The sequence below is a fragment of the Triticum aestivum genome, chromosome 2B, assembly GCF_018294505.1.
Source record: "Triticum aestivum cultivar Chinese Spring chromosome 2B, IWGSC CS RefSeq v2.1, whole genome shotgun sequence".
NCBI lineage: Eukaryota > Viridiplantae > Streptophyta > Magnoliopsida > Poales > Poaceae > Triticum > Triticum aestivum.
In genome coordinates, this window is record NC_057798.1 from 356,974,178 (window position 1) to 357,046,266 (window position 72,089).

Genomic DNA, 72,089 nt, shown 5'->3' on the forward strand with positions numbered 1-72,089 from the left:
AATTTGAATCAATGCCATGCCATTCAACATGTCAAGTCACCACCTTGACACTAAAAGTTCCTTTCCACACACACATGCACCGAGATTGTAAAATTTTGGACATATTTTAAGTAGCACCTCCCAACTGTCCATGACTGTGGACACGGCTATTCGAATAGTTTGACATTCTGCAGAGGTTGCGCACTTTACCCACAAGATTCGGGAAGCTTTCGTGACATCCACGATCCCGCAGTACCTCAAGTACTCGGGGGAAGCACCCGATCATTACCTTTCCCTAGACGACACTAACATAGGGTCCACTCGTTGATACAAGGCCCTCGTGTATAAGAAAAAGATCACGGGACTCTGCCCTTTTCACATTATCACACATACACGAAGGGACCAATGGTGTGTCCGGTGCCCTGTGAAAACAGTCATGGCCGCCTATCCAAGCACGCCCCGTCCCGAGAGTGACCTCAAGTCACCCCCGTCACTAGTAATGTGGGCACCATGCTAGTATCAGCCTAAGTTATCAATAATTCCCCATCCCATAAAGGGGTCGAGTGGTTGCACATGTTTGGTTGGGACGGTAATCACACATAAGTCTAATCCATCATTTTACACACACACACACACACACACACACACACACACACACACACACACACACCCCAAAAGCTCTCTCTGGTACACCACTTCTTCCTCAAGTGGTGACCTTAGTTCAACATCTCCCAAGGGCATTAGGGGCACCAGATGGGGTTTTCGAAAGAATGTAACCATGAAGAGTTCATGCTACACATGCATCATTATGCATCAACTAGTCTCTTGAAAATGCAATCTTGAACAAGGTAAGGTCATGAGTAGGGGTATGCATCATGGGGTGGTTCACAACAGGTTTTACCACCGTCATATTTCATCATCATGCAATAGGAAAAAGGGTACCGGTGAACAAGAGGGGTGTCATGGTCAAAGGGCTGCTTGCCTTGATTCGCTTGGTCTTCAAGTTCTTCAAATACTTCTCCTTCTTCTTCTTCAGCAACTTCGTCTAATACGGGATCTAATCGTCGCAAGAAAATAACGAGAAAATAAGGCAATAGTAAAACAGAAAAACCAAAGTGCTCAGAAAAATGTCAACTTATTTTTGATAAATACTAGGGGGAAATCTAAGAAGGGGAAAATTACTAGTTATGGATTTGGAGTTGTAGAATAGGATAAATGGATTTTCAGAGGGGAATATAAATGCTCAAATTTGAATTTAAATTTGAACAGTGCAGAAAAGTTTGATGTATATTTATGAAAGTTACACCATTAAATAGGTGGGATTTTTAGAAGAATTTAGGAGTTGGAAACATTTAATTTAGATAAATATTTAAATCTATGGAATTTTTGGAAACTTCACAGAAAAAGAAAAAGAAAAGTGGCACTGTGCCACTAGGACGGAAAGGCCACGGTGCAGCAGAACTAAAGGGAATTCAGCCCGTGCGAGGCCGCCACGTCGAAGGCGTAAAGGCGAGGTACGCCTTCAGCCGAGGGGCGAACTGGTGCGCGCGCGCGTGCATTTTAAACCTGACGGGTGGGGCTCACCTGTAAGAGTGTGAGGCTGACCAACAGGCCCCACGGCAATCGTTGTGAACCTTGGGCCAGAGAGGGTAGCGAGCTCACTGGCGCCGTTGTTGTTGACGGCGAGGGGATCTGAGGGCACCGACATGCTCAGGTCGGAGTCTCCATTCGGGTGGAGGTGGAGTTGGTCGCCGGGGTGCAGGGGTTCACCCTGGTCGATTCCGGCTTCAATAGAGAGGGGAAATAGAGGGGAAATGGTTAGGGAGGTGTGGCGGTTCCAGATCGAGAGATAGAAGAGGCGGAGGGAGCTTGTACCCCAAGATCGACGGCAACCCGAGGCGGCGGAGCACGAGCTCGATCTCGAGCTCGGTCGCTTCTGGAGATGAACTGGGGTGCGGGGGCCTATTTGGAGTGGGAGAGGATGAGTGATGGTGAGGGAGAGGCTTGGGGAGGCCTTTAAGTATGCGAGCCACGGCTCATGGTAGACCCGTTCGCTGGCGAGGTCGTTGTCGTTGCTGTGGGTCACGGGGGCGAGCGTGGGCATGTTTGGGGTGCTTGTGGGTTCGGTCCAGAGCGAGGGAAAGAAGAGAGAGGAAGAAGGAGGGGCCAGAGGCGCCTCGCGTGTGAGCACGCTCATTGGTGCGCTCGGGCGGTCGTCGCGCATGCGAGCTGGGCGAGATGAGGGAGAAGGAGGAGGGCGACAGAGGCGCGGCGTGCTGCGGACGTCGAGGAGCATCGGCTGGTATGAGGGGGAGAGCCGAGGTGGCCGGAGGTGCTTGGCAGGGGGCGACTACAGTGCGGGCAGCGCGCTCCAGAGCGCCCAAATGTCCGGCATGGCCATTTTCTACGCAATGTGGGCGCGGACAAAGGTGTCTAGTAGCTCTAGCAGGAAGTAAAGAAGAGGGGAGGACCATTGGATGTCCTGGGGAGCTAGTAGGAGAGGAGTGGGGTTGAGAGAGAGAGGGAAAGGGGTTGTCCAGAGGGGTAAATGAGGTGGTTTCACACCTCAATCATTGAGCTGAGATGCAGCCATTGTTACTGGAGGTAGATGAGGTCTAGGAGGGGCTTTGGTAAAAAGTTGAGGCCATGGAGAAGAGTGGAAGTGGTCAAAATAGGGGTTTTAGTAAAATGGCAGAATGTGTTTGTTGTTGGTTTGGGAAAGAAGATGAACTCCTCTTGTCATGAGGCTTGACAGGGTCAAATGGCATGGGATAATAATAGGTTCCACCAAGGTTGAGTCCATTTGGGCAAAGTTTCCAATGCAACTTTTGTAAACCCTAGAAATTAACATAAATGAGGTTTCCAAGATCTAGACATGCAAAACTGTTCTCCTTGATGCACCACTTGGTGTAGTGTGATCATTTGGGGTTTAGAGCATGCCCACAAAGGTTGAGAGCAAAATAAGAAAGTTGACAATGTAAAGTTGTTCAAATTTGATCTGGACAGAGAGGGTTTTGAGGCACTTTGATCAATATATCATTTTCTCCAACTTGTGCCATTTGGTCTAGATACATAATTAGACCATTGGAGCATGTGCCCCAAGTTTGAGAACATTTGGACATGTTTGGCAATGTAGAGTTGCTCAAACTTCAAAATTGACAGAAATGGTTTAGAGGAGATTTGGTGATGTTATGTTGTTCTCCAAGACATGAGGCTTGGCAAGATCATCCAACATGTCATATGTGACATGCTAGAATTTACTTGGAATTTTTAGAGAATATTTCCTTTGTAAATATTTCCAAAGCTTGAAATATCCAGAGAGGGTTTTTGAGGGGTTTGACCAATATTTTGAACATAAGCATGTGTTGAAACTCTTATATATGGCCAATATATATCCAGTGAGTTTCCGTAAATTTTCACAAATATTTTGAAAGCATTAAAAATAATTTTAACCTATTAAAGACCATTTCTGGCCTAAAAAAGCCTTTAAATAAAATAGAAGAATAACTTTTAAAATTATACTTTTGTGGTTTTTGGGAGCCCTATACCTAATAGGAGTCAAACATGGTCTTTGAAAGATTTTTCATACCCCAAATCAACTACTTGCAGTGCAAACCTCCATTCAGGGGTTTTTGGAAAACTAAATTTAGAAAATACTTTTTGGCCAAATTATTTTTGTAAGAAAATTCTATATTGCACTATACACATGGTATGATCATTGGGCAGAAGTTTTGGATCAAGAATGAAGTATAGAAGGTGAAGCTATGTTGACTTTTAAGAGCACTTGAAAATACAGAGAAAACCAACTCAAATAAAAATCCAAATAATGCAAAAGTTTTTGTCAAACCACATTTTTATCATGATTTATCATCTTAAGTGTTGTGCCATGAAAATCAGGGTGTGATAGACCTACCTCGCTTGCAAGAATCTCGTCCCCGAGATTCCCAAAGTACGCGCGGAAAGGAGTAAGGAAACTTGGATTCGGGGTAGTCTTCACGTCCTCATACTACTTCTGTTTCCGAGTGGTGCTCCATTGAACCTTGAGGTACTTGATGGTGTGGCTCCGTGTATGACGTTCCGCTTGATCCAGGTTGCTAAGGGGTTTCTCACGTAGGTCTGGTTGGGCTGGGGTCGATGGCTTGATGATCGATGTCCTTGTTAGTGATCGGGGTAGCTAGGAAGTCGAAAACACTCCCAGAGTTGTGTTGTGTGGAAACATTACGCACAGTGGGTAACTCATGTGGTAACTCTAGCTGGTAATCGTCAATCCTTCGTCTTGTAGTGACCTCGACGGGGGTTGTTAAATCTTGGTGTGAGCTTCCCTTTGACATGGAAATACTTGGTTCCTTTGAGAGAAGTGGCTTGCAGATACACCTGGTCTTCGACGCAGATGTTTACTTCTTGACGACGGTGGTTGGTGTAGTTCTTCCTTCTGGACATGGCGGTTTTAAAATGTCTTCTAACCAGGTGAACGACTCTTCTTCCGTTTTCGGGTAGACAAGTATGTCGCCAAATAAAGATGACAACTAACTTGTCCAAGTACTCCACAAAGTCTATCGGGTATGCAAAGTAGGCTGGGTATTGGTGGTGGTCTCGATTGAGCAGTGGAAAAGGTCTTCTTGTCCTAGAGCCAAAGCTCGTGGTCATGATCCGACCATGTTGTGGTTTGGTGGAGCTTAAGAGTTTCAAGGATTCTAGTGTGCGGGTGAACATTTATCATCTTATCCTTAAGCACAGTTTCTGAGATGCCAATAGTTCTACCTAGTCTTCACATCATATTACCAAAAGAATCATCTCTTATAGGTCAACTCCAATCATCACTCATGTTATTTATATCCTCATGGCTCCCGAGAGGGGTTATAACAAAATCATACATTTCAACCATACCCAAACTCATATGCATGGCTATCCTAAGGAAACACGTCGTAAGCCACTCCAAGATCTTGTTTCCTTCCTATGAATCAACTCCAACAACCCATTAACTTCCATTAATCTCTAGAAATCCAAAGTCTATGGTGTTCCACGCCATCTTCTAATGTCCTATAATCCCCAAATACTTGAAAGAGCTATCTCCACAATAGTCAGTCCACCAATTCCCATCTTCAGGGTGAAGTAACTTCCAACCTCAAGCTTATATAGATCCCTAAATCAACTTCGACAATTAATCCAATCTCCTAGTTTATTATCCACCGAGAAAAACGTATCATAATTGGGATCATCCGTATAAATCCAATTTTAATCTGAACCATGTAGACTTATTCAGCACTAGACTCCATTAGGACCACCTATTTAATCCAAATATCATGGCTAGCTATCTTCTATTAATATCCCCTGGCTAAGTCAAATCCTTATTCCTTCAAGAATTTCATCATGCAGTCATAATTGTCCTACAATATCCAATTTACTCAACGGGTAATAAATGTTATGCTACTCTATTAACATGATCCCACCAAGTTCATTAACTAACATGAAAACCTCAAAATCACCATAAAGTCTCGGATAATTCCTCAGGGTCTCTGATATAAACTCATGAAGTCATTTTTCATATATCAATATCCTCAAATAGGTCTACCCTATGGCATTGTCAGTTCTGGTACTACCTTAGGATGATAACGTGCTCGTTCACGATGTCCACTAGTTCCATCATGAACCAGTGCAAGGTTACGGAGGCTTAGCTGGTTCTTTTACAATTTTGTGGGTTAAGCACTTGGTTAGAGATTTGAGCTAGGTTATCTCGTGAAATCTCAAAGGGTCTACGGATGGGTTTCTAATCTTGAGGGGTAAACATAACTCTACTAGGCTGCTCTTGGTCGGGGAGGCTGCATCAAAAGTCTCCAGTGCTAGTCGGTCGCTGAAGTAGAATCCTTGGTGTACCTTGTCTTGCCGGTCCTCAGTTGAGGAGAGAGGGATGAGAGGGAAAAGTAGCTTAGATGGGGGGAATGCCTAAAGGGGGTTCTATAGTGCAGGTGCCAAAAGGGCCACACACAGTTCCAATAAGATAAGATAGGTGATATAGTCACACACATGCTGCCTAAGGCAAAAGTGCGACTTATATCGAAACACAAACAGATAAGAATAAGCAACACTCAACATGGTTTCATTTGAACCATCATATGGACTCGACTGCGAATAGGGGGTACACGACTCATCCTACCCTAGGGGTCCTCAGATTCAGTAGTCGTGCTTGCTTCATCACTTTGAGAGAAAGGCATTTGGTCTCCAGCTTCTAGGTTCCCCTGGGTGCCAATGGACATGCAAAAGTCAGCTGCTTGTTGGGACACATCCTATCAATATGCCCGAGTTCACCTGTGGGGACCCCGACTCATAAGTCATGATCACCGAATGCACATGTACAGTGATCCCAGAGATCAATGCTCACTGAACACATAGAAGCTGAATAACAAGAGTCTTACATCCATACATACCGTCTTACACAAATTATGACCATTATGGTCAAGTCTTACATAGATAAAGCCACAAGGGCTGAATACCAAATAAACTTAAGCAGCGGAAATCTTCGTTGATAAGTAGAACCCATGCCATTTGCCTTAACCCTACAGGCATTCTGACTGGGAAGCGTCCTAGTTCGCGTGTTCATCACCAAAGAACTCTTCCTTGAACTCCTGCGCTTCCATGCCTGGTCAATTAAATAACCAGTGGCAAGCCAATGAGTACTTTGAATGTACTTGCAAGCAACCCATGTTTTGGTTCAAGGTACAACAATGCGTGATATAGGTACATTTTTCCGGAAAGCTAGTTTTGAGTGCAATGACATGTTCAACAACTTGTGAGACATGCATCAGGAGAATTCAAGTAACCATGAGGACAGGTTACAGATATCAACATAAATAGAGTGGGCATCAACCCAACTCAATCATGTCAAGTCCTTTGACTTGACCCAAGTAGTTCTTCGCACTTATCCAAACACACACACTGGTTTGTAAACATGTGGACGTAGCCCAAGAGCGGTTACCCAACTATCCTTGATCGTGGACATGGCTACTCGAATAGTTTTACACTCTACAGAGGTTGCACACTTTACCCACAAGATCCAGGGAACTTTCGTGTCATCCACGACCCGCGGTACCACAAGTACCCGGGGTAAGCACCCGATCACTATCTTTCCCTAGACGACACTAACGTGGAGTCCACTCGATTGGTAGTAACCCCCGTGCCCAACATTTGACAACTTAAAATTTGTGGAGCCTTGCTCCCATATTCGTCACATACCACTGGCACGGGGTACCAACGGTGTGTTCGGTGCCCCATAAAAATGTTCTTGGCCGCCCTACCTGGCACGACCCCGTCCCGAGAGAGCGCAACAACAACTCTCCCATCACTAGTAATGCGGGCTCCAAGCTAGTATCGGCCTAGGTAATCAATAATGCCCTTTCCCATACAAGGGTAGAGTGGATGTGCATGTAAGATTGGAATAACGGTCGCAACTTAAACCAATCCGTTTTGAAAACAACACACACACTTGCCTCGGTACACCACTTCATCATCAAGTGGTTACCCAACTCCTTATCTAACTCGGGCATAAGTGGCACCTGATGGGGTTTTCGAAAAGATATTTTTTGAAAACAATCTTGCTTCCATCTCCATGCATATACCCAACCCTTTTCCGTAGCATCTACTTAGCATCCTAACTACTCCCATCGGCATAACCCTCATAAGAAGGTAGGATCATGCACAATGCGAGAATCAACGAGGAAGTAACAGAGGCAACCAACCAACGTGGTTTACCATCTCATCATGTTTCCGATGCAACAATAATAAAGTGCTATATGACATGCATAAAAAGGGTTTCATGGACATGGTCAAAGGGCTGATTGCCTTGATTGGCTTGGTCTTGAAAGTCTTCAGGCCCTTATACTTCTTCTTCTCCAACTACTTCGTGAAACATGGGATCTAATCATCGCAAGAAAACAACGGAAAAATAAGACAATAATAAAAACAGAAAAGTCAAAGTGCTCAGAAAAATGTCAACTTATTTTTGTAAAATACTAGGAGGAAAACTAAGAAGGGGAAATTCTTAGTTTTGGATTTGGGGTCAGGGGGACGGAGTACTGGATTTTTAAACAGTGATTTTATTGTTCAAATTTGAATTTAAATTTGAACAGTGCAGAAAAGTGTAATGGATGTGTGTGAATGTTACATCAATAAATAGGTGGGATTTTTCTAAGATTTTAGGAGTTGGATTTATTGCATTTGGATAAATATTTTACCCTGAGGAATGTTTGGAAAAGTGACAGAAAAGAAAAAAAAAGAAAAATGGCACTGTGCCACTGGGCCAGAAAGGCCACAGTGCAGCAGGCCCAGGGGGAATTGGCCCACATGTGAGGCTGATGGACCGGGCCCACAACCGTCGTCGTCTACCTCCATCCTGAGGCGATGGCGAGCTCGCCGGCGGCGATATAGGGCACGGGGGATGCGTGGGTGGTACCGTTGGGCTCGGGGGGATGCCGCTGTTCGGGTGGTGGTGGAGATGGTCGCCGGAGCAGCCTGGTTCGCCGGCGACGAGGTCACATGGCAGACGTGCTTCGGGCGTCGATGGTTCCAGCCGTTTCCGGCTGCAAAAAGAGTGGGGAAGAGAGGGGAAAGGGTCAGTGATGCCGCGCGGTTCTAGATCGAGAGAAAACGGGGGCGGAGGAGGCCTGTACCGCGCGAACACCGACGAGCCGAGGCGGCAGAGCTCGAGCTCGATCTCATGCTCGGGCGGCTCTGGAGATGAATGGGGGTGCGGGAGGTTGATTAGGAGTGTGGGGGAGCGACAAGGAGTGAGAGAGGGGCTCGGGTCGACTTATATAGGCTGGTCGAGGTCCACCGTAGGCGTGGCCTACGGGTGCCCGCGGGATCGCCTCGGGTGGCCGTTGGAGAGGGAATGGGGGCTCGGGGGCGTTCGTGGGAGTCGTTTAGGGTGCCAGGGAGAAAGAAGAGGAGAGGGACGAGCTGCGGGCGGGCCACAGGAGCAGTGCGAGCATTGGCCGAGCGGGGTGGCGCTCTGGTGCAAGCTGCAGGAGAGAGAGGAGGGCGCAGGAGCAAGTGGGCAGCCTGCTGGCGTGGAGCGGACGTCGAGGGGCATCGACTGGCGCGAAGGGGAGACTCCAGGTGGTCGGGGGATGCGGCGTCAATGGTCTGGTTCCCTGACAAGCGCTCCAGAGCGCGACTTTGGCTGGCATCCGTGGCTTTCCCGCGTCCGCGCGCTCCCACTTGTGTCTGGACGCTGTAGGAGATGTGGGCAAAAGTCCTGGGGTGCCTTGGATGCTCTGGAAAGCTTAGGGGAGAGAAGGAGACTGAGAGAGAGGGAGGAATCCACTGTTCAGAGAAGAAAAATAGGGTGCCACCCCCCTTCATCATTGCTTCCTCAGACTGAAAAGCATCCAGGTGATAGAGGGGGACTAGGAGGGGTTGTGGTAAAAAGTAAATCTCATGGAGATTAGTGGAAGAGGACCAAACAGGGTTTTTGGTAAAGTGGAAGAAGGTGTTTGATGTTGGGTTGGGCAAGTAGATGATTTCCATTAGTCATGTGACTCCATAGGGTGAAATGGCACATATAATTAGGGCCTTCCACCCATTTTGAGCTTATTTGAGCACAGTTGCCAATGCAACTTTTGTAAACCCTAGAAATTAGCAGAAATGAACTTGTGCAGATCCAGTTGAATAAATCACTTCTCCTTGATGCACCACTTGGTGTGGTGGCCTCATTTGGTCATGTGATCATCCTCACAAAAGTTGGGATCAAGGAGAGAAAGTTGGCAGTACAAAGTTGTTCAAATTTGATTCTAGTGAGAGGGGGTTTTGGGTCATTTTGGTGAACCAAAATGACCTTAATTGGGATGAGGCTCTGCAAGGTGATCACAATATGCATTTGTGACTTGCTGGATTTTCCTTGGAGTTTTATGAAAATATTTCCTATAGAAATATTTCAAATCCTTAAAATGGGCAGGAATGGGTTTGGGGGGTTTTGTCCAATATTTTGAACATGACCATGTGTTGAAACCCTTATATATGGAAAATATATGTCCACTGAGTTTCCCTGATTTTCCTCAAATATTTTTGAAGCTTTTAAATAATTGTTACCTATTAAAGTCCATTTCTGGCCTAAAGGAAAAGCCTTTAAATAAAATAGGAAACTTACTTTTAAAATCATATTTTTGTGGTTTATGGGGGTCCTATATCTAGTATGTTTCAAATATACTCTTTGAAATATTTTTCATACCCCAAATCAAGTACTTGTAGTGCAAACCTCAATTCAGGGGGTTTGGAAAACACATTTTTGAAAATACTAATTGGCCAAAAAAAATTTGTAAGAAAATACTATATTGCACTATACACATGGCATGATCATTGGGCAGAAGTTTGGGGCAAGGAGATGAAGTATATAAGGTGGAGTTGTGTTGACTTTAAGGAGCACTTAAAAATCACAGAGAGAAAAACCAACTCCAAATAAAAAGCCAAACGATGCAAAAGTTTTCGTTGGTCCAAAATTTCATGCTTTATTAATGCAAATGACATGTTACAAAAACAAGGTGTGACATACCTACCCCCCTTACAAGAATCTCGTCCCCGAGATTCCTAAACTAGGCTCTAAAAGAGATCGAGAAACTCGGATCTAATGTAGTCTTCATGTTCCCAGGTGGCTTCTGCTTCAGTCTGGTTGCTCCACTGGACCTTGAAGTACTTGATGGTGCGGCTTCGAGTGCGTCGCTCAGCCTCATCCAAAATGCAGATGGACCTCTCACGATAAGTCAAATCAGGCTGAAGGTCAATGGCTTGGTGATCGACGTCCTTGTAAAGCTCAGGCTTGTCTGGAACTTGGAGACACTTCCGCAGTTGTGACACGTGGAATACGTTGTGCACATCAGATAGTTCAAGTGACAATCCTAACTGGTAAGCAACTTCTCCTCGTCGGTCAGTAATCTTGAAGGGTCCGATGTATCTTGGTGCGAGCTTTCCTTTGACATGGACGCGCTGAGTTCCCTTGAGAGGTGTGACCCGGAGATAGACATGATCTCCAACTCGGAAGGTCATGTCTCGATGATGTGGGTCAGCGTAGCTCTTTTGTCTTGACTTGGCAGTCTTCAAACGTTCTCTGACAAGTTGGACTTGCTCTTCTACTTCACGGAGGATATCGGGTCCAAAGACTAGTCTTTCTCCAGTCTCAGACCAATTGAGGGGAGTGCGGCACTTCCGTCCATATAGCACCTCAAACGGTGCCATCTGAAGACTGGACTGGTAGCTATTGTTGTAGGAAAACTCGGCAAAGGGTAGGCAATCTTCCCACTTATCTCCATATGCTAAGACACAGGCTCGGAGCATGTCTTCAAGCATCAGATTCACTCGTTGTCGGTGTCAAAACCAGCGGATCTCGGGTAGGGGGTCCCGATCTGTGCGTCAAGGCTGATGGTAACAGGAGGCAAGGGACACAGATGTTTACCAAGGTTCGGGCCCTCTCGATGGAGGTAAAACCCTACTTCCTGCTTGATTAATATTGATGATATGGGTAGTACAAGAGTAGATCTACCACGAGATCGTAGAGGCTAAACCCTAAGAGCTAGCCTATGATGGTATGATTGTAATTGTGATCGGTCTTCTAAGGACCAACCTCTCCGGTTTATATAGACACTGGAGAGGGCTAGGGTTTATATGGAGTCTGTTACAATAAAGGAAACACAATATCCGAATCGCCAAGCTTGCCTTCCACGCAAAGGAGAGTCCCATCCAGACACGGGCCGAAGTCTTGAGTCTTGTATCTCCACGCTTCAATAGTCCGGACGTTGTACACAGTCCGGCTGTCCGGATACCCCCTAATCCAGGACTCCCTCAGTAGCCCCTGAACCAGCCTTCAATGACGATGAGTCCGGCGCGCAGTATTGTCTTCGGCATTCCAAGGCGGGTTCCTTCTCCGAATACTCCAAAGTAGTCATCGAACACTTAAATCGTGTCCGGATCCACAAAATGATCTTTACGCACCACTGTAGAGAGAATGATATTTCACAAACGCACTCTGCTGACAACTTTTTCTGATGACGTGACACGTTATTACGGTAAGATCATTATTCAAACCATTTTCCCACAACCACCTACAGCGCATATTGCGAGGCGGTTTCTTTGACACGTCTTGTCAAAGCAGAGATCGTGTCCCATTATCATGAGATTCTCATCAGTACGGGTATGGGTAATCTAACCGCGCCATCAATCGTGGCGCTTGGGAAACAAGCGATTCCCAATGGGCAAGTGGGGAGGCGCACCGCTCTCGGCGCCCCTCTAAAGGGATAAGATTTCCTCATTTTTACCCACGCCTCCTTCCTCCTTTGCCCACTCTTGCCCCCTCGAGCTCCAGCGCCCAAGCCCTCGTCTCCTCCCCACAGCTAAACATGTCTGGAGCAGGAGGCAAGTGGGTGGCTTCCACCGTTAAGGAGAAGCACATCACAAACCTTCGGGCAACCGTATACTTGGCCGTGGACATAGCGCATCGGCTACCAGACGCCGGGCAGGTCATTCCGACCCCAGGACCCCACGAGAGGGTCGTATTCGTTGCCCACTTCGTCCGTGGACTGGGATTTCCACTCCATCCCTTCGTCCACGGGATCATGTTCTACTATGGCCTTGATTTCCATGATCTAGCCCCGAATTTTGTCCTCAAGATCTCGGCTGATAGAGGCGAGGGTGTCCCGATCTTTCGATGAGATGGTAACTATCGATTTGGTGGAGACGACTTTGACGATCCGACTACAAACGTGCACGACGTTGCGCCTTAGCAATCGCTAAACCAATCTCCAGAGGTTATTGACCACGCCGGTGCACGATCAACCTGACCACGAAGGTCTATTCCTGCAAGCAATCGAAGAACGAGCAAGAATATGATAAAAGCAATCTGAATATTGCAAATATATATGAAGTATTGATAAAGGTGGGGATCCGAAAGCGGTCTTGGTCTGGTCGTTGGACACAAACGAAGTACACGAAGTTGCGTTGGCTAACTTTTAACTAAACAAATCCCAAGGAAAAGCTACTAGATGGATCTACTTATATAGGAGCAAGGGGTGGCGGCCAAGGAGGTGGGAGGACGTCTCAAGGCAGCCTAAAACTAAATCTAGGTCGTACAAGGCCAATGGGCCCAAGTGGAGGTGATGTAACACCTTTGGACTTGTAGTTTGACTCGGATTCTGCTGCAGCATCAGATTGTTTCGTCCACAACTCAATGCTCCTGACGAATTTGAAGGTGATTCCAATTGGGTTGGAAAGTGCACGAAATCTAGTTTCCAAGAAAAAAAGAATCACCCAATTCGGAGTCCGTATGAAAAACGTGTGTGCGTTTTGAGTCAGGTGTGTCTGTGCAGTCCGAATCTGAATCCAGAACGTGAGAGACTTGGACTCTATCTTCTCTTGGGCCAAAAGTGACTTGAGAGAACTTTTTGGACAGCAAATAAACATCTCTTTCTTCCTTATCTTCATATGTGGATTGTACAAATGTCCCATACACCCGCAATTAGACAAAACACAAAAGTGTGTGAAGTATTTTTGTTCTGGATAACATAAATAGATTATTGAATAGTTTGCACTACAAATCACCTGACAAATATGCATATATGCAATATTTTTGGTCATATCCAAGGTAGTCATGTCCTCATCATCCTCCCCTTCTTGAAAATAAAGCCGTCCTCGGCGTTGCTTAATCTGAAATGTGGCTAACAAAAGAGACAAGGTGTACATGTTGTATATGTATATGTCATCCATTTTTACTTCCCTTGATTTTTGCATATATGACACATCAATAGATGAGTAACTTGCATAGTTCATAAAATCTAAAGCCAAAAAATTAGCACAAGAAGTAGAAGGCATGAAAATATTGCAACTCAGTTTGCACATATAAGTGAAGCTCTTATTCATTTCAAAAGATTGACAATGTTCATCATTAAACCATCCCAATATTGGTGAATAAACCTTACTTGCATCAAATTTAGATGCTACAACATGCTTAAATAAGCAAACATGCAATAAGTCATTCAACACAGAATCATCACCAAGATTAGAGGTCATATCAAAATGATTAAACATTGGTTCTTTTGCATCAATAGTTAATTCAATGGGTGCACTCAAAATTGTTGGTATTTCAGTTGTTTGATCACATGGCAAAGTCAAATTATCAACGTAGTCCTCTAAAATAGGTGGTGTGATCAAAGTAGTGGGTAGCTCATCAGATGGTGCATTCAAATTGACAAGGCATTCATCATTCTCATGTAGAGATGGAAGATCAGTACCTTTGTCATTACCTCTTATGATCAACTCAGATGATGTAGCCACTCTCGGGGGCGATGTGTCACATGGTGGAGGTGATGTAGTCCTGACAACAACGGATGTGGTTGTCATAGTATGCCTAGTAGTTGAAGGAACAATCATATCAACTCTTGGAATGTGCACCGTGCGCTTGTTCTCCTCGTGGCCAACACGTCGTTTTATTTCCTGTTCAGCTTTGCAAGCAAGATGAAACAAATGGTCCATAGGATAACACTCTTCATGAATTAGTATCTCTTGAATATCACGGTTTAATCCTCCCCAAAATCTATCCATAAAATCATCTTCACTTTCTTCTAAAGAGGAATGCAACAAGGTAGTTTGTAAATCATCATAATATTTTGTTACAGTTTCACTACCTTGTTTTAAGTGTTGCAACTTCTTAATCATGTCACGAGTATAATAAGCAGGGACGAAAGTATGTCGCATGGCAAGTTTCAAATCATCCCAAGTAGTAGGTATATAATCAGGGTGTAACCGACAATATTCACTCCACCAAACCAAAGCATAACCAGTGAAAGAACCAACCGCAACCTTAACCTTTTTATGTTCATCGAAATTATGGGAAGCAACTATATTTTTTATGTCGAACTCCCATTCAATATATAAAGCAGGTTTAAAACGGCCATTAAATGGTGGTATAGATACATTAACCTGATCATGTGCATTTGGATGTTTGTGCACCTCTCGTGACGGTTGTGGTATTTGCAAAGGTGGTGGCACGTCTCCCGCGATCGACAAAGACCATGAATTGACTCTGGATCCTGTCATGATTAGTAGAACAAGAAACAAAACCCAAAAATAATGTTCCTATAACTACTAGGATGTGGTGGTAAAACGCTCACAGTAAAGCAAATATCAATGTCTTACAAGTTCTTACCATGCAGCAGGCGGTGATCGGCAACCAGCGGTGTCAAGTAACTCCGAATATTGAGTAAAGCGATTGCCAGGGGAGCGTACGTATACACGGTGTAGAAATATGTGGAGCTGGGTTGGCTATATATGGTAGCAAAAGATTAGCAATAATCAATTCAAAGATGCAATGTTGAATAAACGCTCAACGACGGTACTGTGCTGGTCCTAGGCTAGACCGGACTAGAGACGCGAGCCTAGAACACTAATGAGGTCACGGCGTAGCACAACTAGCATCAATGAAGGATACTAAGTAGCTCTTGACAGCAAGATATAAGTGAAGATCACAACGGCAGTGAAGATAATGATGAAAAACAACTGCCAAGCAGGATATACAACAACTCTCTCTCCAACTTTCCTCTTAAAAAGTTTAAGACAATTTTCTGATAAATTCTTTCAAAGAATGCTACTAACTCAAGCTTTCCAATGCAAAAAGAATCACTCAATTCCGAGTTGATATGAGGAGTCAAAGAATTCTAAAACTGGCCTCAAAAATTGGAACAAGCTGTGTTCACGAACTTCGGAGGGTAAAAAGACCTATTTAGGAGCCGATTTTGAGGTGTCAAATATTGAACTAGCTTCTGCAAATATTTAGATGCGGCTCGTCGCTATCTTCAATTTGAGTACTCACGGAGCCAAAACGGACTTCGTATGAGGAAGATACACCTGTTTTACTGAACAGTGCGCAAAACAGATTCCAATCCGAATTCAGGTACGAGATTGATTCTAGATAGATCCAATTTTTTTTCTTCTCTCTTTTTTTTCTCACGCTTTTTTTTCTTTCTTCTCCCTCTTTTTCTTTTTTTTTCTTTCCTTTTTTCTCTCTTTTCTTTCTTTATATTCTTTTTCTCCCTCTTTCCAAGACAAACTAGATAAGATGCAGATTCGATCAGGCGAAGATGTGAGTGACCTCAACTATGATTATGACAATAAACAGTGCGTAGCACATGGTGGAAATTGGTGGATGGGATGATGGACAGCGGATGGGATAATGATGCAGCGGCTGCGTGACTAATGTGAACAGAACTCGAAACTCTAAAGGAACTAGACACTAAGGCCAGCAACTCGACACGGCGATGCAACCGATAATTCAATAATGCAAACAATGAAAAGAAAATTGCAAAGGCTCAGTCTGGCTAGGAAAAAGGATGAATAGATCTAACTTTTGTTTTGTGGCTTTTTCTTGGACAATAGGTAAGAAAATAAATCTAATCTAGGAAAAACTGGAAATTCTCACCGAGCAACCTGAAAACTGATACCACTTGATAGAGGCGAGGGTGTCCCGATCTTTCGATGAGATGGTAACTATCGATTTGGTGGAGACGACTTTGACGATCCGACTACAAACGTGCACGACGTTGCGCCTTAGCAATCGCTAAACCAATCTCCAGAGGTTATTGACCACGCCGGTGCACGATCAACCTGACCACGAAGGTCTATTCCTGCAAGCAATCGAAGAACGAGCAAGAATATCATAAAAGCAATCTGAATATTGCAAATATATATGAAGTATTGATAAAGGTGGGGATCCGGAAGCGGTCTTGGTCTGGTCGTTGGACACAAACGAAGTACACGAAGTTGCAATGGCTAACTTTTAACTAAACAAATCCCAAGGAAAAGCTACTAGATGGATCTACTTATATAGGAGCAAGGGGTGGCGGCCAAGGAGGTGGGAGGACGTCCCAAGGCAGCCTAAAACTAAATCTAGGTCGTACAAGGCCAATGGGCCCAAGTGGAGGTGATGTAACACCTTTGGACTTGTAGTTTGACTCGGATTCTGCTGCAGCATCAGATTGTTTCGTCCACAACTCAACGCTCCGGACGAATTTGAAGGTGATTCCAATTGGGTTGGAAAGTGCACGAAATCTAGTTTCCAACAAAAAAAGAATCACCCAATTCGGAGTCCGTATGAAAAACTTGTGTGCGTTTTGAGTCAGGTGTGTCTGTGCAGTACTAATCTGAATCCAGAACGTGAGAGACTTGGACTCTATCTTCTCTTGGGCCAAAAGTGACGTGAGAGAACTTTTTGGACAGCAAATAAACATCTCTTTCTTCCTTATCTTCATATGTGGATTGTACAAATGTCCCATACACCTGCAATTAGACAAAACACAAAAGTGTGTGAAGTATTTTTGTTCTGGATAACATAAATAGATTATTGAATAGTTTGCACTACAAATCACCTGACAAATATGCATATATGCAATATTTTTGGTCATATCCAAGGTAGTCATGTCCTCATCATCGGCGTTCATCGTCGTGTGCGATGCCTTCCTCCGCATCTGGCCTCATTTCGGCCTATGGCTGCAAACCTTCTGCGTGAAGCTGAAGGTTGTAAGTGGCCAGCAAGCGAAGTGCGGAGGAGCCATGGTGGGCAAGATGCCTAATGTCACCTGGCTGGACGGCTCCTTTGCGGAGACCGTAAAAGGATGGCAATCGGGGTGGTTCTACATCACCGAGCCACGCTGCGCCAACTAGGCGGCGGCCCCCGAATTCAGATCTGGAGCCCCCATGCGGCTCACCTCCTGGGAAAGGAAGGGCCTGTCCTGGGGCGAATCTACAGAGCTGACCGGACTCCAGACATGCATCAAAAGCATGAAGGACAAGAACATCAAGCTTGTCATCATGATCCAGGTCATGCTCATTCGCTGGATCCTGCCCTGCCAAAGGCGGGTAGTCAATCTGTGGGAGTTCGTCCCGGCCGAACATCAGACGCTCCGGAAGCTCTACAACATGACACACAAAGGCGCATGGAAGGTGATGTTCAAGGCCTCCGAAGTACCTCCTCCCACATCCGAGGACCGCGGGCTTCACGCCGTGCGGGCTCCTAGTCGGGTGAGTTCTCAGACTACTACCGGACCCGGTTCTTCTCAATATATTCCTGGGAGAGCCTTAAGTAGTTACGCATGTTTGCTTCAGGATTATGTGGAGAGAGCGGAGCAGGTTAACTGTCCGGCTCCGCTGCCAGAAGGCCCAGCTGATGCTCTCCTGACGGAGATGCTGGTCTCGGCACCGTACAAGGTGCCGGAGAAGAAGGCCGAGAAGAAGGCTCCGGGGACCAGAAAGGGTCTCCTGCGTAAGGTTATGCCAGAAGCCTCGTCCGAAGATGACGAGGCAGACTCCTCCCACGAAGGGGGGGAGGAAGAAGAAGAAGATGCCCCATCAGAAAAGGATGAGGGGCCCGGGGAGGCGGACCAGGGGGGCGAAAAAGGCCCTCGGTGCAAGGCCGTCATACCCCTGTCATCTGATGATGACGAGACAAATTCCTCCCGTGGAGGCGGGGGGAATGTCACACCCTAGCTAGTCATGCATCAGAGTGTGTGCATCATGTTTAAATTTCCATTTAATTTGAAATGGGGATTTGTGAAACCCTCAGAATCATTTCTGAAAAATGACCCAAATAAAAATTTCTCCAAAAGGGTCCAAGAAAATGCTCATGTTGCTCTCTGAAAATATTGGACAGAGATAAAAATCAAACCAATATTTTTAAGAGCTCATAGGTATTTATTTTGGGCATTTGGAATTAATGCATAAATATTTGGATTGGAAATATTAGTTATATATATTAATATATGTCCAAATATTATGCCATTTATAAAGGAGCTCTGGAATAATATATTTAGCTCCTGCAAAAATTGGCATAAGGTAAATAAATGATTTAATATATTATTTAAATCAAAACAAATGTCAGAAATTAGAAAACAGAAAAAAAATAAACGCCACGCCCTCCCCCTGCTCTCTCTCACTCTCCCTCGGTTCTCCCTCCTCTCCCTCGCTCTCTCTCTCTCACGGCCGAACACCACCATCGCCGCCGTTCGCCATAGCAGCCGTCACCGGCCACCCCTCGCCCCCCGACTAGCTCAGGAGCTCCGCCTCGACCCCCTCTTCCTCCCCACCGATCCACGGGTCTCCGGAAGCCCTGCATCGCCGCCCACGTCGCCGTTCCCCTCCTCGGCCACCGGAGATCATCGCCGTCGATTCGCTGCACTCCGGCCGCCCCGAGCCCGCTAACCATCCCTGCAGCTCCGCGGTGAGCCCCCGAGTCGTCTTCCCCTTCTCCCCTGGTCTCTTTCGACCTCTAGGCCTTAGCCCCGTCTTGGCCGAGAACTCCACGCCGCCGGCGATGTCGCCGTCGTGGCCACAGTCACCGTAGCGCCCAACCGAGCACACCCACGTCCTCACCGTACCGCGTAGAAGCCGTAGGTGCCAACCCCGCATCTCCGCAACCGTTGTAGCCTCGACCCCGAGCTCAACCGAGCTCCGGCAGCCGCCACGGTCGTCGCCGTCGTCGGTACCGGCCACCTCAGGCACGGCCACCACCACCGTTCGACGCGCGGGAGCAAGGGCTCTCCAACGAGCCCAAGCACGGCCTCGCCCGTGCCCTGTAGCGCGTTTCCGCATCGCGCCGCTGTCTCGGGCCTCGCCGGCATCATGTCGCCGGTGGGTTTGACCCACCTTGACCACGGCAGGACCCCCCTGTGTCCCTGACAGGTGGGCCCAGCCCTGTAGCTAATTAGGATTAGCACTAACCGAATTAGTTAAACTAACTACCCACCCTGACACTGACCAGTGGGCCCGAGCGCCACTAATTCCTAATTAGGATTAAATTAACCCTGTTAAACCCCCCTGTCACTAACGTGTGGACCCCACATGTCAGGTTTGACCCCAGCCAGCCGCAGTTGACCACTGACGTCATGCTGACGTCATGCTGGCGCAATATTTATATTTCTGGATTTAATTTAAATCAGGAAATTCCAGAATATTATTTAAACTTCAAAAATTCATAACTTTTATTCTGTAACTCCAAATTAGACAAATTATATATGAAAAATGATCAGAAAAATCCAATCTATCCATCTGTACTATTTTCATGCATGATCAAACAAGTTAAATTGATGTTTTAAGCAGAACAAGGAAAAGCACTTTAAAAGGCCATGTTTGAGTTTGAAATTTGAATCTTTGATTCAAATTTGTTCAAACCCTTCTGGTTTTAGTTGCATTAGCCCAACACACTCATATTGCCATGTTTCATGCATGCATCATATTGTTGCACATTGTTTGGTGATGGTTGTGTATCGGTGTCCTTTGCGACAGGTTCTGCCTCCGAGGAGTACCGTGATTACCCTAACGAAGAACCGTATCAGTGCATCGAACCATCAGGCAAGCAACCAACCATTTGATCATATCGATACAATCCCATGTTCTCGCTCCTGCTCTCTTTTACTGCATTAAGACAACGCGTTTCAAACTGCTGTGTGCTACGGTAGTTGAACCCATTTCCTCTGCATGACCTGTCATTGCCACAGTAACTAGATGAAACCCACTAGCATGTGTAGGAGTTGATTGAGCCATATGTATGTGTTGTTCCTACCTTGCTATGCCTGCTATGCTTAGAGTCGTGTCAGGTCTGGTTCATCTGGGTGATGGGCTAGAGTGAAATGATTATGTCGGTAATGAGAGTGGTGTGGTGAACACGATTTGGTAAAGGTATCGATGAGAGGCCATGTAGGAGTACATGGTGGGTTGTTTCATTGAAGCCGACCTTAAGCACTGAGATCTGTATGTGTGATTTAAGAATCAGCTACTACCATGCATTGGGCCCGAAACCAATGGACCCTCTCGGCTTCTTATTCACCCTAGTTCTCCGTCCAGGAGTTGCAAGTAGTTTCTGGTGTTTGTAGCCTACTGGAGGCCGTGGACAGCGCTGACCGTAGGGGTGGGCTGTGATGCGGTAGGTACGTGGCCGGGTGTACCGAATACCCGTTAGGTATCTCGGGAACCCTGTTCACATCGTTCGGGGCCGTATGGGAAACCTCGGCCGGACTCCCTGCGGATGGAACCTGGATAGGCGATAAACCTGGACTGGAGGCTTAGGTGATTAGGTAGGTCGTGGCCGACACCCACGTTGGGCTTCCGCTTGAAGGTTGCCGAGTACATGTCGTGTAAACGACGGTAAGTGGTGAGAGCGTGTATGAAGAAGTACACCCCTGCAGGGTTAACATGATCTATTCGAATAGCCGCGTCCGCGGTAAAGGACTACTTGGTTGCCTATACAGTTCATAGACAAGTAAATGGAAACTACTAAAAGCCTCAAGATAAGTGTGAGTGCCGAGGATGGCTCTTCCGTAGGAAGACGGAGGTGGATCCTCGGTAGTGTATTGAAGTGGTGAGTAGTGGACTCGTGTGCGCAAAACCATTTCAAGTTGGAGTATCGTAGGATAGTCTAGCCAAGAGTCAAAGCTGGCTTGCTGCAATAACTCCACCAACCCTTCTTGATAATATGCATGTATGTAGGATCTGATGTAAGTCTTGCTGAGTACCTTTGTACTCATGTTGCTATAATTTACATTTTTACAGAAGACGCTGCAACCCCTTCTGATGGGTTCTATGTAGACGTTGACATCAACGAGTAGGCTAAAGGCCCAGGTGGTGACCCTGAGCTTGTGAAGGACCACGTAGTATAGCTAGGCTTTCCAAGCCTCTTTTATTTTACTAGTTGTCTGTACTCAGACAAGTTACTTCCGCTGCTGGTTTGTATGACTGTATGACTTGTATGTTGGGTCGTGAGACCCGTACCTTTGTGTATGTTATGTATGGCTCCCTGAGCCTTAAATAAAGTACTTGTGTCGTAGAGTCATGTTGTGATGCTTCGTTGTATTTGCACATATCGAGCATATTGTGTGTATGATTGAAATGCTTGGTATGTGTGGGATCTGACTATCTAGTTGTTTATCTTTAGTAGCCTCTCTTACCGGGAAATGTCTCCTAGTGTTACCGCTGAGCCATGGTAGCTTGCTACTGCTCTGGAACACTTAGGCTGGCCGGCATGTGTCCTTCTTCGTTCCTGTGTCTGTCCCTTCGGGGAAATGTCACGCTTTGAGTACCGGAGTCCTGTTAGCCCGCTACAGCCCGGTTTACCGGAGTCCTGCTAGCCCAGTGCTACAGCCCGGACCCACTTGCTGATGACCGACACGTTCGAAGCTGGGTCATGGATGCCTGTCCCTGTAAGTCTGTGCCACTTTGGGTTTACGACTAGTCATGTCAGCCCGGGCTCCTTATCATATGGATGCTAGCGACACTATCATATACGTGAGCCAAAAGGCGCAAACGGTCCCGGGCAAAGGTAAGGCGACACCCGTGGGGATACCGTGCGTGAGGCCGCAAAGTGATATGAGGTGTTACCGGCTAGATCGATGTGACATCGAGTCGGGGTCCTGACAGCGTTGGCATCAGAGCCGGACTGCCTGTAGGTTCTCCAAGCCAAACTGGTCGATGTTGAGTCTAGAAATTCTTTAGTTATATGTAGGGGAATTGTTTGTGGGTTGGAACGTAAGGCTCTTTTTACTCCTTTATCTTATGACATTCTGATCTGAGTCAGTCCATTCTTCCACCGGGGGTTAAGGAATTAGGATCTATTCTCTCTATCAGGATCACGTGTTACTAATCAGTAGTACCTTATAAGTTTGATGGATACAAGCCTAGTTCAGTTCTACTACCACATTATGTTGTTAGAATGGATTCAGAACTTTGATATGATGATGTTGAGTGTGTACGAAATCCTTTGTCAAATGTCTCAAAATCCTTCTTGAGCATTTACAGCTGTTATGCTGCCGAAATTTTGCTAGAAATTCTAATGCCTTTGCATTATGATTGTGCTTTCAGATGGCCACTCGCGACCTCAATCAAGTGGTTCGCCTGACTCGATGCCTAGATGTACCCGGCCATACTGCCAAGTTGGTCAGGGTAATGACTGAGGCTGGATACCGCTGGTATCCTGAGTACACGGTCGAAGAGCAATTCGGGACTTTAATCAAAGCCAGTATCTCTGCACTGTCAGGATATTTCCATCTTATCCTGGATCCACCGAGCCCCTTCACTGCTCCTATGGACTCGGGGTTACTATTGAGATGGCTGTGCAGGACGCCGCCTACTCTATGATGACCATTATGCGAGTCAGATCTGGTCTATTTCGGGACTCTGATTTCCGGTATATGCCAGGATCACTTCCGGGAGCACAAGGGTATCTCCAGGCTATCTATGCTGACCCCACTCAGGAGGATTCACGGACTCGCACCACTGCTGAGATGCTCGAGGATAAGGACCGTGAAAATCGGGCCTTGAGGTTAGAGCTCTTCAATACCCGTGCTGACCACTGGGCCACTTTGACTCGGTTCGCACCGGCGGTGCAAGCTGGATATTCAGATATGCGCGATCTCTATCCTGTGAGATCTGCTCTGCCAGACGTGATGGGTTGGCGTGATGTAGGAGGCATCACCCCACCTCGCGGTCCCCGCAGGCCACCGTCTGTTGGTCCAAGGCCTCATCCTAGCCCCTATGGTCCACAAGCTCCGCGAGATCGTCTGTTTCCGGATGATCATGTTGAGCTTCCAGGCTATGGAGGTGACTTCTACGAGGACTACTACGGATCGGTCTGAGTTAGTGGTAGTATCACTAGTTCGCACTAGCTGTGTCGTCTATCGTCCCGCGTGACTCGTGGGATATGACCTAGTTTGTACTCTTTCCGGAGGTGTAGAAAAATAATGTATAGGAGCTTGGATGCCTCCGATGAGATGTAATCCTCTTTTCACCGTAATAGTACTTTGTTTGGTCTTGTACTAAACCCTGTATGGTGTGTATGACGATGGAATAAAAGAAGCAGTTTCTGTATCTACCATGTCATACGGATGATCATCTTGCATTTCGAGTTATTCCTTACATTTGTATCCTATGTCGGAATTTTATCATCCTGACTAAATCATTGTCTTGTTTACCTAGGATGGTCAACACGCGCACTAACCCTGCTCCTCAAGAGCAGGCCGAAGGCAGTGAAGTCAGGGATGCAAATCTGCCTCATCCTCCTTCCCTAGCCGAGGTTATGATGGAAGCTGAGAGAAACAAGCGGGAGACCAACCGTTTGTTGGAGCGTATTGAACAGAACACAGCACACCATCAGAGGACTAACGTGGTGTCACTCAGTGATTTTATCAAATTACATCCACCCACGTTCCACCACTCCGTCGAGCCTCTCGACGCTGATGACTGGCTTCGCAGTATCGCTCACAAACTGCGTTCCGCGCTGGTAGCGGAGGCTGACAAGGTCACCTTTGCTGCATATCATCTTGAAGGCCCCGCCAGTCTATGGTGGGAGAATTATGGAGCTATGCGCCCAGCGGGCCATGTCACTACTTGGGCTGAATTCAGCGAGGCTTTCCGTGAACATCACATTCCGGAGGGTCTCATGGACCGTAAACGTGAAGAATTTTGCAGTTTCACCCAAGGCCGACTTTCTGTGGATGCTTACAGCAGGGAGTTTGGTAATCTCGCACGATATGCAACCGAGGAAGTTTCTACTGACGCCAAGAAGCAAGCAAGGTTCCGTAAGGGCCTTAGTCCTGAGCTTCGCCGTGACCTCCGTCTGCATGAGTGCACATCTTTTCAGAAACTTGTCAACAAAGCCATCAGTGCTGAAACTGGTCAGACTGACTATGACGCAACACGCAAGCATGGCCGTGACATGGGTTCCTCATCCGGTGCTGGTCCTCAGAAGCGCCGCGTGTGGGTACCCAACACCGCCCTGCCACCCAGGTTCACACCGAGGCCATCTTTCCAGGCGCCTCGCCCTGTTCAACAGTCTGCACCGGCCAAGCCCTATGGGGGTCCAACCAACAATGCTCCTCCACGTACCAGTTCCGTGACTTGTTTCAAGTGTGGGGAATCTGGTCACTATATGCGTGAGTGTCCCCAGACCAACCCCAACCAGTCTGCTAAAGCTGTTGGCCGTGGCAAGCCGACAGGGAAAAGTATTCCACGCCAAGCCGGTCACCGCTTCACGTGGCCATGTCAACTGTATCTCTGCCGAAGAAGCTCAAGAGGATCCCAACGTCGTTCTCGGTACGCTTCTTGTTAATTGCCACCCGGCATCTGTTCTTTTCGATACAGGAGCCTCTCATTCTTTTATATCCGAAAATTATGCTCGTTTGCATAACGTTGCATTCTGTGACATGCCATCCACTATGGAAATTTCTACTCCTGGTTCTAGATGGCAGACCTCTAGGGTAAGTTATGGAAATGAAATCCAAGTCGACAGACTTGTTTTCCTCGCGTCTTTGATAGCCCTTAAATCTTCAGATATTAATATCATTCTGGGTATGGACTGGATGTCAGCTCATCAAGCCAAAATTGATTGCTTCTCTAGGACTGTTCAACTCACCCATCCTTCGGGGAAGATAGTCAATGTCTTGACCCGAATAGCCAAGCGACAATTATATTCTCTTAACGCCAGCCCTTTGCCAGACCTTGAGGACATTCCGGTAGTCCGTGACTTCCCGGATGTCTTTCCAGAGGAATTGCCAGGTGTTCCACCTGACAGGGATGTTGAGTTCGTAATAGACCTCATTCCAGGAACCGTTCCGATTGCTAGAAGACCTTATAAGATGGCACCCCTAGAACTAGCCGAGCTTAAGAAACAACTCGATGAGTCCTTGAAAAAGGGTTTCATCCGCCCTAGTTCATCTCCGTGGGCTTGCCCCGTCCTATTCGTCAAGAAGAAGGATGGTACGGACCGGATGGTTGTAGATTACCGACCTGTCAATTTGGTCACAATCAAGAACAAATATCCGCTTCCCAGGATCAACGACCTGTATGATCAGCTCGCTGGATCCTCAGTCTTCTCCAAGATGGATTTGAGGTTGGGCTACCATCAAATCAAAATCAGAAACGGGGACATTCCTAAAACGGCCTTTGTTACTCGTTATGGCCAATACGAGTACACCGTCATGTCCTTCGGTTTAACCAACGCTCCAGCCACCTTTTCTCGGTTAATGAACTCAATCTTCATGGAGTATTTGGATAAATTCGTCGTGGTTTACCTCGATGATATACTCATCTACTCCAAGAACGAGGAAGAACATGCCGAACATCTAAGGCTAGTGTTGAAGAAACTTCGAGAGCATCGCCTTTATGCCAAATTTTCTAAATGTGAATTCTGGTTGTCAGAAGTGACCTATCTGGGTCATGTAATATCTGGTAAAGGTATTGCTGTTAACCCTGAGCGAGTTCAAGCCGTCCTTAATTGGACTCCACCTGAATCGGTCAAGCAAGTTCGGAGTTTTCTAGGCTTAGCGAGCTATTGTCGTCGCTTTGTCGAGAACTTCTCCAAGGTTGCTAAACCTCTAACCGAACTCCTCAAGAAAGATAAGAAGTTCGATGGACTCCACAATGTGAGCACAGCTTTCAGGAACTGAAAAGACGCCTGACCTCTGCTCCCGTACTGGTACCGCCAGACTTCTCCAAGGACTTTGTTATCTACTGCGACGCCTCGCGACAAGGACTAGGTTGCATTCTCATGCAAGATCGACACGTAATTGCCTACGCTTCACGGCAATTGCACCCACATGAGGAGAATTATCCTACTCATGATCTAGAGCTTGCAGCCGTAGTCTATGCACTTAAGACCTGGCGACATTACCTCCTCGGTAATCGTTGCGAAATATTCACTGATCACCAAAGTCTGAAGTACATTTTCACCCAACCGGATCTGAATCTCAGGCAAAGACGTTGGGTTGAGTTGATCACAGACTTCGACTTAGGAATAACCTACACCCCAGGGAAAGCCAACGTCATGGCTGATGCGCTAAGTCGTAAATCTTATTGTAACAACCTGATGTTACAACAAAGTCAACCGCTTCTCCATGAGGAATTTCGGAAGCTTAACCTTCACATTGTTCCTCAAGGTTTTCTTTCCACCTTGGTGGCAAAACCTACTCTTACGGATCAAATCATCGCTGCCCAAAAGCGAGATAAGGGAATATCCTAAAATCAAAGAGAACATTGCTAGCGGAGGTGCTAGTTGTTTCTCCACAAATGATCATGGTGTTGTGTACTTTGAGAACCGTCTAGTGGTTCCCAAGAACCAGCATCTACGGCAGTTGATCCTTAAGGAAGCTCATGAATCTCCTCTCACCATTCATCCCGGTAGTACTAAGATGTATCAGGACCTACGCCAGAGGTTCTGGTGGACTAGGATGAAGAGAGAAATTGCTCAGTATATTGCTAATTGCGACGTCTGTCGTCGTGTAAAAGCAGAGCATCAACGGCCTGCTGGCACCCTTCAACCCTTAGCTATTCCTGAATGGAAATGGGATAAAATTGGTATGGATTTCATTACCGGTTTTCCCAGGACCAAGAGAGGGAATAATGCTATTTTCGTCGTGGTCGATTGTCTTTCCAAAGTAGCCCATTTCTTACCTGTTCGTGAGAGTATAACCGCTAGCCAGCTGGCAGACTTATACATCTCCCGAATAGTGTCCCTCCATGGTGTTCCTTTGGAAATTAACTCGGATCGAGGAAGTCTTTTCACCTCTCGATTTTGGGAAAGTTTCCAAAATGCTATGGGAACCCGTCTCTCCTTTAGCACCGCTTTCCACCCTCAGTCGAGTGGTCAAGTGGAACGCGTCAACCAGATTCTAGAAGACATGCTTCGAGCCTCTGTTATCTCATTCGGAATGGACTGGGAGAAGTGCCTTCCATTTGCCGAATTCGCTTACAACAACAGCTATCAATCTAGCTTGGGTAAAGCCCCTTTTGAAGTTCTCTATGGACGACGGTGTCGAACACCCCTTAACTGGTCAGAGACCGGGGAAAGACAATTCTTTGGCCCGGATATGATTCAGGAAGCAGAAGAACAAGTTCGTATCGTTCGTGAAAAGTTGAAAACAGCCCAATCTCGTCAAAAGAGTCAATATGACCGAAAACATAAGGCTATGACTTTCGAGGTTGACGAGAAGGCTTATCTTCGGGTCACCCCTCTGAAGGGAACCCATCGTTTCGGTATCAAAGGCAAATTGGCTCCTCGTTACATTGGACCTTTTCGCATTCTCGCCAAACGAGGAGAAGTTGCCTACCAGTTGGAACTACCTCCGCACCTCTCCAGAGTCCACGATGTCTTCCACGTTTCTCAACTCAGGCGTTGCTTCTCGGATCCTATCCGTGAAGTGGACCACGAAACGCTTGATCTCCAAGATAATCTTACATATCGAGAGTACCCCATTCGTATCCTCGATCAGGCCGAACGTACCACCCGACGTCATAATATCAAGTTTCTCAAAGTTCAATGGTCGCACCATTCTGAGGATGAAGCAACTTGGGAAAGGGAGGATCGTCTTCGACTTGAGTATCCCGCCTTCTTCCCGGAGGAACCCAAATCTCGGGACGAGATTCTTTTGAGTGGGGGTGAGTTGTCACACCCTAGCTAGTCATGCATCAGAGTGTGTGCATCATGTTTAAATTTCCATTTAATTTGAAATGGGGATTTGTGAAACCCTCAGAATCATTTTTGAAAATGATCCAAATAAAAATTTCTCCAAAAGGGTCCAAGAAAATGCTCATGTTGCTCTCTGAAAATATTGGACAGAGATAAAAATCAAACCAATATTTTTAAGAGCTCATAGGTATTTATTTTGGGCATTTGGAATTAATGCATAAATATTTGCATTGGAAATATATTATTATATATATTAATATATGTCCAAATATTATGCCAATTATAAAGGAGCTCTGGAATAATATATCTAGCTCCTGCAAAAATTGGCATAAGGTAAATAAATGATTTAATATATTATTTAAATCAAAACAAATGTCAGAAATTAGAAAACAGAAAATAAATAAAAGGAGGAGCTTACCTGGGCTCCTCCCTGTGCAGCCCAGCCAGCTGGCCGGCCCAGCCAGCAGGCGGCCCAGCCCGCCTCCCTCCTCTGTCGTCTTCGTCCTCGACAGAGGGAGGGGAGTGTGGCCGGCGCGCGCGCGCGCCACCGCGCCACGCCACCTGCTCGCCTGCCTGCCTGCCCTCCCCTCCTCGCTCGATGCCCCGGACGACGCCACGCCCTCCCCCCTGCTCTCTCTCACTCTCCCTCGGTTCCTCCCTCCTCTCCCTCGCTCTCTCTCTCACGGCCGAACACCACCATCGCCGCCGTTCGCCATAGCAGCCGTCACCGGCCACCCCTCGCTCCCCCGCTAGCTCAGGAGCTCCGCCTCGACCCCCTCTTCCTCCCCACCGATCCACGGGTCTCCGGAAGCCCTGCATCGCCGCCCACGTCGCCGTTCCCCTCCTCGGCCACCGGAGATCATCGCCGTCGATTCGCTGCACTCCGGCCGCCCTCGAGCCCACTGACCCTCCAAACGGATTCACGGTGAGCCCCCGAGTCGTCTTCCCCTTCTCCCCTGGTCTCTTTCGACCTCTAGGCCTTAGCCCCGTCTTGGCCGAGAACTCCACGCCGCCGGCGATGTCGCCGTCGTGGCCACAGTCACCGTAGCGCCCAACCGAGCACACCCACGTCCTCACCGTACCGCGTAGAAGCCGTAGGTGCCAACCCCGCATCTCCGCAGCCGTTGTAGCCTCGACCCCGAGCTCAACCGAGCTCCGGCAGCCGCCACGGTCGTCGCCGTCGTCGGTACCGGCCACCTCAGGCACGGCCACCACCACCGTTCGACGCGCGGGAGCAAGGGCTCTCCAACGAGCCCAAGCACGGCCTCGCCCGTGCCCTGTAGCGCGTTTCCGCATCGCGCCGCCGTCTCGGGCCTCGCCGGCGTCATGTCGCCGGTGGGTTTGACCCACCTTGACCACGGCAGGACCCCCCCTGTGTCCCTGACAGGTGGGCCCAGCCCTGTAGCTAATTAGGATTAGCACTAACCGAATTAGTTAAACTAACTACCCCCCCTGACACTGACCAGTGGGCCCCAGCGCCACTAATTCCTAATTAGGATTAATTTAACCCTGTTAAACCCCCCTGTCACTGACGTGTGGACCCCACACGTCAGGTTTGACCCCAGCCAGCCGCAGTTGACCACTGACGTCATGCTGACGTCATGCTGGCGCAATATTTATATTTCTGGATTTAATTTAAATCAGGAAATTCCAGAATATTATTTAAACTTCAAAAATTCATAACTTTTATTCTGTAACTCCAAATTGGACAAATTATATATGAAAAATGATCAGAAAAATCCAATCTATCCATCTGTACTATTTTCATGCATGATCAAACAAGTTAAATTGATGTTTTAAGCAGAACAAGGAAAAGCACTTTAAAAGGCCATGTTTGAGTTTGAAATTTGAATCTTTGATTCAAATTTGTTCAAACCCTTCTGGTTTTAGTTGCATTAGCCCAACACACTCATATTGCCATGTTTCATGCATGCATCATATTGTTGCACATTGTTTGGTGATGGTTGTGTATCGGTGTCCTTTGCGACAGGTTCTGCCTCCGAGGAGTACCGTGATTACCCTAACGAAGAACCGTATCAGTGCATCGAACCATCAGGCAAGCAACCAACCATTTGATCATATCGATACAATCCCATGTTCTCGCTCCTGCTCTCTTTTACTGCATTAAGACAACGCGTTTCAAACTGCTGTGTGCTACGGTAGTTGAACCCATTTCCTCTGCATGACCTGTCATTGCCACAGTAACTAGATGAAACCCACTAGCATGTGTAGGAGTTGATTGAGCCATATGTATGTGTTGTTCCTACCTTGCTATGCCTGCTATGCTTAGAGTCGTGTCAGGTCTGGTTCATCTGGGTGATGGGCTAGAGTGAAATGATTATGTCGGTAATGAGAGTGGTGTGGTGAACACGATTTGGTAAAGGTATCGATGAGAGGCCATGTAGGAGTACATGGTGGGTTGTTTCATTGAAGCCGACCTTAAGCACTGAGATCTGTATGTGTGATTTAAGAATCAGCTACTACCATGCATTGGGCCCGAAACCAATGGACCCTCTCGGCTTCTTATTCACCCTAGTTCTCCGTCCAGGAGTTGCAAGTAGTTTCTGGTGTTTGTAGCCTACTGGAGGCCGTGGACAGCGCTGACCGTAGGGTTGGGCTGTGATGCGGTAGGTACGTGGCCGGGTGTACCGAATACCCGTTAGGTATCTCGGGAACCCTGTCACATCGTTCGGGGCCGTATGGGAAACCTCGGCCGGACTCCCTGCGGATGGAACCTGGATAGGCGATAAACCTGGACTGGAGGCTTAGGTGATTAGGTAGGTCGTGGCCGACACCCACGTTGGGCTTCCGCTTGAAGGTTGCCGAGTACATGTCGTGTAAACGACGGTAAGAGGTGAGAGCGTGTATGAAGAAGTACACCCCTGCAGGGTTATCATGATCTATTCGAATAGCCGCGTCCGCGGTAAAGGACTACTTGGTTGCCTATACAGTTCATAGACAATGTAAATGGAAACTACTAAAAGCCTCAAGATAAGTGTGAGTGCCGAGGATGTCTCTTCCGTAGGAAGACGGAGGTGGATCCTCGGTAGTGTATTGAAGTGGTGAGTAGTGGACTCGTGTGCGCAAAACCATTTCAAGTTGAAGTATCGTAGGATAGTCTAGCCAAGAGTCAAAGCTGGCTTGCTGCAATAACTCCACCAACCCTTCTTGATAATATGCATGTATGTAGGATCTGATGTAAGTCTTGCTGAGTACCTTTGTACTCATGTTGCTATAATTTACATTTTTACAGAAGACGCTGCAACCCCTTCTGATGGGTTCTATGTAGACGTTGACATCAACGAGTAGGCTAAAGGCCCAGGTGGTGATCCTGAGCTTGTGAAGGACCACGTAGTATAGTTAGGCTTTCCAAGCCTCTTTTATTTTACTAGTTGTCTGTACTCAGACAAGTTACTTCCGCTGCTGGTTTGTATGACTGTATGACTTGTATGTTGGGTCGTGGGACCCGTACCTTTGTGTATGCTATGTATGGCTCCCTGAGCCTTAAATAAAGTACTTGTGTCGTAGAGTCATGTTGTGATGCTTCGTTGTATTTGCACATATCGAGCATATTGTGTGTATGATTGAAATGCTTGGTATGTGTGGGATCTGACTATCTAGTCGTTTATCTTTAGTAGCCTCTCTTACCGGGAAATGTCTCCTAGTGTTACCGCTGAGCCATGGTAGCTTGCTACTGCTCTGGAACACTTAGGCTGGCCGGCATGTGTCCTTCTTCGTTCTTGTGTCTGTCCCTTCGGGGAAATGTCACGCATTGAGTACCGGAGTCCTGTTAGCCCGCTACAGCCCGGTTTACCGGAGTCCTGCTAGCCCAGTGCTACAGCCCGGACCCACTTGCTGATGACCGACACGTTCGAAGCTAGGTCATGGATGCCTGTCCCTGTAAGTCTGTGCCACTTTGGGTTTACGACTAGTCATGTCAGCCCGGGCTCCTTATCATATGGATGCTAGCGACACTATCATATACGTGAGCCAAAAGGCGCAAACGGTCCCGGGAAAGGTAAGGCGACACCCGTGGGGATACCGTGCGTGAGGCCGCAAAGTGATATGAGGTGTTACCGGCTAGATCGATGTGACATCGAGTCGGGGTCCTGACAGGGAATCAAGAAGAAATTCCACCTCCCTGCACTGGGGGGAGAAGAAGAGAAAATCCACGCCGGAGGGGGAGGCTAGGGCGTCCAAGAAGGGGAAGGTGTCCCTTCCGGACTACTCCGCCACAGCCGCTCACAGTGAGGAGGGGTGGCTGTCCAGGGGGAAGCCCCCAGTGCGATCGTAAGTGTCCGCACTCCATCATAACTTCACTCTATAGCTTTTGTCTAACGCTGAACATATGTGCAGTCCGGCCAGGGCTCACCCCGAAGTGTCTTCCTCTGGGTCCCTGAGTGATTTGAAGATCAAAATGCTTCCAACAGCCACTACTCCTCAACCCATGGATGACAAGGAGGTGTTGTCCCGAAGGCTCCCAGAGTGGGGGGAGGTGACTCTGGAGACGCCCCGAGGCGGGGTCCCAGACGTCGGACACGCGGGGTTGAAGATCCCCACGGATCGTGTTAATGAGAGCAACAATAGGCTGGGCTCTCAGCCGAACACTGTCCCGGAACCATCAATGGTTCCGAACTCAGGCGGACAGCCCCTCGTTAGGGAGGGAGAGCCGTCTGCATTAAGGACTTCCATTGCACCCGAGGCATCGGATTGTCTACTAGAAGCGCTTCGCAGCGCTTCCATGGACGAAGAGCACCGTACTCTTATGAGTTCGGTGATTCGGAAGGTTATGTCCGCCAAGAGCGGACTAACCGAAGCTTGCACCAGCCTTTTGACAGGCTTTGAGGTAAGTAAGAAATATGTGTAAGATTACCACCCGATAGGTAGTAGCCCCTGATACTCTGTTTGGTGTACGGAAAGAAAAACCAAACGGAGGGTCAATAATAATCCGCAGGAGTCTAACAACAAATATTTGTGTTCGTAAGCAGGCTGTGCTGCTTGCTGCTGCTGCCCATACTGCCGAGGTTGCCGAACTGAAGCGGGACCTGGAGCAGGCGTAGGGAGAGCTCAACCTTATGAAGAGGCAGCTCGAAGGGAACAAGGGTATGTGATTCCCCTCTCTTATGTATTTGAGGATAGACCAAATTAGTTAGTCTAACGCCAAAGCGTCGTGACTGTGTAACAGGGGCCACCGCCGAAGTGGCGTCTTTGAAGAAAGCGTTGTCCGCGGCCGAAGACAAAGCGGCCTTGGAATGCAAGGAGCGCGAAAAGCAAAGTGCTAGTGTGGGCGAGGTACAACAAGAGCTCTGGGACCTCAGCAAGAAGTGCGAGTCCGTGGAGCATGATCTGAAGGTGAAAGAGGCCGAGCTTGCGAAGGCCCTTGTAAATTTGAAAGACGCCAAGGCCGAAGCCGAGAAAGCACAGCAGGAGATCAAAGAGGCCAAAAAGATAGCAGCGGGTAAGAAGTTCTTTATGCAAAGCAAACATGTGGAGGAGGCATTTCTTTTACTTACTCGAATTTGGAGCTCTCCAAGGGCATTTGCAGATCTGCCATGCAGCGTATTAGACGCTGCGGAGTTCTACCATGCCCAGGAGGGGAGCTCAACGGAGAAGCTGTTCTGGTCCCAGTATGCTGGGGCCGAACATCCGATGCCTCTGAGCGACCAACTGAAGTAGTTGGTTGAACTCCACATGGTGGTCGAACTGGCTATGAAGGGCTTTGAGGGAGTCCTGGATTAGGGGGTGTGCGGATGGCCGGACTATGACCTTTGGCCGGACTCCCGGACTATGGAGATACAAGATTGAAGACTTCGTCCCGTGTCCGGATGGGACTTTCCTTGGCGTGGAAGGCAAGGTTGGTGATACGATATGAAGATCTCCTCCCATTGTAACCGACTCTGTGTAACCCTAGCCCTCTCCGGTGTCTATATAAACCGGAGAGTTTTAGTCTGTAGGACGAACAACAATCATACCATAGGCTAGCTTCTAGGGTTTAGCCTCTCTGATCTCGTGGTAGATCAACTCTTGTACTACCCATATCATCAATATTAATCAAGCAGGAGTAGGGTTTTACCTCCACCAAGAGGGCCCGAACCTGGGTAAAAACATCGTGTCCCTTGTCTCCTGTTACCATCCTCCTAGGCACACAGTTCGGGACCCCCTACCCGAGATCCGCCGGTTTTGACACCGACATTGGTGCTTTCGTTGAGAGTTCCTCTGTGTCGTCACCGTCAGGAAGGATGCCGCACCCCGTCTTTAAAGACGGCGCTGTTGCTAAAGGAGCTTTGGCTGTCGGCCAAACCCTCCGGCGAGGCAGTTTTTTGATGACCGCCTGTTCGGCCGCCGCGCCGACGATGACCTCTCGGGCCATCGAAAGCAAACTCCATATCAGCTCGAAACTTGCCGAGCAGTTAGATCCGATGGAGCTCTCTTCCCTGAACGAGCTCTTGGATCGCATTGCCGCCCTGGGAGTTGCTACAGATTACGGCCAGATTGGGCTTAAACCCGATCAAAGAGAGATTGACTCTCCCCAGGTCACCCACCATGTTGAGGTGGTGGAAGAATAATGCGGCGAATCTTTGCCCATCCTAAGGACCAGATGTGTCCGGATTCCCGACCCCTCCAAGCCGGACACCCGCGGAGGGGAGGATGTTGCCCAAGCCCTGAACCTAAAGTTAGGCAGCAGGCCTGATTCATTGAATAACGTCCAAGAAAACAAGCTTCCGAATTTGGAATTTTCTTGGCCCCTGAATCTTATATCGGGCGAGGCTCCGGAATTAAATCCACCCGCCCACCCAAATATAAGGGATCTATCCCAAATACGGCAAGAGCCCGGGGAAACAGTACACCACTACTGGGCCAGATTCCTCCTAGTTATGAACAGGATAAAGGACTGCCATGAGAAAGACGCAATTTCATCCTTCTGTAACAACTGCACGGACATCGGAATCCTCAACGCCATAAGTCGCCGTGAAATTACATGCTTCGCCGACTTGACATCCATAGTACGAAAGTACTGTGCGACAGAAAGCGTTCGGAAAACCGAAACTAAATTCTGGGACAATCCGGCCCTGAATACAATACCAATCCGAAACAAAAGGGCGCATTATCGCCAGGCACCTGAGCCAAATAGCAAAAAACAAAAACCCTCTACAGGGTATGGGACCGTACTGGAGGGATGGCTCAACGGACCCTGTAAAATTCATAGTTCAGGGGAAGTCACACCAACTCACAACCTTTGAGCATGTTGGATACTCCGGCAGGTGGCCAGAAGTGGCGAGGAGCTTCTAACTCCAGAATCCATAGAGCACCACCCCAGAAACGCCAGTACGGTGTCGACAGTCTTCGAGACTTTCGCATCAAACAATGCGAGGAAACGAATGCTCCGCAGCCTTACCAAAGTCTACCAAGTAGCAACAATAAACCCATGGAGTGACACGGCTATTACCTTTAATGCCAGTGACGAACCTAAATTCTGGACAGCCCGAGCACTAGCCGCATTGGTCCTCAGTCTGATAGTGGGCGGCTTCCAACTTACAAAGGTACTCATGGACGGCGGTAGCGGACTTAACCTCATCTATGAGGAAACCCTGCGAAAAATGGAAATAGATTGGAGCTGCATTGAGCGAAGGAACACAACCTTTAGAGGAATTATACCAAGCCGGGGAGCGTGTTGTTCATGGAAAATCACACTGGATGTGGTGTTTGGCACGCGGATAATTATAGATCCGAGAAGGTCACATTTCAAGTGGCCTCGTTCAGCAATGGATACCACGCTCTGTTAGGGCGAGAAGCATTCACAATTTTTCAAGATATACCCCATTACGGGTACATGAAGCTCAAAATGCCCGGACCCAATGGAATCATCACTCTTGCTAGTGATCCGGACACAGCGCTCCGTGCCGAAAACAAGACAGCCGCACTGGCCCTGGAGGCATTATCTGAAGCCCTAGCGGTCGAGGAACTAACTGCGTTGCGCTCCACGGTGGACAGGGACGATGTGATACAAGATAAGAGATCCAAGTCCACCTCTTTTAAACCAGCGGACGAAATAGTCAAATTCCAAGTCCATCCAACGGACCCCACAAAAACGGCCTCCATCAGGGCACAATTAAACCCCGATGTAGACGCCGCACTACGAGAATTCCTACGGGAAAATTGGGACATCTTTGCCTGGCACCCCTCAAACATGCGAGGAATCCCACGCCGGCTGGCCGAGCACAGCTTAAATATCCTAAAAGGATTCAAGCCAGTCAAACAAACTCTTCGGCGCTTCTCTGAACCCAAGAGACAGGCCATGGGGGAGGAACTAGCCAAACTATTGGAGGCCGGATTTATCAGAAATATAAAACATCCAGACTGGCTAGCAAACCTGGTAATGGTACCAAAGAAGGACAAATCCTGGCGCCTATGTGTCGATTTCAACGACCTTAACAAGGCTTGCCCAAAGGATCCCTTCCCCCTCCCCCGCATCGATCCAATCATCGACGCCACTGCAGGACACGATTCATTGTGTTTTCTCGAAGCATACTCTGGCTACCACCAAATCAAGATGGCAGAGTCAGACCAAGCCGCGACGGCATTCATCACCCCATACGGCCCATTCTGCTTCAACATGATGTCCTTCGGGCTCAAAAACGCCGGCGCAACATATCAGCGCATGATTCAGACATGTCTGGCCAACCAGATCGGCAAAACAGTAGAAGCACACGTAGATGACGTGGTCGTTAAAGCCAAACACGTCGATACTCTAGTAGACGACTTGAGGCTCACATTCAACAATCTCCGAGCATATGACATTAAGCTCAACCTGGAAAAATGCGTTTTCGGCGTACCAGCCGGAAAGCTCTTGGGCTTCATCATATCCGGTAGAGGAATTGAAGCAAACCCAGCCAAGATCCGAGCTCTGTCACAATTGGATATCCCAAAAGACCTCAAACAAATAAAAAAATTGACTGGATGCGTGGCGGCTCTAAGCCGCTTTATCTCCCGCTTAGGAGAAAAGGCATTACCACTTTATCGCCTCCTGCGACGCACCGAACACTTCGAGTGGACAGATGCCGCCACGGCCGGACTCGACGAAATCAAAGCCATATTGGCAACAAATCCGGTCCTGGCCACGCCCACCACCGGCGAACCAATGCTATTATACATCACGGCAACCCATCAAGTTGTAAGCGCGGTGCTCGTTGTCGAACGAGAAACGGACAGACACAAATTCCCTCTCCAAAAACCAGTTTACTACGTGTCCACTGTCCTAACCCCATGCAAGTCACGGTACCCGCACTATCAAAAGATAGCATACGCAGCGTTCATGGCATCCCGGAAGCTGCGACACTATTTCCAAGAGTGTTCAATAACAGTAGCCTCCGAAGTACCCCTTAATGACATTATAAATAACCGCTACGCAACAGGCCAGATTGCGAAATGGGCCATTGAGCTCCTCCCGTTCGACATAACTTACAAGCCACGACGAGCTATTAAGTCGCAGGTTTTGGCCGACTTCATCGCAGAATGGACTGAAGCTAAGCTCCCTAAAGAGTACGGTGCATATTCCAACTAGATCATGCACTTCGACGGCTCCAAAATGTTGGCTGGCCTGGGGGCTGGCGTCGTTCTGACGTCCCCAACCGGAGATACAGTCCAATACGTACTTTAGATAATGTACACGGACTCCAACAATGCGGCCGAATACGAGGCCCTTCTACACGGTCTCCGGATGGCAGTCTCCATGGGCATTCAGCGCCTAGAGGTCCGCGGGGATTCAAACCTCGCGATATCCCAAATAAATGGAGACTTTGATGCCAAAGATCCAAAAATGGCAGCTTATCGCAACGCCGTCTTAAAGATGTCAGCGCGGTTTGAGGGGCTCAAATTTCACCACATAGCCTGGGAGAATAACCAGGCAGCAGATGTGTTGTCACGCATTGGTGCAAAGCGCGATGCCGTCCCTCCCAACATCTTCCTAGAGAGGCTATTCAAGCCATCCGTATCATGGGAGGGAGAGTCCAAAAACAATAGCCCAGACACAACCACACTGCCCCTCACTGAACATTCTGACACAGTTGGTGGCTTCGCCACGAAACAACAACATCAGCCCACACAATAATGGTAGTCATTGCCCCGTGGACAGAACCATTCCTGGCCTACCTAACTAGGCAGGAACTTCCCGAGGACCAAAACGAGGCCCACTGCATAGTGCGGCGATCTAAAGCCTATAAAGTCCACGAGGGAGAGCTTTATAAGAAAGCACAACTAGAGTCCTTCAAAGGTGTATCTTCGAAGAGGAAGGGTGAAACCTTCTAGCTGAAATTCATGCCAGACTCGGCGGGCACCACGCCGCAACCCGGGCCCTTGTAAGCAAGGCCTTCCGTACCGGATTTTATTGGCCGACGGCCCGGGCAGACGCTCAGGACTTAGTGCAGCGATGTGTCGGTTGCCAATTATTCGCTAATCAAAGACACATGCCGCCTACCGCCCTACAAACCATACCCATTACCTGGCCTTTTGCGGTCTGGGGGCTTGACATGGTTGGACCCCTTAAAGGAGGAACCCACAAGAAAAAATATCTACTGGTCATGGTGGACAAATTCACCAAATGGATAGAGGCCAAGCCTGTAAAGACGGCCGAATCCAGACCGATGATAGACTTCATATCCGGGGTTGTACACTGTTACGGCGTCCCCCACAGCATCATAACTGATAACGGCACAAACTTTACGGCCGACGAAGTTAAACTCTGGTGCAAAAACATGGGCATCAAGCTCGACTACGCTTCAGTCTATCACCCACAAACTAAGGGTCAAGTCGAACGAGCCAACGGTCTTATCATGAGCTGCATCAAACCCAGACTAGTGCGATCCCTCAAGGAATCCAACACGCACTAGGTAGAGGAGCTTGACTCCGTACTCTGGGGGTTGCGGACCACGCCGAATCGCACTACCGGATTCACACCATTTTTAATGGTATACGGCGCAGAGGCAGTTCTGCCCTGCGACATAATTCATGACTCACCTCGAGTGTGCATGTACGAAGAAAGAGAAGCCGAGCTCGATCAGCAAGACAGCTTGGATGCATTGGATGAGGAGCGCGACGTGGCAAAAGCCTGTTCCGCATTCTATCAACAGCAGGCTCGAAGATATCAAAGCAGAGAAGTACGGGCCAAAACTTATAATGTTGGCGAACTAGTTCTATGCCAGCCGGACAAGAAAAAGGACAAACTAAAGCCTAAATGGGAGGGTCCCTTCATAATCGACCAAGTACTGACTGGTGGAGCATACCGTTTGCGAAGCGCATCGGACAACCGACTCGAGCTGAACCAATGGAACGCAGCATGCCTACGAAGATTCTACGCCTAGCGCCGGACTCCGTGTTCGTCTCTTTCCTCTGTCCCCTTTTTATTTTTTTTATTTTTTTTCACATGAGTTGCGTGGCATTTCCCTCCTTCTCTCTACCTTTTTTCTCCCAAGCCCTTAGGGGCTTGCCTGTGCATTGTTCGCACATTCTTGATGGGCCACCCACGCTCATCATGCCCAAAACATGTGTGACACTTCCGCATGAACCTTTTATACACCATTATATGCATCGATATGACTTAAGTTTTGGCCAAGCTGGGTTGCCTGGCTCCTGTGCTTACCCCTACGTTCCCCTTCGTTCGGCTAGGTGGTAAAGGGAGCACCTATGCGATTGTTACTGCCGGGTCAGCCGGATGTGTACCTCAGACTGGGTGAAGCCGAAAGCTAGCATTCTTAAGGGGATATTCGGTCGGTGAACTAAAAGATGATTTTTCTTGTTTATCTATCTGCCCCCAGATGCTTTTCTACTCTTTTTAGCAGTTCGTACATGCACTTTAGGGCATGCCTCCCAGGGAAAGGAACCCCTAATGGAACTATTCTCCCTAGAAGATGTTTCCTACTAACCATGTAATATAACATAACTAGTTGGGCACTTGTCTGCTAAAGCAATTATGACCCCTACGCCTTGTCTCCATGCATGCCCCGGTTCTTACATAATCGAGAGGGTATTCGGACACACTCCGGACTATAGGGTCCAGAGGTCGAAGCGAAAAGGTCCGCAATGACAAACGATCTACAATCCGGCTAGAAGGCATTTTTCATGTCATTTTGAATTATAGTCAATCCGACTCGGCATATTCTTCTTCAATACCATCCAACAGGCGGTCTAATTTACAATCCTGTTGAGAATACTTTGCAGCCAGCTCTACCTGGTCATATACTAAGCTGACAGGGATCTCCTTTTCGTCAGGACCCATAGGGCCGACCTCGGCCATGTGGTTCGGGTCAGCCTTCGTGTACCGAGTCTTCACCATGGTCCAGGCCTCCCTGGTACCTTGATGGCATGCCGATATCTTCCACAATCGGAAGCTCTGCCACACTCCCTCCATCCTCTTTGCAAGCTCCCCAAGGCCTTCGGGCATGGAGAGGGATGCCCACATAGCCTGGACGACGCCCTGCATTGCCTAGCGAACTCGTTCGTGCAGTTGCAACAGCTCGAGAAGAAGGTCCCCCGTTGAACCGGGCATTTCCTCCGCAGGACGACCTGTCGGCAGACCTACTGACATAGCTCTGTCAATCGACTTCCTCGCCGAATTCTTTTTTCGAAGATTCATTCAAGCACTTACTAAAAATGCCGCGTCGAAGTTGCCGATTCTCCTTTACGGAAGCAGACAGCTGAATACGAACATCCTTTAGTTCTTTGCCCAGCTGGGTACTGGCATCTTGAAGTTTGTTCTTCTCTTGCCTCACCCTCGTCAGCATGCTCTCGCCAGCCTTTAGTTGGCGTAGGAGTTGTTGCTTGTCCAGATTTACTCTGGCCCCATCTGTACTATTATCGTCAGAGTTGCACACATGCCGCACTTCACAACGGAATTATCTTTCAAAGCATATATTACCTGAGGGGGTCCCCTTGGCATTATCTGAAGCGGCCAGTGCGGCCTCGAGTTGGGCCTTGCACTCTTCAACCTCCTGGGACAGTTGCGTGTTCTTCTTTATAAGACCCTGCATAACACATGATCCTTAAAACAGTTATCTTAACTGTTTCAAGTCTCGGGGGCTACTGACATATATAACCTTCTGTGCGGCTGTTTATAAAATTCTGAAAGTAGGCCAGTCGTCGGTTTCCTCCCCCACGTAACTAGTACTCGGGTGTTCGTGGAAAACCCGGACACTCTTTATCCAAATGTTTGGTCCCTTAAGGAGGTGTCGGGCGCAGCGAACAACGCAATCGGACTATGCGGCTTTATAACTTTCACTTAGCCATAGAAGTCTACAATTTTAAATTTCGGCGAAGCCACTAGAATCCGGAAGGCCGAATCAGGGCACTATACACGCCTAGATAGGACGAAGCCGATTTATCGCCTAAAGCGGAAAATCTTTCAGGATTTTAATACCGCTCGAATAGCGACCAGCTCTCGCCACATCATGCTAGTGAGTTTTCGGCTTTCTCTGCTGAGGTGCTCGTCCGAAAGAACCGGGACACAATCGCAATAGTTCTCCCTGCGCTACCTTAGCCGATATAATGGAACGTAAGGCACCAAAACAAGGGAGCCAGGCTATCCCAACTGTAGATCCAAGACATGATTCGGAGCTGATGCATATAGTGCTATAAGTTCGGGGTGCCGCACTGTCGAAAGTGTTCGGACTTTATTTGCCATATTACGGGGCGCCATGAGAAGCCCCTAGCAAACTGACCTTACCAAGGTGTACGGATGCAATTATCAAATAAACATTTATAAGAGAAGAAAATGCTCAAATAAGGATAATAAGCTGACGCTATATATAATCTCCCATTGACGAAAAATACGTGTAAGCGTATGTTTACAATGGATGCATTAAGCAGAGATAAAATAGGACTATTTGACATGTCCTATCCAGGGGCAGGCTATGTACAGATAGATAAAGCAGGTATAATGATCGTAAATAGATTCCACCTGGGTATTTCGTTCTGTGCACAACGTCTGTTGCCTCCTTGGATGTCTCTCCCATATTAGTCTGGCAATTCGGCTCTTCTGAGGATGCTGCATTCATGTTGTGTCCTGAAAGGTAAGAGGGAAAGAGTATGAAGGTATTTGGCGGTTACCCGCACTATTGACTGAGTCGTTGATGCGCCTTCGCCTATGACCATGGTATCTTGAATGCGTAATTGTGTGCGCATGGCACGGATGCTGCTTTGAAGGGGCTTGAGCGGAGGCCGGACTGCTAATCACGCTCTTGGCGTTCCTGATGATCCTGTTGCGCGGTGCTCCGGACTCGGTTGACTGTGCTCGAAGTTGTCGCCGGATTGGTTTGTCGGAGTAGGCCGCATTGTACTTCTGCCACGAGGGCTGCCATATGCTCTTCTGTTCGAAGGGAGCGGTTCATAGTTCCATTGACAGTGATGAACCCGCGCGGTCCTGGCATCCTGAGCTTGAGGTATGGATTATGTGGTACCACATTGAATCTAGCGAATGCGGTTCGTCCGAGCAGTGCGTGGTAACCACTGCGGAAAGGGACGATGTCAAAAATCAACTCTTCGCTTCAGAAGTTGTCCGGGGATCCGAAGACCACTTCCAATGTTATAGAGCCCGTACTACGGGCCTCTACTCCAGGAATTACACCTTTAAAGGTGGTTTTAGTGGGCTTGATCCTTGAAGGGTCAATGCGCATTCTGTGCATTGTGTCCTGATAAAGTAGGTTTAGGCTGCTGTCGCCATCCATAAGGACTCGCGTGAGGTGGAATCTGTCGATGATTGGGTCTAAGACCAATGCGGCTGAGCCGCCATGACGGATGCTAGTAGGATGATCCCTACGATCAAAGGTGATCGGACAAGCTGACCATGGGTTGAATTTGGGGGCGACTGGCTCCATCGCATAGACGTCCCGTAGTGCTCGCTTCCGTTCCCGCTTGGGGATGTGAGTGGCGTAGATCATGTTGACCGTTTTCACCTTGCGGGGGGGATTTCTTTTGTCCCCCCGTATTCGGACGCTGGGGCTCTTCGTCATCGTCGCTGTGCAGCCCCTTCTCCTTGTTTTCAGCGTTTATCTTACCAGCCTGTTTGAACACCCAGCAGTCTCTATTGGTGTGGTTGGCTGGCTTGTCCGGGGTGCCATGAATTTGGCACGAGCGCTCTAGTATGTGGTCCAGGCTGGACGGTCCCTGATTATTTCTTTTGAACGGGTTTTTCCGCTGACCGGACTTAGATCCGTGGAATCTGGCATTGACCGCCGTGTCTTCAGTGTTGTCGCCATTGTTCCGTCTCTTATGTCTGTTACGCCGTGGCTTGCCGTTGGCATCGCGGCCGTCCAAAGTGCCGAAATGTGGCGTAGTGCCGCTGCGAGCTAGCCAGCTATCCTCACCCGCACAAAAGTGGGTCATTAGTGTTGTGAGAGCTGCCATGGACTTGGGTTTTTCCTGGCCAAGGTGTCGAGCAAGCCGCTCGTCACGGATATTATGCTTAAAAGCCGCCAGGGCTTCATCGTCCGGATAGTCGACTATTTGGTTCTTTTTAGTAAGGAACCGAGTCCATAATTTCTGGGCTGACTCTCCGGGCAGGTGAGTAATGTGGCTCAGGTCATCGGCGTCTGGTGGCCGCACATATGTGCCCTGGAAGTTATCGAGGAATGCTTCTTCCAGGTTTTCCCAACTGCCAATGGAATTTGCTGGCAGGCTGTTCAGCCAGTGCCGGGCTGGTCCTTTGAGCTTAAGGGGAAGATACTTGATGGCATGTAGATCATCTCCGCGGGCCATGTGAATGTGGAGAAGGAAATCTTTGATCCATACTGGGTCTGTTGTGCCATAGTATGATTCGATGTTTACAGGTTTGAACCCTTCTGGGAATTCATGATCCATCACTTCGTCGGTGAAGTAGAGCGGGTGTGCGGCGCCTCTGTGCCGGGCTATATGGCTACGCAGTTCGAATTGGTCTAGGCTGTTGTGCACTGCCCGACCGGACTTGTTGATGATGTATCCGGCACGGAGATCATCATCGCGTGTTGGGGCGCGCCCCCGTGATCCGTAGATTGATCTTGGCTGTCCTGCTTTGTTTTCCAGAATATCTTGCAGGTCTTGCCTGTTGCCGTGGGCCGTAGTGTATCGGCATGGGGGTGCGGGCTGGTATTCGGGCTGATATGCCATTTTATCCCGGCCACGGGGTGTCCGGTCAGCCGTTTGGCGCTCGAATCCATACTCCTCGGCTGCTAGGACTTCAGTCCATCTATTTGTGAGCAGGTCTTGATCAGTTTGGAGTTGATGCTGCTTCTTCTTCAGGCTCCTTGCAGTTGGTATATACCTACACTTGAAGCGCTCCTGCTCCACGGGGTCCTCAGGCACGCCGAATTCATCGTCACCAAGGCTAATCTCGTCTTCGGAGGGGGGCATTGAGTTGTCCTCCTCCGAGTATCCGTCCGTCGCCTGTTCTTCTGGGCTGACCTGCTCATCTTCCTGTTCGGCCTGCTCGAAGGCGGGCTGATCAGGGTCATATTTTTCTTCGGTGCCATCCGGATTATTTTCGTCTCCGGGGCCGGTATTGCTATGGCGGGGCTTGGAGCGGCGCCGACGCCGCCCATGCTTTGTTTTTCTTCCTGAGGGGTTATTATAGGACCTTGAAGTATGTCTAGAGGGGGGTGATTAGACTACTTGGCCAATTAAAAACTTAACCTTTTCCCAATTTTAGAGTTTGGCAGATTTTATCTATCTTAGGACAAGTCAAGCAATCATCACACAATTCAAGCAAGCATGCAAAGAGTATATAGGCAACAGAAATTAAAGCATGCAACTTGCAAGAAAGTAAAGGGAAGGGTTTGGAGGATTCAAACGCAATTGGAGACAGGGATGTTTTTGGCGTGGTTCCGATAAGTGGTGCTATCGTACATCCACGTTGATGGAGACTTCAACCCATGAAGAGTAACGGTTGCGCGAGTCCACGGAGGGCTCCACCCACGAAGGGTCCACGAAGAAGCAACCTTGTCTATCCCACCATGGCCGTCGCCCACGAAGGACTTGCCTCACTAGCGGTAGATCTTCATGAAGTAGGCGATCTCCTTGCCCTTACAAACTCCTTGGTTCAACTCCACAATCTTGTAGGAGGCTCCCAATTGACACCTAGCCAATCTAGGAGACACCACTCTCCAAGAAGTAACAAATGGTGCGTTGATGATGAACTTCTTGCTCTTGTGCTTCAAATGATAGTCTCCCCAACACTCAACTCTCTCTCATAGGATTTGGATCTGGAGGAAAGAGGATTTGAGTGGAAAGCAACTTGGGAAGGATAGAGATCAAGATTCATATGGTAGGAATGGAATATCTTGGCCTCAATACATGAGTAGGTGGTTCTCTCTCAGAAATGGTAAGTTGGAAGTGTAGGTTTAGTCTGATGGCTCTCTCCACGAATGAAGAGGAGGTGGAGGGGTATATATAGCCTCCACACAAAATCTAACCATTACACACAATTTACCAAACTCGGTGGGACCGATTCAACAGATTCGGTCGGACCGATTTAGTAAACCTAGTGACCGTTAGTGATTTTCGATGGGACTGACATGCAACTCGGTGAGACCGATTCGGTTAGAGTTAGGGCATAACATAATCTCGGTAAGACCGATTACACAAACTCGATGAAACCGATTTTGGTAATAAGCTTTCCAGAGAGTTGGTTAGGTAAACTCGGTGGGACCGATTTGCTCTTTTCGGTGAGACCGAAATGTTACAAAAGGGAAACAGAGAGTTTACATTGCAATCTCGGTGGGACCGATCGCTCACTTTGGTTATACCGAAACGTTACGAAGGGAAACAGAGAGATTACAATCCCATCTCGGTGAGACCGAGATCCCTATCGGTAGGACCGATTTGCTTATGGTTTGTGGCAGCGGCTATGACTTTTGGAATCAGTGGCGCCGGATTGGAAGAATCGGTGTGACCGATTTTGGCTTTCGGTTTAGGTCATTTGTGGATGTGGGAAAGTAGCTGAGGGTTTTGGAGCATATCATAAAACACATGAAGCAAGAGGCTCATTAAGCAACACCTCATCCCTCCTTGATAGTATTGGCTTTTCCTATAGACAAAATGTGATCTTGGATCACTAAAATATAAAATGAAGAGTCTTGAGCCTTTGAGCTTGAGCCAATCCTTTGTCCTTAGTATTTTGAGGGATCCACTTTCATCATCCATGCCATGCCATTCATTGAGCTTTCCTGAAATAATAGTTTTGGAATAGCATTAGCTCAATGAGCTATATGTAGTTATGAATTACCAAAACCACCTAGGGATAGTTGCATATTCAATCTCCCCCTTTTTGGTAATTGATGACAACATATAGATCAAAGCTTCGACAAATGATAATAAGAATAAAAACATCGTCACTTTGAGAAGTATGTGATAAGCAAGAGCTCTTCCATGTCACATACATGTTGGTGGAGCGCTCAAAATGATAAGTATTAAAAACATGCACTCACCACCAAGAAAAGTGAATGAACACATAAGATAGATAGGATAATATCATCAAACATGCATAAGTGTAGCTTATGATCAAACACATGATCATAAATGTCTCACAAGAATAGCATAGTATCTCAACCAATCAAAAAGCAAACAAGTTTAAACCAACAAAGCAAGAGAGAACAAAAGGAACACACTCTCTCTCTCGAAGCCTATGATCTATACATTTTTCTCCCCCTTTGGCAACAAGTTACCAAAAAGTTCATAGAAAATGCATAGTGCTAGATCGACTCTCAGGCTTGATCTTCAGTTGGTGGTGTAGAGATGGCTCCTTGGACGAAGGCTTCAGTTGATGTAGAGGGTGCTGGAGTTGATGCTAAAGCTGGTTGCACTGGAGCTGAAGGGGCAGTAGCTGGTGCTGAAGATGTTGCTCTAGTGTCTTGCAGTGGCACAGCAGCTGACCTCTGAGCTCTAGGCACTCTGGCAAAGACATTTGTGGTTGTCTTGCCCTTCCTCTCCTGCATGTCATCCTGCAGTTTCTCCACAACTGACGGAATCTCAGTTACTTTGACATCTAGATCATAGAATTTTTGTTCCATGATTCTTTCCAAGCTCTCCTGGTTTTGAGATAAGGTGGCCAACCCCTTCTCAATCCTCAGTGATGATGCTCTTCAAGTAACCAAGCTGCTCCTGCTTGTTTTTCAAGAAATACTCAGATGCCTCCTCTTCAGTTGGCATCTTGGCAGCCTTCTCCTTCCTTGCCTTCTCCTTCTTCTCTTGAGCTTGAACTGATGATGGATCATCCTCATTCATGACAACCTCATTGTCTTCAAAGTCTGGATAGAGTGGAAAATGTTCCCTATCCAATAGATATTTGCCAGTTCCCATCTTTGAGTTGATCAATTCCTGAATCTGAGGTGCATAACCATAGCTCCTCTTCTGATCTGTTGCAGTCCTCTTAATGGTTTCAACTATAAGGCTCATGACTTTGAATTTCTGTGGCACATCAAATAAATGCAACATATTGATGGCATGCCCTCTGATCATGTTGTGGTCACCATACTTGGGCAACAGAGTGTGCCTCAGAATCCAATTGATAGTAGGCAGCCCTGACAACAGAAAATGGACTGATCAAAAAGAGAAAGTCTCTAGGGCTTTGTCTGGGATCTCCTTGTACATGTGTGCCATGGTATTGTGTCCCATTTTCTTCTTGGCATATACATCCAGATCATCATCATTTTCCTTTGGGGCATTTATAAGTTTTGCCCATTCTTCAATAGTGGATTGGTACCTTGTACCTTCAGACATCCAAACAATTCTTCCGTCTGCATAAAAATGTGTTGTGGAGTAGAATAGCATGATAAGTTCATCATTCCAGTTTATGAGCTTTTCCCAACAAAATCTGCAACTCCACAAGCAACAAAGCTGTCTTGCCCTCCAGGATAGTGCTCTTCATTTTCCTTCATGTAGGTCCAGTCGACCCACCTCATCTCACAAACTATGGGCTTCTTGTCCAATAAGATTGTCTCATAGAAGTCCTGCTGTTCCTTTGTATGGAACCTGTAATCAACAACAGTCCTGCTGTTCCTTTGTGGCATACGGATCTGCCATCCTCCATAGCCTGAATCCTGAGTCTTTTCTGATGTTCATGTCCTCAGCCACAGGATGGGCATCATTGTGATCTGGTATCTTAGGCTTGAGCTTCCTTACAACATGTCCTTCTTCATCTTCCTCCTCAGCAACCTCAGGCACTGGGGCCTTGTTCTTCTGAGCAGCTGGAATACTCCTGGTATTCCTCTTTGGTGCAGACTTGGCCTTGGAGGCAGCTTTGGGTGCTTCCTTGGGCTTAGATGTTGCAGCCCCAGATTTAATAGCATCACCCATAAGCTTTGGTGCCTTTGGTGCTGGTGCAGTAAGCTCTTCCTCTTCCATCATGGAAGGTTGCCCAACAACTCTGGCCATGGTCTTCTTGACCCTTTCCTTCCTCTTCTTGCCTTCAGCAGTTGGCTCTCTGGGATCAGGCTTTTCAGGCAGTTGAGTTGATGCCCTGGCCTTGGACATTGGTTGTCTTCCTGCAGGCCTTTTAATCTTCAGGCCTGGCTTTATATCCTTTGCTGAGCCATATACCTTCTTGAGCACCACTTTCTTGGAAGTAACCTCATCTTCTTCAGCTTTGTAGTCCTCATCTTCTGAGTCTGAGGTTCTCTTTCTCCTTTGCCTGGTAGCAGCCTTAGGCAGGTTGCTAGGAGTGCTTCTGCTCCCTTCATCTGAAGTGCTGGAGGGACTAGTGCCCTCACTCATGTGAATCTGCTCTGCTGACCTGTTCTGACTGTCACTCTATTCTGACATGCTGCAAAAGCTGACTGCTGACCCTGTGAAGAGTTATAGATGAGATAGAGTGGATGAGCATCACAAAATGCAGAGATTTTTCAAAAGAATGATTCAAAAATTCAGTTTTAGTTTTCCACAGAAAACATTTCGGATCAACCGATTTTCAAACTCGGTGATACTGAAGCAGTTTTTGAAACCTAAACTGATGAACTCGGTTGGACCGAGTCACAGTTCGGTGGCACCGAGACTGCTAGGCTTTCACGGAATCCTAAAATCGGTCGCACCGATTAGTAATTCTCGGTCAGACCGAGTGTCACTAGTGCAATGGCATATGCCAAATTGGTGAGACCGAGCTTTTCAACTCGGTGGGTCTGAGATGGTTTCGGCGGAAACCTAACCCTAAAATTTGAATCTAATCTACTCTATGGGCCACTTTGGGTGGATAGGATTGTTTCAATCATGGCAAGAATCAATAAGAGTACAATGTGCTAGGAATCAGATGTGGATAGCACAAAGATCGAGTCCATACCCTAGTGCGGCGATGAACTCGCTACGGCAGCAACGGTGGGGTTGGATTCCGTTGACGGCGGCGGAGACCAGCGACAGGAGGCGGCTGGCGACGAGGAGACGATCCGGAGACCTTCGATGGTAGAGCGAGCTATTGCACGGGCGAAAGGGTTCGGAGAAATTTCCAAAATTTTGCCCGTGTCTATATATAGCCTAACCCTGTCGGTGTGGCCGAGTGGAACAACTCAGTGGCACCGAGATGCATAACTGTGTTCAGTTACAGCAACTCGATGTGACCGAAAAGTTCGAATCGGTTGCACCGAGAGTGAAAACTCAGATCAACTTAATGATCTCGGTAGGACCAAAATGGAGGAATCGGTCAGACCGAGAATCACAAAGAGGTTTTGGAAGTTTAAGTCTATGATGAATCGGGGACTCCGAGTGCTCCTCACACAGAGTGGTTCGAATCTGACTTGATAAAATTTTGTGATGTAGCATGAATAGAGTTTGAGACGAGAAAAGCATAGATAGCTAGAGAGGGTTCTTAGGCATTCTTGTCCATCCACTTGGCCAAAAGAAGAATGAACCAAACAATCAAAACAACAAGTGGGTGTCCTTGAATGAGTAAAATATGCACCAACATGCTCACACAATAAAATGGCAAATGAAATATATAGCAAAGCATGCACAACCAATTCTAGCATCTATCAAACAATTGCCGATGACTAGGTCATCTATATATGAGTATATTGACTTAGGAGTCAAATGAGAACATTTGATCATAGGTCGTACTCATCATTTAAGCTCAAGTGGGGTTACCACTTTTACATAATGCATTTATGTGTTCACACCATTAGAGTTGCTTTGACTCAATTTTTTGAGTTAAGCTCCCCCTAGATGTGAGATCCCCCCTTTAGAGGGATGAACTAACCTTGGGTTTTGTCGATGATGACTTCATGTAGGTGTTGAAGATGTGGATGCTCAATGTTGAAGTAGATCATTTGGAGCAATCCTTTGGAGTGAGTTGCACTTTCAACTTGCCTACATGGGTTCCTCCCACAAGGAACAAACAAGAATATCCATAGACATAGAGTGACGCACACACAAGATGATGTCCATGAAACCATTAGGTTACCTTGTCCCTTGCCTTACCAACATGAGGGTTTGTGACTCCTTAAACTAGTGCAAGATGTGGAAGTTGATTGCACTTGTCCTTGCCATAAAGATATGAGTGAAGAATGTTGGTGGAGACCTCAAGAGCTCTCTAGTTCTTCTTCTTCGGGATCCACATCATCTTGATGGGAATCCTTGGAGTTGTAGTTGTACTTGATGAAGTAGGACTTGACGTAGTCTTGGGAATCCACTTGACCGAGACTCTAGGTGCTTCTTCAAATGCATCAATCTCTTCTTGAAGCTTATCCTTGCCTTTGTTCTTGTGGTGTTGTGGAGGAAGATCATCTTGAGCTTGTGTTCCCTTGAAGGAAGTAGGATCATACTTCTCTTATTGAGGAACAAACTTCGTCTTGAGGTATTGATCTTCTTCCCACTCAACTCCATTGGCATTGAACTTTCGTTCAAAACAAACACCTTGATTCTTCCGGTGTCTTCCTTGCTTGCGTACAATTTCCTCGAATTGCTTACTCCCGGCAAGGCTCTTGTAAACACCTTTCTCTATAATTCCCTTCAATAAGCTATTTTATTGCTCAAGTGTAACTTGGCTAAGAGAATCATTAGTGGAATCAAGAGAACTACTAGAAGCAACAATATTGGATTTAACATTATTATTGTTACCACTAGAGGAAGTATCTTTCATGTACTTGTTACGAGACTTGACTTGAGGCATGTAAGTAGATAAGAGTAAACGCTTGGGAATGTAAGAAGAACTTTTCTTACGGAGATCATCATTGATTGCCTTTAAGAACTCATGCTCTTGATCAAGATTGAGCTTTTCAAAGCGTAACTTCTCATGAGCCCTTAAAAGTTCTCGATGATCTTCGAAGATTGTTTCATGAGCCAACTTTAGAGTGTTTAGTTCTTTAGTTAGAAGCTCAATTTTCTCCGTATCATTGTCATTCGTTTGATTAGCATGATTAATTGACGTTTCATCATAGTATTCATCACTAGAGTTGTCAACAAGTAAATCATCATCCACAAGAAAGTCATCTTCATCACTATTGAAATCAACATACTCAGGATGTGTTACCTTTGGACCTTTGGCCATGAAGCATCGTCCAATTCCTTCATTTGGTGAATCAAATATGTCGTAGGAGTTGGTTAACACAAGTGCTAGACCGGCAACACCTTCATCTTGAGTATGTTCGGAGTTGGAGTGATAGCTTCTCTCGGAGTGATTGTCGGAGTCGGAGCCGGATACCCATTAACCAACATGAGCTTGATGTCTTCGTTTTGTGTAGCTCCTTGATGACTTGTCCTTCCTTTCTGAATCCTTGCTTCTCTGTGAGGGTCTTCGTTCATAACGATTATCTCTACTCCTCCTCTCTCTTGGTGGTGATTCTTCTCTTTTTCTTCTTCTTTTTGGAGAATCTTCTCTTCTTTTGTAGGGTGCCGTACACTCATTTGAGTAGTGTCCAGGTGTCGGTGTCAAAACCGGCAGATCTCGGGTAGGGGGTCCCGAACTGTGCGTCTAGGCGGATGGTAACAGGAGACAAGGGACACGATGTTTTTACCCAGGTTCGGGCCCTCTCGATGGAGGTAAAACCCTACTCCTGCTTGATTAATATTGATGATATGGGTAGTACAAGAGTAGATCTACCACGAGATCGGAGTGGCTAAACCCTAGAATCTAGCCTATGGTATGATTGTTGTTCGTCCTACGGACTAAAACTCTCCGGTTTATATAGACACCGGAGAGGGATAGGGTTACACAGAGTCGGTTACAATGGGAGGAGATCTTCATATCGTATCGCCAAGCTTGCCTTCCACGCCAAGGAAAGTCCCATCCGGACACAGGACGGAGTCTTCAATCTTGTATCTTCATAGTGCAGGAGTTCGGCCGAAGGTCATAGTCCGGCCATCCGGACACCCCCTAATCCAGGAATCCCTCAGTAGCCCCCGAACCGGGCTTCAATGACGACGAGTCCGGCGCGCAAGTTGTCTTCGGCATTGCAAGGCGGGTTCTCCTGCAAAATCTCTGTATCCGGCGAATAGTGTCTGGCTTCTAGTGCGTGATGCCCTCCTCTGCTTCTGTGCCCCGTAATGACCATCTTCCACGTGTCAAACGAATGCGAAAAGCCAGGGGATTTTTTCAGTTACCCCCTGGTTGCGTTAATGAACTGCCCATAAAAGAGACGGGGATTTAGATCCAATTCACACCATCTTCCCTCCGCGAGATTTCATCAGAGTGCCTTCGGCAGTGATCCATTCCACCATGGCCGGTCGGTGCAGCTCCTCCTCTCGCCCCTCCAGCGCTCGGCCCGGAGATTGGGGGCGGTGTTCCGTCCCGCATAGCGAGCTAGTAGTGCTTCAGTCCAAGGGGCTTCTCCCCCCAGCATATATGGTCCCAGTTCGAGCTGGGATTGCTACCTATAGCGGCGGAGAGCAGGCGGAGAGCGTCCCCCATCCCTCTCGAGGAGAGCGGGTATGCCTAGTCCCTTATTTAATGAGAGGACTCGGATTTCCAATTCATCCGTTTCTTCGAGGGTTGCTAGAGTTCTACGGCCTCCAGCTCCACAGCTTCACGCCCGCCTCCATTCTACACATTGCGGGCTTCGTGGCCCTCTGCGAGCTGTTTTTGGGCGTTGAGGTCCATTTCGCGTTGTCGAAGAAGTTGTTTTTCCTTGTGCCTCGTTCTTAGGAGGGGTCTATTTATCAAGTGGGCGGAGCCGAACTATGGTGCATCGCCGGGACCGGATATCTATCCGACACCCCAAAGAGGGCGTCCGAAGACTGGCCCTCGAAATGGTTTTATATAGATGACGTCCCCCTGCCGGACCCTGTACGGATCGGCCTCCCCGAGTTCAATAATGCTCCATTGAAGAAGCGCCTGAGTTGGCGCACACAGAACCCTTAGAGGGAAGCTGACAGGGACGTCCTGTACCTGATGAGCCGGATAAGGTTGTTGGCTCATTCCGGACTGACCATGATCAAGGTCACGGCCATATGCATCACGCGAGCGGTGCAGCCGCTTCAATACAGAGGCCACCCCATGTGGGATTTCAACGGGGAGGATGATGCTACCCGGTGCGGTCGCAAGGGGCCAGATTCGGCCGCCACTTTAACGAGAATCTTATCCGCTTTGTACAAGGGGGAGGAGGAAGAATTCCTCCATGTCAACCCGGAAGGCGGATTCTCTATGTACAATCCTCCTAGTTGGGTGAGCGGACACTTTCACTTGCCTATCCATTTTCGAAATTCCCGTAGTTGAGTACTTAGACTAGTAATGTTTAAACGCAGGAGCTGCGCCAGGCTGTGAAGGAAATAAACAGCCCTGCTCCACAACCCGAGGATCTGGAACGGTCCCTCGATCCGGACTCCCAAGAAGATTTGGACTTATGCGTGGAGTTGGTTGATGGAGTATTTCATCAATTGAGCAAGGATAACTCCTTAGTGGCCATCACAGCCGACTACCCCGGACTACTTCCAGCTTCCAAGGTAACTAAGACCGAAGTCCCAGTATTCTCATGCTTTATCTTGCATGCCGTGCAATAACAGCGCCTCGCAGGGTTAATTCTTGAGGCGGAAGGCCGAGCCCACGATGGGCAGCCAACAAGGGCCGCTGAAACCAGGCGGGCCAAAAAGAAGTGTAAACCAGATCGAGATTCTGGTGCAACGGTATGGTGTGCGGATTTAACGCCTAGGGTTTATGCCCTTGAGTCTTACTAATGCTCATGATTTTCTTAGAAAGAAGAGAGCCCGCCGGACTATGTTCGCCGGCCAACGTTCGAGGCCGGGTCCGGAAGCAGAGGCGGACACGGAACGCGCCTCGGGCGCTCCTCCGACAGAGGGTGCCGACGGGCTATCTGCCACCAATTCAGAGGTGGAGAGTGCCCTAAACCACAGGCGTCGCCGGACTGTTCTCCGTGATGCGTGTTTCTCCCCAGAGGCGTTTGACGCTTTTAATACAGGATATGTGTATCTCCGTGCTGCTCAAAATGGTCTAGCCAGAGCCTCGGAGCAGTATGTGAAAGACATACAGGTGAGTAGAATTGAAGGTTATATATGTCAGTAGCCCCCGAGACTTGAAATAGTGAATATAACTGTTTGAAGGATCATGTGCTATGCAGTGTCTTACAAAGAAGAACATGCAATTGTCCCAGGAGCTCGAATAGTGCAAGGCTCAGCTCGAGGCCGCATTGTCCACTTCAGAGAATGTCAAGGGGACGCCCGCAGGTAATATGTGCTTCGAAAGGTACCCCCGTTTTGAAATGCGGCAGGTGTGCAACCCTGACTGTAATAATGCAGATGAGGCCGGAGTAAATCCGGACCAGCAACAACTCCTACGCCAACTAAAGGCTCGCAAGAACGTGCTGACGAGGGTGAGGCAAGAGAAGAAGAAGCTTCAAGACGTCAATACCCAACTAGGCGAGGAACTGAAAGACGTTCGCATTCAGCTGTCTTCTGCCGTGAAGGAGAATCGGCCACTTCGACGCGACATTTTTAGTAAGTGCTTGAGCGAATCTTCGAAAAAAGAATTCGGCGAGGAAGTCGATTGACAGAGCTATGTCTGTAGGTCTGCTGACGGGTCGTCCGACGGAGGAAATGCCCGGTTCATCGGGAGACCTTCATCCCGAGCTGTTGCAACTACACGAGCGAGTTCCGCAGGCAATGCGAGGCGTCGTCTAGGCTATGTGGCCATCCCTCTCCGTGCCTGAAGGCCTTGAGGAGCTTGCCAAGAAGCAGGAGGGAGTGCAGCAGCGCTTCCGGTTATGGAAGATGTCGGCTTGCCGTCAAGGTGCCAGGGAGGCATGGGCCATGGTGAAGACTCGGTACACGAAGACTGACCCAAACCACATGGCCGAGGTCGGCCCTATAGGTCCCAACGGAAAGGAGATCCCGGTCAGCTTGGCATATGGCCAGGTGGAGCTGGCTGCAAAGTATTCCATACAGGACTGTAAATTAGACCGCCTGTTAGATGGCATTGAAGAAGAATATGCCGACTCGGCTTGACTATGTAAAAATGACATAAAAATGTCCTCTAGCCGGATTGTAGATCGTTTGTCATTGTGGACCTTTTCGCTTCGACCTCTGGACCCTATAGTCTGGAGTGTGTCCGAATACCCTCTTTGTTATGTAAGAACCGGGGCATGCATGGAGACAAGGCGTAGGGGTCATAAGTGCTTTAGCAGACAAGTGCCCAACTAGTTATGTTATATTACATGGTTAGTAGGAAACATCTTCCAGAGAGAATAGTTCCGTTAGGGCTTCCTTTCCCTGGGAGGCATGCCCTAAAGTGCATGTCCGAACTGCCAAAAAGAGCAGAAAAGCATCTGGGGCAAAAAAGTAAATACGAAAAGATCATCTTTTAGCTCACCGACCAAATATTCCCTTAAGAACGCTAGCTTTCGGCTTCACCTAGTTTGAGGTACACATCCGGCTGACCCGGCGGTAACAATCGCAGAGGTGCTCCCTTTACCACCTAGCCGAACAAACGGGAACGTAGGGGTAAGCATAGGAGCCAGGCAACCCAGCTTGGCCAAAACTTAAGTCATATCGATCCATATAATGGTGTGTAAAAGGTTCATGCGGAAGCATTACACATGTTTTGGGCATGAGGCCCGTTTTATGTAAGCTTCTTGGTAGAGAAGCCCCCAGGTATTGTGAGCGCAGGTGGCGCGTCGGGTGCGTGTGAATATTGCACATGCGAGCCCCTAAGGGCTTGTGAGAAAAGAAGGGGGGGAAGGAACAAAATCCCGGACTGCCAAAAATAAAAACAAAAAATAAACAAAGGGACGAGGGAAGGAGACGAACACGGAGTCCGGGGCTAGGTGTAGAACCTTCGTAGGCGTGCTGCATTCCATGGGTTCGGCTCGAGTCGGTTGTCCGATGCGCCTCGCAGACGGTACGCTCCGCCGGTCAGTACTTGGTCGATGATGAAGGGGCCCTCCCATTTGGGCTTTAATTTATCCTTTTTCTTGTCCGGCAGGCGTAGAACTAGTTCGCCAACGTTATATGTTTTGGCCCATACTTCTCCGCTTTGATATCTTCGAGCCTACTATTGATAAAATGCTTCTCTTTCTTCGTACATGCGCACTCGAGGTGAGTCATGGATTATGTCGCATGGCAGTACCGCCTCTGCTCCGTATACCATAAAAAGTTGTGTGAATCTGGTAGTGCGATTCGGCGTGGTCCGTAGCCCCCAGAGTACGGAGTCAAGCTCCTCTACCCAGTGCGTGTTGGATTCCTTGAGGGATCGCACTAGTCTGGGTTTGATGCCACTCATGATAAGACCGTTGGCTCGTTCGACTTGACCGTTAGTTTGTGGGTGATAGACTGAAGCGTAGTCGAGCTTGATGCCCATATTTTTGCACCAGAGTTTAACTTCGTCGGCCGTAAAGTTTGTGCCATTGTCAGTTATGATGCTGTGGGGGACGCCGTAATGGTGTATGACCCCGGAAAGGAAGTCTATCACTGGTCCGGATTCGGCTGTCTTTACAGGCTTGGCTTCTATCCATTTGGGGAATTTGTCCACCATGACCAGTATGTATTTTTGTTTGTGGGTTCCTCCTTTAAGGGGTCCGACCAAGTCAAGCCCCTAGACCGCGAAAGGCCAGGTAATGGGTATAGTTTGTAGGACGGTAGGCGGCATGTGGCTTTGGTTGGCGAATAACTGGCAACCAACGTATAGTCCTGAGCGTCTGCCCGGGCCGTTGGCCAATAAAATCTGGTACAGAAAGCCTTGCTTACAAGGGCCCGGGCTGTGGCGTGGTGTCCGCCGAGTCCGGCATGGATTTCAGCCAAAAGGTCTCGTCCTTCTTCTTCGGAGATACACCTTTGAAGGACTCCGGTTGTGCTTTTCTTGTAAAGCTCTCCCTCGTGGACTTTGTAGGCTTTAGATCGCCGCACTATGCAGCCGGCCTCGTTTTGGTCCTCGGGAAGTTCCTGCCTAGTTAGCTAGGCTAGGAATAGCTCTGTCCAAGGGGCAATGACTGCCATTATTTCGTGGGCTGATGGCGTTGTTTCATTGGCGTAGCCCCCAATTGTGTCAGGATGCACGGTGAGGGGCAGTGTAGTTGTGTCCGGGCTAGTGTTTCCGGATTCTCCGTCCCATGATATAGATGGCTTGAACAGCCTTTCTAGGAAGATGTTGGGAGGGATGGCCTCGTGTTTGGCGCCGATGCGTGCCAGCACGTCTGCTGCTTGGTTATTTTCCCGGGCTATGTGATGAAATTCGATCCCCTCAAACCGAGCTGACATCTTTAAGATGTCGTTGCGGTAAGCTGCCATTTTCGGGTCCTTGGCGTCGAAGTCTCCATTTATTTGGGATATTGCGAGATTTGAATCCCCGCGGACCTCTAGGTGCTGAGTACCCATGGAGACTGCCATTTGGAAGCCATGTAAAAGGGCCTCGTATTCGGCTGCGTTGTTCAAATCCGTGTACATTATCTGAAGTATGTATTGGACTGTGTCCCCAGTTGGGGATGTCAGAATGACGCCAGCCCCCAGGCCAGCCAACATTTTGGATCCGTCGAAGTGCATGATGTAGTTAGAGTATGTGCCGTATTCTTTAGGGAGTTCGGCTTCAGTCCATTCGGCAATGAAGTCGTCCAAAACCTGCGACTTAATTGCTCGCCTTGGCTTGTAGGTTATGTCGAGCGAGAGGAGCTCGACGGCCCATTTGGCGATCCGGCCCGTTGCGTCGCGGTTGTTTATAATGTCATTAAGGGGTACTTCGGACGCCACTGTTATGGAGCACTCTTGAAAGTAGTGTCGTAGCTTCTGGGATGCCATGAACACCGTGTATGCTATCTTTTGATAATGCGGGTACCGTGACTTGCATGGAGTTAGCACAGTGGACACGTAGTACACTGGTTTTTGGAGGGGGAACTTGTGTCCGTCCGCCTCTCGTTCGACGACGAGCACCACGCTTACCACTTGATGGGTTGCCGCAATGTATAATAGCATTGGTTCGCCCGGGTTGGGCGCAGCCAGGACTGGATTTGTTGCCAATACGGATTTTATTTCTTCGATTCCGGCCATGGCGGCCTCCGTCCACTCGAAGTGGTCAGTGCGCCATAGGAGACGATAGAGGAGTAATGTCTTTTCTCCTAAGCGGGAGATAAAGCGGCTTAGAGTCGCCATGCATCCTATCAGTTTTTGTATTTGTTTGAGGTCCTTTGGGGTATCTAATTGTGACAGAGCTCGGATCTTGGCTGGGTTTGCTTCGATTCCTCTATCGGATACGATGAAGCCCAGGAGCTTTCCGGCTGGTACGCCGAAAACGCATTTTTTCGGGTTGAGCTTAATGTCATATGTTCGGAGATTGTCGAACGTGAGCCTCAAGTCGTCTACTAGAGTATCGACGTGTTTGGTTTTGACGACCACGTCATCTACGTATGCTTCGACCGTTTTGCCGATCTGGTTGGCCAGACATGTCTGAATCATGCGCTGATATGTTGCACCGGTGTTTTTGAGCCCGAAGGGCATCGTGTTGAAGCAGAATGGGCCGTATGGGGTGATGAATGCCGTTGCGGCCTGGTCTGACTCTGCCATCTTGATTTGATGGTAGCCAGAGTATGCATCGAGGAAACACAATGAGTCGTGTCCTGCGGTGGCGTCGATGATTTGATCAATTCGGGGGAGTGGTAAAGGGTCCTTTGGGCAGGCCTTGTTTAGGTCTTTGAAATCGACACATAGGCGCCAGGATTTGTCCTTCTTTGGTACCATCACCAGGTTTGCTAGCCAGTCTGGATGTTTTATGTCCCTGATGAACCCGGCTTCCAGCAGTTTTGCTAGCTCCTCTCCAATGGCTTGCCTCTTAGGTTCGGAAAAGCGCCGTAGGGTCTGCTTGACGGGTTTAAACCCTTTTATGATGTTCAGGCTATGTTCGGCCAGCCTGCGTGGGATTCCTGGCATATCCGAGGGGTGCCAGGCGAAAATGTCCCAGGTTTCTCGCAGAAAGTCTCTGAGTGCGGCGTCTACATCGGGTTTTAATTGTGCCCCGATGGAGGCCGTTTTTGTAGGGTCCGTTGGACGGACTTGGAATTTGACTATTTCGTCCGCTGGTTTAAAAGAGGTGGACTTGGATCTCTTGTCTAGTATCACATCGTCCCTGTCCAGCGTGGAGCGCAACGCCGTTAATTCCTCGGCCGTTAGGGCCTCAGATAATGCCTCCAGGGCCAGTGCGGCTGTCTTGTTTTCCGTGCGGAGCGCTATGTCCGGATCACTTGCGAGAGTGATGATTCCGTTGGGCCCGGGCATTTTGAGCTTCATGTACCCGTAATGGGGTATGTCTTGGAAAATTGTAAATGCTTCTCGCCCTAGCAGAGCGTGGTAGCCGCTGCTGAATGGGGCCACTTGAAACGTGACCTCCTCGGATCTGTAATTGTCCGACGTGCCGAACACCACATCCAGTGTGATTTTTCCTGAACAGCACGCTTCCCGGCTTGGGATTATTCCCCTAAAAGTTGTGTTGCTTCGCTCAATGCGGCTCTAGTCAATTTCCACTTTTCGCAGGGTTTCCTCGTAGATGAGGTTGAGTCCGCTGCCGCCGTCCATGAGTACCTTTGTAAGTCGGAAGCCGTCCACTATCAGACTGAGGACCAATGCGGCTGGTGCTCGGGATGTCCGGAATTTAGGTTCGTCACTGGTATTAAAGGTGATAGCCGTGTCACTCCATGGGTTTATTGTTGCTACTTGGTAGACTTCGGCGAGGTTGCAGAGCGTTCGTTTCCTTGCATTGTTTGATGTGAACGTCTCGAAGACAGTCGATACCGTATGGGGGAGGTATTCTTCGGGTGCTGGAGTTAAAAGCTCCTCGCCGCTTCTGGCTACCCGCCGTAGTATCCAACATGCTCTGAGGCTGTGCGTTGGTGTGGCTTTCCCTGAATTATGAATTCTACAGGGTCCATTGAGCCATCCTTCCAATACAGTCCCGTACCCTGTAGAGGGCTTTTGTTTTTTGATATTTGGCTCGGATGCGTGGCGATAATGCACCCTTTTGTTTCGGACTCGTGTTATATTCGGGGCCGGATTGTCCCAGAATTTATCTTCGGTTTTCCGAATGCTTTCAATCGCACAGTACTTTTGTACTATGGATGTCAAGTCGGCGAATCGTGTAATTTCGCGGCGACTTATGGCGTTGAGAATTCCGATGTCCATGCAGTTGTTAAGGAAGAGTAAAATTGCTTCTTTCTCACAGTAGTCCTTTATCATGTTCATAACCAGGAGGAATCTGGCCCAGTAGTGGGTACTGCTTCTCCGGACTCTTGCCGTATTAGGGATAAATCCCGTATAGTTGGGTGGGCGGGTGGAAATAAATCCGGAACCCTGCCCGATGTAAGATTCAGGGGCCGAGCAGTTTCCGAATTTGGAAGCTTGCTCTCTCGGATGCTATTCAATGAATCAGGCCTGCTGCCTGACTTTAGGTTCATGGTTCGGGTGGCATCCTTCCCTCCGCGGGTTTCCGACTTGGAGAGATCGGGAATCCGGACGCATCTGGTCCTTAGGGCGGGCGAAGATTCGCCGCATTGTTCTTCCACCACTTCGACGTGGTGGGTAATCTTGGGAGAGTCAATCTCTCTCTGATCAGGTTTAAGCCCAATCTGGTCGTAATCAGTAGCGACTCCCAGGGCCGCGATGCGATCCAAGAGTTTGTTCAGGGAGAAGAGCTCCATCGGATCTAACTGCTCGGCGAGCTCCGAGCTGATGCGAAGATTGCTTTCGATGGCCCGAGAGGTCATCGTTGGTGTCGGTGTCAAAACCGGGGGATCTCGGGTAGGGGGTCCCGAACTGTGCGTCTAGGTGGATGGTAACAGGAGACAAGGGACACGATGTTTTACCCAGGTTCAGGCCCTCTTGATGGAGGTAAAACCCTACGTCCTGCTTGATTAATATTGATGATGTGTGTTACAAGAGTGGATCTACCACGAGATCAAGGAGGCTAAACCCTAGAAGCTAGCCTATGGTATGATTGTTGTTCGTCCTTAGGACTAAAGCCATCCGGTTTATATAGACACCAGAGAGGGCTAGGGTTACACAAAGTCGGTTACAATGGTAGGAGATCTACATATCTGTATCGCCAAGCTTACCTTCCACGCCAAGGAAAGTCCCATCCGGACACGGGACGAAGTCTTCAATCTTCTATCTTCATAGTCTTGGAGTTCGGCCGATGATGATAGTTCGGCTATCCGGACACCCCCTAGTCCGGAACTCCCTCAGTAGCCCCCGAACCGGCCTTCAGCGACGACGGGTCCGGCGCGTATATTGTCTTTGGCGTTGCAAGGCGGGTTCTCCTTCAAACTTCATGTTCCTGTCGAATAGTGTCCGGCTTCCTTATAAATGTTGCGCTCCTTGGCTTCTACGCCCAATAATGGCCTTCTTCCACGTGTCATATGAATGCGAAAAGCTAGGGTATTTTTACATTTTACCCCCTAGCCGTGCGAACGAACCGCCTATAAGAGAGGCAAGGATCTAGATCCAGCTCACACCATCCTCCATCCGCAAGTCCTCATCGAAGCGCCTCTGACAAAAACACATTCCATCATGGATAGTCAACGCGGATCCTCCTCTCGCGCTCCTAGCCCTAAGCCAGGAGATTGGGGGAGATGCTCCGTTCCACACAGCGAGCTAGTGGCGCTCCAAACCGAGGGATATCTTCCCCCAGCTTTCATGGTCCCGGTTCGAGCCGGATTGGCCACCTTCAAGGGCGGAAAGCAGGCGGAGAGCGTCCCCAACCCTTCCAAAGGAGAGCGGATATGCTTCGTCCCTTATCTAATATGGGGACTCGGATTTCCCATACACCCGTTTCTCCGGGGGCTCCTGGAGTTCTACGGACTCCAGCTTCACCACCTCACACCTGCCTCCATTTTGCACATCACGGGCTTTGTAGCTCTTTGCGAGCTGTTCCTGGGCATCGAGCCCCATTTTGCGCTGTGGAAGAGATTGTTTTGCCTCGTACCCCGTTCCTATGAGGGGTCGATATATCAAGTTGGCGGAGTCGAAATATGGCGCATCGCTGGGACCGGATATCTATCCGGCACCCCGAAGAAGGCGTCCGAAGACTGGCCTTCGGAATGGTTCTACATGGAGGACGCCCCTCTGCCGGATACAGTTCGGATCGGCCTCCCGGAGTTCAGCAACGCTCCTTTGAAGAAACGCCCGAGTTGGCGCCCGCGGAGCCCTCAACAGGAGGAGGATGGGAGCGTCCATTATCTGATGGGCCGGATTAGGTTACTGGCCCACTCCGGATTGACCATGATTGGAATCATGGCCACGTGCATTATGCGAGGGGTGCAGCCACTCCAATATAGGGGCCACCCTATGTGGGATTTCAACGGGGAAGACGACACCACCCGTCATGGCCGTAAAGGGCCGAGCTCGGCAGCCGATCTGGCAAAGATCCTGTCCGGCTTGTACAAGGGGGAGGAGGAGGACTTTCTCCGCACGAATCCATTGAACGGATTCTCCATGAATAACCCTCAGAGCTGGGTAAGCAGACGTTTTATCTACCCGATCCATACTTCCAAAGTCAAGTATTTTACTTTGTGATTTCGACGCAGGAGCTGCGCCGAGATGTGGAGGGCATATGAAGCCTAACTCCACAGCCCGAGGATCTGGAACGATCCCTTGATCCAACCTCCGAAGAGGATCCGGACATAAAGGTGGAGCTGATTGACGGGGTGTTCCACCAACTTAGGATGGACAATGCTCTAGTCGCCATTACGGCTGACTACCCCGGCTTGATTCCGGCCTCCCAGGTGACTATGACCGAGGTCTTGACACCATCATTTGATCCGTGCTCAATTCTGACCATCCTATACTGATGGTGCATCGCAGGAAGTGCCTTTAAGGCGGGAAGCCGAACCTGCGGCGGCTGACCAGCAAGGGTCAGTTCGGCCTAGAAGGCGGAAGAGGAGTGCGACGCAAATTGAAACGTCGCCGCAACGGTACGGTGCACCGTTATTTTTATGGGAAGGATCCCTATGAGGTATATTAACGCTCATAACTCTTTCTAGGAGGAAGAGCGCTCGCCGGACAGTGTCCGGAGAGGTTGCCAATCAAGCCTCCGCCAGCCATGCTCCATCGCGTGGTCCGGAAGTGGAGGCGAACACAAGGCAAGAGCCGGATGCTCCTCCGACAGAGGATGCCGACAGGCTGTCCGCCACCCGGTCTGAGGTGGAGAGCGCCATGAATCACAGGCGTCGCGGGACAGTTCTTCGTGACGCGTGTTTCTCCCCGGAGGCGTTGAATGCCTTTGATGTGGGAAACGCACACCTCCGTGCTGCTCAAGATGGTTTAACCAGTGCCACGGAGCAGTATGTAAAGGACATACGGGTAAGTAATTTTAATAGTTATATATGCTAGTAGCCCCCGAGACTTAAAATAGTTAAAACAACTGATTTAAGGATCATTTATTATGCAGGATCTTACGGAGAAGAATACCCACCTGTCCCAGGAGCTCCAAGAGTGCAAGGCCCAACTTGAGGCCGCACTAGCCACCTCAGGGGGAGCCACAGAGACCCCCGCTGGTAATACGTTCTTCGAAAAGATAAGTAGTTAACAAAGTGCGGCGTGAGCATAAATCTGACAATAATATTGCAAAGGGCGACGGACTAGATCCGGACAAGCAACAACTACTGCGTCAGCTAAAGGCCGGCGAGAGGGTGCTTATGAAGGTGCCGCAGGAGAGAAACAAGCTCCAAGATGCCCACACCCAGCTAGGAGAAGAGCTGAAAGGTGTTCGGGCCCAGCTATCTGGCTCCGTGAAGGAGAATCAGCGGCTTCGTCGCGGCATTTATAGTAAGTGCTTGAGCAAATTCCTTTGAAAAGAAGAATTCGGCGAGGAAGTTGATTGACAGAAATGTGTCTTTAGGTGTGCTCACAGGTCGCCCTGCGGAGGAAATGCCTGGTTCAACGGGTGACCAACTTCCCGAGCTGGTTCAACTGCTCGAATGTGTCCGACAGGCGATGAGTGGAGTCATTCAGGCTTTATGGCCTTCCGTCTCCCTACCTGAGGGCCTTGGAGAGCTTGCTGAGAAGCTTCAGGGAGCACGGCGACGCCTCCGTCTGTGGAAAATATCAGCCTGCCGTCAGGGCGCCAGGGAGGCCTGGGCCATGGTGAAGACGCGGTACCCGAAGGCTGACCCAAACCACATGGCCGAGGTTGGACCTGCGGGGCCTGATGGAAAGGAGATCCCTGTGAGCCTGATGTACGACCAAGTAGAAGTGGCCACAAAATATTCCCAACAGGACTGTAAATTAGACAGCCTGTTAGATGGGATTGAAGAGGAGTACAATCAGTCGGTTTGACGATGTAATTTGAAATGACATGTAAAATGCCTTCTAGCCGGATTGTAGATCATTTGTCTTTGCGGAACTTTTCGCTTCAACCTCCGGACCCAACAGTCCGGAGTGTGTCCGAATACCCTTACGGTTATAGAAGAACCGGAGCATGCGTGGAGACAAGGCGTCGGGGTCATAATTGCTTTATCAGACAAGTGCCCAACTAGCTATGTTATATTACATGGTTAGTAAGAAACATCTTCCAGGGAGAATAGTTCCGTTAAGGGTTCCTTTCCCTGGGAGGCATGCCCTAAAGTGCATGTCCGGACTGCGAAAATAGCAGAAAAAGCATCTGGGGGCAAATAAATAAGTAAGTAGTAAATCATCTTTCAAGTCACCGACCGAATATTCTCTTAAGAACGCTAGCTTTCGGCTTCACCCAGTCTGAGGTACACATCCGGCTGACCGGGCAGTAACAATGGCAGAGGTGCTCCCTTTACCTCCTAGCCGAACAATCGGGAACGTAGGGGTAAGCACAGGAGCTAGGCAACCCAGCTTGGCCAAAACTTAAGTCATATCGATGCATATAATGGTGAATAAAAGGTACATGCGGAAGTATGACACATGTGTTGGGCATGAAGCCCGTATAAATAAGCTTCTGTTAAAGAAGCCCCCAGGTATAACGAGTGCTAGGAGCACATCGAGTGTGTGCGAACAATGCGCAAATCAGCCTATCAAAGGTATTGGAAAAAAAGGTGGGAAGAAGGAGGGGGACAAGAGATAGTGAAAATGTAAAAAGATGGACGGAGGAGTGTGACGAACTCTGAGTCCGGCGTTAGGCGTAGAATCTTCGGAGACGGTCTGTGTTCCATGGGTTCGGCTCGAGTCGGTTGTCAGATGCGTTGCATAGACGGTATGCTCCGCCGGTCAGGACTTGGTCGATGATGAAGGGACCTTCCCACTTGGGCTTAAGTTTGTCCTTTTTCTTGTCCGGCAGGCGCAGAACAAGTTCGCCAACATTGTAAGTTTTGGCCCGTACTTCTCTGCTTTGATATCTTCGAGCCTGCTATTGATAAAATGCAGAACAAGCTTTTGCCACGTCCCGCTCCTCCTCTAAGGCGTCCAAACTATCCTGCCGATCCAGCTCGGCTTCTCTTTCTTCGTACATGCGCACGCGAGGTGAGCCATGAATTATATCGCAGGGCAGAACTGCCTCTGCGCCGTACACCATAAAAAATGGTGTGAATCCGGTAGTTCGGTTTGGTGTGGTCTGCAGCCCCCATAGTACGGAGTCGAGCTCCTCCACCCAGTGCGTGTTAGATTCCTTGAGGGACCGCACTAGTCTGGGTTTGATGCCGCTCATGATTAGACCATTTCCTCGCTCGACTTGACCGTTAGTTTGAGGGTGATAGACTGAAGCGTAGTCGAGCTTGATGCCCATGTTTTTGCACCAGAGTTTAACCTCGTCGGCCGTGAAATTCGTGCCGTTATGGGTGATGATGTTGTGGGGGACGCCAAAGCGGTGTACTACCCCGGATATGAAGTCTATCACAGGTCCGGATTCTGCCGTTTTAACCGGCTTGGCTTCAATCCATTTGGTGAATTTGTCCACCATGACCAATAAGTATTTGTGTTTGTGGGTTCCCCCTTTAAGGGGTCCAACCATGTCAAGCCCCCAGACCACGAACGGCCAGGTGATGGGTATAGTTTTGAGGGTGGTGGGTGGCATGTGGCTCTGATTAGCAAAGAGCTGGCAACCGACGCATCGTTGGACTAAGTCCTGAGCATCTTCCCGGGCTGTTGGCCAATAAAATCATGTACGGAAGGCCTTGCCTACAAGGGCCCGGGCTGCGGCGTCGTGCCCGCCGAGTCCGGCGTGAATTTCAGCCAGGAGATTTCGCCCCTCCTCTTCGGAGATACACCTTTGAAGGACTCCGGTTGTGCTTTTCGTATAAATTTCTCCCTATTGGACCTTGTAGGCTTTAGATCGCCGAACTATGCAGCGGGCCTCATTTTGGTCTTCGGGAAGTTCCTGCCTAATTAAATAGGCTAGGAATGGTTCCGTCCACGGGGCAATTACTGCCATTATTTCGTGGGCTGAAGGTGTTATTTCATTGGCTGAGCCGCCGATTGTGTCAGAATTGTCTGAGTTAGGTGATGCAGCTGGCTCCGGATTGTTATTTCCGGACTCCTCTTCCCATAGTACAGATGGCTTAAAGAGCCGTTCTAGGAAGATCTTTGGAGGGACGACGTCGCGTTTTGCGCCGATGCGTGCTAACACGTCTGCTGCCTGGTTATTATCCTGGGCTACATGGTGGAATTCAAGTCCTTCGAACCGAGCTGACATTTTTAGGACGGCGTTGCGGTAAGCTGCCATTTTCGGATCTTTGGCGTCGAAGTCTCCATTTACTTGGGATATTGCGAGGTTTGAATCCCCGTGCACCTTTAGGCGTTGAATGCCCATGGAGATTGCCATCCGCAGGCCGTGCGGGAGGGCCTCGTATTCGGCTGCGTTGTTGGAGTCGATGTACATTATTTGAAGTACATATTGGACTGTGTCTCCAGTTGGGGACGTCAAGACGACGCCAGCCCCCAAGCCGGCCAACATTTTGGATCCGTCGAAATGCATGATCCAATTGGAGTACGCGCCGTACTCTTTAGGGAGTTCGGCTTCGGTCCATTCGGCGACGAAGTCAGCCAGAACTTGCGATTTTATAGGTCGCCGTGGTTTGTAGGTTATGTCAAATGGTAAGAGCTCAATGGCCCATTTTGCAATCCTGCCCGTTGCGTCGCGATTGTTTATAATATCGTTGAGAGGTACTTCGGAGGCCACCGTTATGGAACACTCTTGAAAGTAGTGTCGCAGCTTCCGGGATGCCATGAACACTGCATATGCTATCTTTTGATAATGTGGGTACCGGGACTTGCATGGAGTTAAGACAGTGGATACGTAGTACACTAGTTTTTGAAGAGGGAATCTGTGCCCTTCTGTTTCTCGTTCGACGACGAGTACCGCGCTGACAACCTGATGTGTTGCTGCGATATATAATAACATAGGTTCGCCCAGGTTGGGCGCGGCCAGGACCGGATTTGTTGCCAGTATGGCCTTGATTTCTTCGAGTCCAGCCGTGGCGGCATCCGTCCATTCGAAGTGTTCGGTGCGTCGGAGGAGGCGGTAGAGGGGCAGAGCCTTTTCTCCCAGATGGGAGATGAAGCGGCTTAGGGCCTCTATGCACCCCGTTAGTTTTTGTATTTTCTTGAGGTCTTTTGGGATATCCAATTGTGATAGAGCTCGGATCTTGGCTGGGTTTGCTTCAATTCCTCTACCGGATACAATGAAGCCCAAAAGCTTTCCAGCTGGTACTCCGAAGACACATTTTTCCGGGTTGAGCTTAATGTCATATGCTCGGAGGTTATCAAATGTCACCCTCAAGTCGTCTACTAGGGTTTCGACGTGTTTGGTCTTGATGACCACATCGTCTACGTATGCCTCTACTGTTTTGCCTATCTGGGTAGCCAGACATGTCTGAATCATGCGCTGATATGTTGCGCCGGTGTTTTTGAGTCCGAAGGGCATTGTGTTGAAGCAGAATGGCCCATATGGAGTGATGAAAGCCGTTGCGGCCTGGTCTTTTTCTGCCATCTTGATTTGATGGTATCCGGAGTATGCATCGAGGAAGCACAATGAATCGTGCCCTGCGGTAGCATCAATGATTTGGTCGATGTGAGGGAGAGGGAAAGGGTCCTTTGGACAGGCCTTGTTAAGGTCTTTGAAATCGACGCAGAGGCGCCAGGATTTGTCCTTTTTTGGTACCATTACTAGGTTGGCTAGCCAGTCCGGATGTTTGATATCTCTGATGAATCCGGCTTCTAAGAGCTTGGCTAGCTCCTCTCCCATTGCCTGTCTTTTTGGTTCGGAAAATCACCGAAGAGCTTGTTTGACTGGCTTGAATCCTTTTAGGATATTTAGGCTATGCTCTGCCAGCCTGCGTGGGATTCCTGGCATGTCTGAAGGGTGCCAGGCAAAAATGTCCCAATTTTCCCGGAGGAATTCTCGTAGTGCGGCTTCTACATCAGGATTTAATTGTGCCCCAATGGATGCCGTCTTTGTGGGGTCCGTTGGATGGACATGAAATTTCACTATTTCGTCTGCTAGTTTGAAAGAGGTGGACTTGGACCTCTTGTCGAGTATCACGTCGTCCCTATCCACCGTTGAGCGCAGCGCAGTTAGTTACTCTACCGCTAGGGCTTCGGATAATGCCTCTAGGGCCAGTGCGGATGTCTTATTTTCAGCGTGTAGTGCTGTATCTGGATCACTGGCGAGAGTGATTATTCCATTGGGTCCGGGCATTTTGAGCTTCATGTACCCGTAATGGGGTATATCTTGGAAGATTGTGAATGCCTCTCGCCCTAACAAAGCGTGATATCCGCTGCCGAATGGGGCCACTTGGAACGTGACCTCTTCGGACCTGTAATTGTCCGGCGAGCCGAACACTACATCTAGTGTTATTTTTCCTGTGCAGCATACTTCTCGACTAGGGATTATTCCCCTGAAGGTTGTGCTGCTCCGCTCGATGCGGCTCCAGTCAATTTCCATTTTTTGAAGAGTTTCTTCGTAGATGAGGTTTAATCCGCTGCCGCCATCTATGAGTACCTTGGTAAGACGAAAGCCGTCCACTATCGGACTGATGACCAATGCGGCTGGTGCTCTAGCTGTTCAGAATTTAGGTTCGTCGCTGGCATTGAAGGTGATAGCCGTGTCACTCCATGGATTTGTTGTTGCTACTTGGTAGACTTCGGCGAGGCTGCGGATTGTTCACTTCCGCATGTTATTTGATGCGAAAGTCTCGAAGACTGTTAATACCGTACTGGTGCTGCTGGGCTGGTTGCTTGGGGCTAAAAAGCTTTCGCCACTTTTGGCCACCTGCTGTAATATCCAACATGCTCGAAGGCTATGTGTTGGAGTGGCGCCCTCCGTACTGTGGATTTTGCAGGGTCCGTTGAGCCATCCCTCCAGTACGGTTCCATACCCTTTAGGGGTTTTTTGCTGTTTGGTTTTTTACCCAGGTGCTTGAGTATGACGCACCATTTTATTTCGGACTGGGGTTGCATTCAGGGCTGGATTGTCCCAAAACCTAGTTTCGGTTTTCCAGGCACTCTCCATCGTGTAGTATTTTTGTACGATGGTCGCTAGGTCAACGAAGCGTCTCACCTCGCGACGACTGATGGCGTTTATGATTCCCTTGTCCGTGCAATTGTTGCAGAAGATTGAAATCGGGCTTTCTTCACGGCAGTCCTTTATCCTGTTCATAACCAGGAGGAATCTAGCCCAGTAATGATGTACTGTTTCATCGGGCTCTTGACGTATTTGAGATAGATCGCTTATGTTTAGGTGGGCGGGTGGAATCAAGTTCGGAACCCCGCCCGATCTGAGGCTCAAAGGCCAAGAAGCTTCCGGATTCGGAAGCTTGGTTTGCTGGACGCTTTACAACAAATCTGGTACAATGCCTGACTTTAGGTTCAGTATTTGATTAGCGTCCATCCCTCCGCGGAAATCCGGCATGGAGGGATCGGGAATCCGGACATAGTTGGTTTTTAACATAGAAGAAGAGTCGCCGCATTGTTCCTCTACCACAACAACGTGGTGGGTAACCTGGGGAGAGTTATTTTCTCTCAGATCGGTTTTAAGCCCAATCTGATCGTAGTCAGTAGCGACTCCCAGCGCTGCGATGCGATCCAAGAGCTCGTTTACGGAGGAGAGCTCAATCAGATCTAGCTGCTCGGTGAATTTCGAGCTGACGTGAAGATTGCTTTTAATGACTTGAGAGGTCATTGTCGGAGCGGTGGCCGAATAGGCGGTCATAAGAAAACTGCCTAGCCGGATAGTTTGGCCTAGCCGGATAGTTCCCCTTGACGATGGTGCCATCTTTAAAGACGGGAAAAGGCATCCTTCCTGATGGTGACGGCACAGAGGAACTCTCAATGAAAGCACCAATGTCGGTGTCAAAACCGGCGGATCTCGGGTAGGGGGTCCCGAACTGTGCGTCTAGGCGGATGGTAACAGGAGACAAGGGACACGATGTTTTACCCAGGTTCGGGCCCTCTTGATGGAGGTAAAACCCTATGTCCTACTTGATTAATATTGATGATGTGTGTTACAAGAGTGGATCTACCACGAGATCAAGGAGGCTAAACCCTAGAAGCTAGCCTATGGTATGATTGTTGTTCGTCCTAAGGACTAAAGCCATCCGGTTTATATAGACACCGGAGAGGGCTAGGGTTACACAAAGTCGGTTACAATGGTAGGAGATCTACATATCCGTATCGCCAAGCTTGCCTTCCACGCCAAGGAAAGTCCCATCCGGACACGGGACGAAGTCTTCAATCTTCTATCTTCATAGTCTTGGAGTCCGGCCGATGATGATAGTTCGGCTATCCGGACACCCCCAAGTCCAGAACTCCCTCAGTTGGCATGGCGGCCGGACTGGCGGTCATCAAAAACCTGCCTAGCCGGAGAGTTTGGCCGACAGCCAAAGCTCCTTTAGCAACGACGCCGTCTTTATAGACGGGGTGAGGCATCCTTCCTGATGGTGACGACACAGTGGAACTCTCAATGAAAGCACCAATGTCGGTGTCAAAACCGGCGGATCTCGGGTAGGGGGTCCCGAACTATGCGTCTAGGCGGATGGTAACAGGAGACAAGGGACACGATGTTTTTACCCAAGTTCGGGCCCTCTCGATGGAGGTAAAACCCTACTCCTGCTTGATTAATATTGATGATATGGGTAGTACAAGAGTAGATCTACCACGAGATCAGAGAGGCTAAACCCTAGAAGCTAGCCTATGGTATGATTATTGTTCGTCCTACGGACTAAAACTCTCTGGTTTATATAGACACTTGAGAGGGCTAGGGTTACACAGAGTCGGTTACAATGGGAGGAGATCTTCATATCATATCGCCAAGCTTGCC